Source organism: Arachis stenosperma, chromosome 5 (genome assembly GCF_014773155.1).
Source record: "Arachis stenosperma cultivar V10309 chromosome 5, arast.V10309.gnm1.PFL2, whole genome shotgun sequence".
Lineage (NCBI taxonomy): Eukaryota > Viridiplantae > Streptophyta > Magnoliopsida > Fabales > Fabaceae > Arachis > Arachis stenosperma.
In genome coordinates, this window is record NC_080381.1 from 5,075,814 (window position 1) to 5,137,118 (window position 61,305).

General features: G+C 32.7%; 5 protein-coding genes across 7 annotated transcripts; 2 read left to right on the forward strand and 3 right to left on the reverse strand.

Moving 5' to 3' along the window:
* Nucleotides 1–597: 597 nt before the first annotated feature.
* LOC130982917 (homeobox-leucine zipper protein HAT4-like) lies at nucleotides 598–2,346 on the forward strand. The gene is made up of 4 exons (XM_057907057.1): nucleotides 598–888; nucleotides 1,088–1,416; nucleotides 1,498–1,577; nucleotides 1,663–2,346. The coding sequence occupies exons 1-4, from the start codon at nucleotides 765–767 to the stop codon at nucleotides 1,976–1,978; spliced, it is 849 nt and encodes a 282-aa protein (XP_057763040.1). The 5' UTR covers nucleotides 598–764; the 3' UTR covers nucleotides 1,979–2,346.
* Nucleotides 2,347–5,071: 2,725 nt separating this feature from the next.
* On the reverse strand, nucleotides 5,072–11,175 carry LOC130982929 (uncharacterized). 3 transcript variants are annotated; one of them, XM_057907078.1, is made up of 13 exons: nucleotides 10,952–11,175; nucleotides 10,225–10,309; nucleotides 10,005–10,056; nucleotides 9,891–9,911; nucleotides 9,740–9,793; nucleotides 9,015–9,065; nucleotides 8,587–8,649; nucleotides 7,809–7,874; nucleotides 7,665–7,703; nucleotides 7,370–7,492; nucleotides 7,176–7,268; nucleotides 6,392–6,632; nucleotides 5,072–5,189 (listed from the first exon to the last, which is right to left on the reverse strand). In XM_057907078.1, the coding sequence occupies exons 1-12, from the start codon at nucleotides 11,028–11,030 to the stop codon at nucleotides 6,420–6,422; spliced, it is 939 nt and encodes a 312-aa protein (XP_057763061.1). In that variant the 5' UTR covers nucleotides 11,031–11,175; the 3' UTR covers nucleotides 5,072–5,189; nucleotides 6,392–6,419. The 3 variants fall into 3 exon arrangements, with proteins under 3 accessions (XP_057763061.1, XP_057763060.1, XP_057763059.1); XM_057907077.1 differs by lacking the exon at nucleotides 5,072–5,189 and adding an exon at nucleotides 5,237–5,630; XM_057907076.1 differs by lacking the exon at nucleotides 5,072–5,189 and having other exon boundaries at nucleotides 5,727–6,632.
* Nucleotides 11,176–13,644: 2,469 nt separating this feature from the next.
* Nucleotides 13,645–14,853, reverse strand: LOC130982930 (putative RING-H2 finger protein ATL21A). Its single transcript, XM_057907079.1, has 2 exons — nucleotides 14,140–14,853; nucleotides 13,645–13,951 (listed from the first exon to the last, which is right to left on the reverse strand). Exons 1-2 carry the CDS (start codon nucleotides 14,780–14,782, stop codon nucleotides 13,818–13,820), a joined length of 777 nt encoding a protein of 258 aa, XP_057763062.1. The 5' UTR covers nucleotides 14,783–14,853; the 3' UTR covers nucleotides 13,645–13,817.
* Nucleotides 14,854–16,205: 1,352 nt separating this feature from the next.
* Nucleotides 16,206–19,300, reverse strand: LOC130982931 (deSI-like protein At4g17486). The gene is made up of 4 exons (XM_057907080.1): nucleotides 18,808–19,300; nucleotides 17,784–18,071; nucleotides 17,088–17,168; nucleotides 16,206–16,613 (listed from the first exon to the last, which is right to left on the reverse strand). Exons 1-4 carry the CDS (start codon nucleotides 18,959–18,961, stop codon nucleotides 16,468–16,470), a joined length of 669 nt encoding a protein of 222 aa, XP_057763063.1. The 5' UTR covers nucleotides 18,962–19,300; the 3' UTR covers nucleotides 16,206–16,467.
* Nucleotides 19,301–21,648: 2,348 nt separating this feature from the next.
* LOC130980316 (uncharacterized) lies at nucleotides 21,649–23,410 on the forward strand. The gene is made up of 5 exons (XM_057904008.1): nucleotides 21,649–21,718; nucleotides 21,870–22,174; nucleotides 22,238–22,319; nucleotides 22,409–22,809; nucleotides 23,012–23,410. The coding sequence occupies exons 1-5, from the start codon at nucleotides 21,649–21,651 to the stop codon at nucleotides 23,408–23,410; spliced, it is 1,257 nt and encodes a 418-aa protein (XP_057759991.1).
* The last annotated feature ends 37,895 nt before the right edge of the window (nucleotides 23,411–61,305 follow it).

The window sequence follows — 61,305 nt, forward strand, 5'->3', positions numbered from 1 at the left end:
TAACTTTAATATTTAATTTGTGTAATTTCTTCTTAATAATTGAGATATGTTCATTTTTATCCTTATACATTAACTCCATTTAATTACTATGCATTTGAATTATAAATTTTTTAAAATTGTTCATAGAAATAAGTATAACAAATAGCAAAAAGATGAATAAAATACTTTAAACTTTATATACTTTGCACTGATAATTAGCATCATGGGGAATATAATAGGAAATAATTTTTCTCAAATTTCTTGAATTAATGTCATCAAATATGATTTTTATATATGAATTTAAAAAGTTTTTACATTAAAAATTAATATTTTATTATCATATTAACAAAAATATTTAATTTTAAATTTACCATTTTAAAAAATTAATCTAAATACATTTTTATATTGTGAATATATTAAAATTAATTAGAATAAAAATGAGCATTTGTAAATTCGTTTGGTTGTGAGGAAGAAAAGGTGTAAGGTGTGAAAAGAGCCTATGTATTTTACCAAATGGTCAAAGGGGGTGTGAGATGAAGAAAGTGGGTGGAGAGAGTTAATGAAAATGAGTAATAAAAGGAGAGAGAGAAGAATCAAAAGAAAAGGGTGAGTATTATTATTATTTGGGGGGCAACACCCATGATTCTGATTATTCATAATTGCCCCCTACCCTGTCCCTGACATCACTCAACACACCACCACTTCCCCACTACTTTCTATATAATCCCCCCTCTCCTCTCTAACCTCTCTCCAAACAAACCACCCCAAACCTCTCTCTCACTCTCATGACCATGGAAAACCAAGATTTGGGGCTCAGCCTAAGTTTGAGCTTCCCTCAACAACAACTCAATCTCATCCCTTCTCCCTACAAAACCCCTTCTTGGAACAACCAACCCTTCAATTCTTCAGGTGGGTATTTTTTTTCGATTATTCTTTCTTTTACCTTTTTCTCCCTTACATGCATGCTTCTAGTTTATTCGGATCTGGTCCCTTTTTTCTTTGCCTCAATTAAAAGTAGCATGCGTGGCCTGCTTACGTTCCTAAAAAACAACCTCTTTCTTCACCCTCCTGCTTTTTTCTTAATTAAGATTTGTTGTTTCACATGCAGATAATCGAGATTCGGAGACATGCAGGGGTAGTGCTGAAGGTGGATCGTTCCTCCTCCGGGGGATCGACGTGAACAGCTTGCCGTCCGGCGTGGACTGCGAAGACGACGCCGGAGTGTCGTCGCCGAACAGCACAGTTTCGAGCGTGAGCGGCAAGAGGAGCAGCGAGAGAGAACAAAATAATGGCGAAGATCACGACACGGAGAGAGCTTCTTCCAGAGGCATCTCCGACGAAGAAGACGGTGAAACCTCCCGCAAGAAGCTCAGGCTCTCTAAGGACCAATCCGCTGTCCTGGAAGAGAGTTTCAAAGAACACAACACTCTCAACCCCGTAAGCAACCACCACCATACTCAAATTAAAAACCTTCATCACTCCTATGTTTTTGTCTCTTACCTATGCCTTCTTCTGCAGAAGCAAAAGTTAGCACTGGCAAAGCAGCTTGGCCTTCGCGCAAGACAAGTTGAAGTCTGGTTCCAAAACAGAAGGGCAAGGTTGGTATTTCACACTTTCCTCCACCTCTTTTATTTATTTATTTATTTATCACTTTATTTATTTACGGTTTATTTCATTTTTCAGGACGAAGCTGAAGCAAACAGAGGTTGACTGTGAGTTTCTAAAGAGATGCTGTGAGAATCTAACGGAGGAGAATAGGAGACTACAGAAGGAGGTTCAAGAACTGAGAGCACTCAAGCTTTCCCCTCAGTTCTACATGCAGATGAGTCCGCCAACTACCCTCACCATGTGCCCTTCGTGTGAGCGCGTCGCTGTTCCTCCCTCAGCCGTCGATCCCGCCACGCGTCATCATCAGATGCCACAACCCCATCACCACACTCGGCCCATTCCAATTGGGCCCTGGGCCGCTGCTCCTCCTGTCTTCCGTCCCAGGTCGTGACGTGCACGCCTAAGACGAAACAAACGACATCGTTTGGGACAAAAGAAACGCACCCCCAAATTGAAAATACTAATAGGGTGTAATAGCGTACCCATGAATTCTGCGATCAAAGTATGGTCTAAGATATGGTGGTTAGGGAAATGATTTGGTGGGTCTACAATGTTTTGTATTAATTTGACCCATCATCTTTCTTTTCGTTTAGGGGGCATGACCTATTCTAGCTAGTAATAGTTAGGGTGTTTTTTGTTTCCACTCTTCAAAAAAAAATATACTTACTTTTCGCCCCCCTTCAAGCTCTCATCATTAATATGAGACTTTGTGTAAAGTGAAATCGTCTAATTAATTAATTAATTAGTTATATTTTGTAATTTTTTTCTTTTAATTTCTCCCCCTTAACCTAACAGCAAGTTGAATTTGGTTGATGAGATAAAAGAAATGTTTCAAAGTTTGATTTTCGTATACGTGGAGATCCGTAGGGACTAATTGCGGTTTAGCGTGTCAATTTGTCTGAGCTAAAGATAAAAAAAATAATAATAATAAAAAAAGGAATAGTAAATCATTTGAATAATTTGTTGTCAACTTGTCATAAAAAGCGGCAAACATTAGCTTAACATTTTTGGGATATTAATATTATTGAGTCCGGAAGATGACGCCTTCTAATTATAAAAGGTGAAGAACCTGAATTGGTGAATCACTATTAGAAGGGATTAAGGAGCATTTTACTATGGTCTGGTTAAATTGGCTAAATACACATTAAGCGTGTGGGGGCAATTAATTAATCTTCTTTGGAGCCTAGTGCGTTTATTCTCTCATCATACTCTACATTATTGACTTTGCCTTCTTTGTAATTTTCTTCTTATATTAGGTTCTCTCTCCCTATTCTTTTCGTTTCCTACCTCTCACAAACTCACCAGGAAACACGTGGATTTAACGCTAAGATATTTAGTTAATAATGAGATATGTTATATGTAACCCAAGAAAAAAGATTAAAATCTTTTTATGTACGTGCTTATGTATTATCATTTATCACAAAATACTGGTGCAGCTGCGCAGGGAATCAACTTAAAGGAAAAAAGGAACATACAAAATTCTAAGCAAATTATTATTCTACCGATCGTTTGACATAGTTGTTATGTTTACCCCTAACTTTTTCTTTCATTTAATTCTGAGTTATTAAAAAATTAATATAAGAGTCTTGCTAAAAGACATATTTTAAGAGTATCGCAAAAGAAATTATTTTGTTCAAGTTATTGATAAAATACTTTTTTATATTTTTAATACATTAAATACATAAAAATTTAAAAATATTATTATATCATTAAAATATATTTTTAAAATATAAAACAATTAAAAATTTAACTAATATGTGTCTAAAGATATATAATAAAATGATTATTTTTTAATAAATACAAAATAAATATATTAAAAACTTAAGTTTTTTTTTTGTATTTTTAATATATATATTTTTTTCAATTTATAATATTAATATTTATCTTTAGGGCACAAGGTTGTTAAATCCTATATATAACACAATTCTTAATATAAATAGAAAAATGTGTATTCAATACATTCCTTTTTTAATGAGCTTTAAAAACAAAACAGAAGATTAATTTAAGAAGGATGAAATAGTATACTTAGGCTGGGTTTGGTAAAGCTTTTTCAGGAGGTGCTTGTGCTTTTAAAAAGCACAAGCACGTCATTTTGCGTTTGGTAAATTAAAAAGCTCAAGTGCTTGTGCTTGCGGCTTTTAAAAGTTAGGGGTGCTTTTGAAAGCACCTAGGAGGGAGCTTTTCAAAGCTGGCTTGTGCTTTTCAAAATTTAAAAGTCTAATATAACCTCATATGTTAACTAATTTTCAAATTTAATGTTTGCATCTATGTCTATTATAGTATTTTTAAATTTTAAAAGCTATTTTACCAAACACAATTGATGTTACTTATGTTTATTAAAAGTTGTTTTTGATTTGATTTACCAAACATAAATGCTACAACTTTTAAAAAGCCATCTTTTAAAAGTTAACTTTTATAAGCTACTTTTAAAAAGTAAAAGCTTTACCAAACTAAGCCTTAGAAAGAAGAAAGAAGGATGGAAAAAAATATCTATACATACATTGGCTGTTTCATTTTCAAATATTGTTCAAAATCATATACTACGTTGAAATTGGCTGTTTTGATTTCATATTATACCACGGTTTTCTCACATCAGCATTCTCCAAGGATATTGTTCAAAATGTTGAAATTCAAATCTTATTCCACGTTCCATGGTAGACTTCATAAGATTCTTGAAGGAATGTATTTTGAAACACATTCAAACTTGAAAGTACATGCATGCTAGGAAATAGGAACTCTTGTTTTATAGATCGCCGGTCAATAACACTTTCAAATTAAACCTTCTACGTGACTACTTGAAACTATATATATATTACTACTTGCTATCATGATTTCACCATTGGGCGAATCTTGACTAGTCAAGAACTATGTGTTGTTGAACCAAAATTCTCAGATTGAGCAATCTCTTTTAAACAAGTGCTTGTGTTTGCATTTGAATGAAATTAGATAACCCATAATCTGACTATGCTAACTGACTTTAATTTTCTGGTTTTCAAAACTTATTTTGTCTGTATTTAGGGACACATGCAGTTTGCCTATGTTCTTCTTTTCAAAGGTTGACTGGGTCCATTAGTAAAGTTACTTATTTATTTCACTATAGCTAAGAAATATATAAATGATTGACTAATTCTTTTCTTCCCATAAGAGTTAGGATCATCTCCAATTCAATGGATTGCTGCTAGGTGGGACAATTGTATCAAAGCTAGCTTTAAATTGAGACTGTCCTTAAACCCATTATTTACTAAGGATCTGATTTTTGTTTTTTAAAGGCTACCTTATTCTATAGGGAGTTGCTTTTTAGTTTGCTCAAAGTTATTATCACTACGTACGTTTATCTTTTTCTTTATTCTTTTACATGAAAATGGAACTTTTTCCACTTTACCTATTATCCAATATTGGCAGAAATAATTTATATACAGTAAAGCATAAAATCTATATAAATAAATAAAATAAATGTATCATGATCAACAATCATTGTATTTGTATTTGAAGCCCAAGTGTTTCACCAATAATTCAATAAACACCGTTGAAACGGAAAAGGAAAAAGGAAAAAAGCTTCGCCTGTGAGTGGCATGATATTAGGGAAGGGGCCCATTGTTTATCTGCACATCCGAATGGCCCAGAAATTTCAGAGAAAAAGAAAAAAAGTATTCCCCATGAAATAGGAGCATAATGGCAAGAACAAACATATGTTGCAAGCAAGCTTTTCAGTTTTACTAACCTCCTGTATGACTTATTCCATGCATGATGATAAATAGAACAATGTTTCTTTTCTAATACAATAAATGCTAAATAAGGTAAAGTGTTTTTGGCTAATTATTTTTTATTACAAACATTTTCGTACTACTAAATAGTCCTAGGTTTAAACGTAACCTGATCATACGTGGTTCATTTATTATTGACGACAGTTAGAGTTTCTACTACTTGATGAGGGCTCACTTTTCAAGGCATAGATGCAATGCACTCAAATTTCATTAATTTTGTAGCGCCCTATTGGTCTTGGTGGTGTAGACTGGAGTCCAATGAAATTTAAGCCTTGAATGCTGTAGGCCATGAATACGACAAGGACCCATTTAGTAATAAATTAAGGATTTAGAGGGGCCGAGAAAATTAACTTGCACAGGACATTTTATGGGTAAAATAAAATTACTCATAATAAGTAAGAAAATATATCACCAATGTGAGTAAATTAGCTACATGGTAGGTGGTGCTGTCCTTCAACCAACCCTTGTGATTATGAATGTCAAAAAGCTAACTTTTAATAATAAGGTCTACTATTGCCTTATTGAAATCGTGAAAAAGTTTGCTTTCTAAACTACAGGAGATGATAATGGACTTTTTTGCTATGAATTAATCATGGAAATACTTGGCCACCAATGAGGAGTGCCAGGGCTAGCAACTTTTGTATTTTGTAACCATCAATTAATCATCAATAGTATTTTTAATGGTGTGAGATTACATACAATGGTGGAAAATTACTCACTTTTTTTTATGGTTAAGTGCTGGTCATAAAATACAAAAGTTGCTGGCCCCTAGACTTCTCTGGCAAGGAATCCCAATCAATAAGTAGTATACTCTTGTAGTGTAATTTGGTGCAAATATCAGTTCAAACACATTTTCCTACAATTTTTCAAATGTTGTACAACAATCATCAAGTATAATAGGATGATCTCCCTTTTGGTTAGACACTGATCTTCGTTGTTGCCAATCAATCAATTAACCAATGAAACCATGTATGATGTACAATGTAAGGCCACCAGTATGGCAATGATCTATTTACTTATGCTTAAGCTGATGGTTATACCTCCATTGTTCGAAACAAGGCGGCTTCATTAGTGCTCTGATATAATTTTTCGCATTCTCGAGAAACCAGCCTTGCTGGTGTAATCTTCCTTCGATGAGTGGTCCTTCAAGTACGGCACTACATGTTTCTTCATATCTTCCACGGAGATTCCAAGGTGTTTTCCCGGAACACTAATGAAGTGGACTCTGCCAGCTTTATCCAGTGTTCTTAAACCAATCCAGTCTTCAATGTAAAGTTTTGTCTGAAAAGCAGAAAAAGAAAAGAGGAAATATGTCAATGAAACAAGAAATTTTGTGACAGAGCTCACATTACATGGTTTGGAGAACCTTTCATCATAGTTTTTCAAATCTCAGGTTGCATTGCCATGCTTTGGTTTAGGACTTTCAAAACATATGATATTTGATATTAAAGCATTAATTTTTACGATATGCCATGAACTACAATTTCAACTATGAATTGATTCTATCTTAGAAGGCATTGATACTAAGATCCTTCAATAGAAACAATGTGTTGGTGCTGATAGACTGAAACTTTTAGCTACAAAAGTCCCCTGCCAAACCATATATAGTGCAACAGTATGCAGCAAACAATTAACATCAAATAATGCTGGGAAATGGGAAGCAAGTGTTTCAGTCTTTGGTGTTACGTTTGCTACTCAAAGGAAACTTATAGAATCTACTTTTAAGAAGTTGGGACAATAACAACACCTTACGAACTCAAATAGATGACAGAATCTGAAGGCATGACAGCTAAATATCTAGAGCAGTCAAATTACAAGACATACCTCTTGAGGTGGTAAAACTGGGTTGAATTCGCCATCTGGGTAATATCCAAACCAGGAAGTTTCCTTTGGTATCAAAACAGTGTCTTGCTCAAACTGTTAATGTAGAAAGAAAGATGACAAATAAATCAATGTGGTTTTCAGGAATTCAGCTAGAAAAATTCATAAATCATCAAAGATACCTGTAGAGGACTCACCATGATAAGTACCAAGTTCTTCAAGCTACTAAATCTTTCCTTGTAAGTGAAATTTCTCTTACTTGGTATCTCGTTGTTAAGCACTGGGAGAAACCTACATTTCTCCAAATAATCGGGTATTGCCTGAATTTAGAATTGATCTTAATGTCAAGGTTTGGATCAAATTTAAGCAAAGCAACCAGACAGTAAGAATGGACGACAGTTGACTCCATTACAAGAAGTGAATTTTCATTCCTCAAATTGTCATCAGTCACAACTTATTATCTTTTGAAGTATTAAACAGAGGAATACTCACATTTGGTAATTTAAGATATCCACTTGGAGCTAAGTGTTCCTGCAATTTTAAAAATTTGAGATAAGTTCAGTAACATGAGTAGCATGATGCTAAGTGCTAAGACAGTGAAAGAAAAAAAAAAAACGAAAAGATAGAGATGAATACTTGAATATAGTCACTGTAAACTTGTCCCTTGATGAGGCTGTCTGCAAGGATGCAGAAGATACCAGACTGTAGAAAGCCAAAATGAAATACAATTTAATATATCAGAACCAGGCAAAAGAAAATTGGTATTTTGTCAAAATGTAGAGATAAAATCAGACAGAAGAGTTTTTATAAGTTTATCTAATATAATACTCTATAGAAGATAATAAAACTCCTTAAATAGCTTTGCTGTATTTCATGGAATCAAACATTGAGAGGAAAGAATGTATACTTGATTTTTCAGTAATCTATCATATCTAAGTTATGAAATGAAAAACAGAGAAAAAATATAAGTCCTCACTAGGTTTTAAGAGGACCATATGTTCGTTCCCAATTGCTCCTAGTCCTAGTCTATCTCCAGAAGGGGGCAAAAGAGCTATGGTGAAGAAAGGCAGCTGAATCTCTTTTACATTATCCATCTTTGCTATTCTATCAAGGTTAAAGACATCGTTTAATTTTCGCTCCTAGTCTTCTCTTACACATTTTACATATTTAATTGCAATATGTCAAGGATGCCATCAATCCAAATTGTTGAAAATAATTTTCAAAATAAGATGCAAATGATGAGAGTTTCACATATTAATATTAGTTATATTGTTTGCACCTTCTTATAAAATAGCGGAGGTGGAGATTGATTAAGAAAGAATGTACGGGAAGGTGGTAATAGCATGCAGTATTTCCAAAATCAATAGCACAAGACACAGGGATTACAAATACATCATACTGGAAAGATACTCACACCACATAGAGGAACTGAAGCAGTACCAGCATGAGGGCCTGCTAAGGATATAAAGTTTTTAACCTGTTCCAACAATAATATGAAACAAACCTCATGAATAATTGACAATTGGTAGGGGTAAAAGTCATATTTATTATCTAACTTTTTCAGCTGTGGTACTGATAGCTACTTAATGTACTCAATTTTCATTGTATTTTCCAACAGGAAAATCAATAGTTCTTTATTGAAGAGCTAATGCAGTCAAATTTCCCAATAATTTCGAGACTGAGAAAACTTTCTTCATATTTCAGGGAAATTATTTTTAACTATATTTCCTGTTACTTAGATATTTGTTTATAATACCAACAAGGAAATAGGTAGAGACATACATAAATCATCAGGTAAAATTTGGAAAAAAGTACTACACTTGGAATATTATAGATTCTTACAGGAGGTCCTCCTTCACAAAATTCCACAATGCCCCGGCCAATTAAATTTCCCTACAGAGCAAGAGAAATTCAAGAATAAAACAGAAGGTTTTAAGTTATGGAAGAAGCCAACAGGAATGAGCTATGAAACTAAGCAGTTGTTTAATATTACATGATGAATAGCTGAAAAAGGAAAAGTAATATCAGAGTTAGGTCATCTGCCCTACCCATCTCTCTTCTCAAACAAAATAAGTAACTAAATAGAAAATGTAAAATAAATATCACAAATTGTTACAAAACATGCTCAAAAAATGCATAACAAGGAAAAGCAATGAAATATGTAACTAAGTGTTACGAAAAATATAATAAACTAAGATGAATTGCAAGAAAACACACATAAACGACAAGGGAAATCAACAGCATTGTCACCAAATATCTGTCAAGGGGGACTTGGCTGATGCAAACCTTTACTAATGTCATCTATTTATAAAGCTTGGGTCTGAAATAACAGATAAATCATAACTTCATTGGATTACTTTGAATTTAAAAAGATTAGTCAAAAGTATTCTGTCAGCATAACTTCCCTATTTTGTTGGAGGCACCTTAAATTCATTTAAAGCATTTGCAAAAACTTTCTAATATAGCACTCGTCAGCACTCATTAGCATTCCAAAGATTGAAAGAGAATTCACATGAACAGAGAAACAAAAGGAAAAAATGTAGAAAATTCCAATTCTGTTGTCATACTTGTGAGAGCCCAACAATGTTGTATCCTCCCTTCAATTCTTTCATTTGCTTCACCTGCACGTGGTGGCAGGGGTCACATTTTCAAAAGGCAAAATTAGGTTTAAAAGCATAGCAAGAAATGTTACCATAATACTGCAGGAATCCTAATCACCTTTTCACAAACAATATTAGTCTGCAATCAAGTAAAAGAACACAAATGTTAAATAATAAATACTAGCAATTCCTTCCACTCAACATACCAAATCCTCTTTTTTCTTAACTATACCTGCTCTGTCAAAGGCAGAAACCATGAATCCCATGATCCATTGCCTATCTCACTGGAAAAATTGGGATACTTTATCAGTGAAGAAAGTTAAATTACAGCTTCAGCATGCTGAGTTCAAAACAGAACTGGGGAAAATACTAGAAATGATGCACCATAAAATAACTGTACTCTACATATAGGGAAGAAATTAATATAAAGAACAAGAGTAATGCAAGCATACACGCAGTATCCTTTCACACCCGAGAAGCTGTTCAATTCCTCAGTGAAAGTTTTCACTCCACGATTGGAGCACTGGTCTCCAATTCCTGCCACAAGAATTCATTGTAATACTAGTATACTGCTACCTAAAGATGGTGAAACCGTAACAAAATAAAGAACAATAATATAGCATCTTTAAAAAAAAATCCTAAACATCCTCCTAAATACTGAAGTAAAAAGTTAGATAATTTCAAAGTCTTGAAATCTTATAAAAGAATCACTCATTCCTTGATTTAGCTACACTTAAATCAGCAAACTCAACTAGTAAACTTGTAAACTCAATCTAGGGCCTAAACTTGTCAATCATAAGAGTCATGAGTTTTGACCGGATAGTTTGATAACCTTGTCTAGGAGGATGTATTTAGAAAGATAATCAATAATTTAACTAGAAATAGAATAAATTCCCAAAAAAATGCAAGAAACAAGTAGCGCAGGCTGCAACCTATAGTAATAGTATATGATGTGATATGAAACATGAAGGCTTCTCAGAAACCGAATCCGTGTAAAATCGGAAACTTATGTGGCAGAAATTGAAAAGGAGTAACCGAAATTAAATACTAGAACTATTATAGTTATAGTGAAATGGAAAAAGAGAATGAATAATAATTAAAAAGACTGTAACTAAACTCATTTGTACCAAAGTTCACTACATTTATATGAAGGTAAGGAAGTAAGTAAAAGTGAGATACCATGGAGGACGATGAAGGGAATGGAGTAGGCGAGGGGGAAGATTATGAAGAGAATCGCCATTGCCATGGCCATGGCCATCGCGAATTCGGAAGGTGCGTTTGGTGTATTGTAGTGTAGTCAAGGCTTCAACTTGATTCTAACCAACTACTTCTCCCAACAAACTTTGGGTTATTATTGTGTTTGTGTTCCCATTCCTGTTAGGCTGTTAGTTACTAATAACGACAATCACGCCCTTCAATTAAAATTGCTACCCTCAACTCACATTAAGTATTTTTCATATTTAATAAACTTGACTAAATTATTATCTAGTAATTTTTAATTATTAATTTTATATAAAAATAACTACATATAAATTTTTATTATTTTCGTTCCCTCAATCATATATACTCACCATATCTTAAATAATAATATTATAATATTCAATATTTATGAAAAATTTAATTATTTATCTCTATATAAAGGTTTGATTGTTATTATGATGATGAATTATTCTGTAAAAAATATAAATAATATTTATAAATACATAAAAATGATTAAGTTTTAGGAGTTTTAGTATTTTTAGAATTTTTTTGTTTTTAATTTAAAAAATTAACTAATTAATCAATAAAATATAATAAAATTATGAATTTAATTTTAACAAACAGATAATTTTATTTCTTAAATAATGAGTGTTATATATGTATATTAAAAACCTGTCATTCATCAAATTAATTATCTGTAAAAAAAAATATATTAGAATATAAAATATATATTAAAAATAGATTAAATAACGTATATATTTAACACAAATATAATAACTGATTTAATAGTTGATATTATGACTAGTTTTTAGTATATATATAACGTTTTTGTTTTAAAAATAACAATCCATACAAATTAAATACATGAAATACTATTCTTTGAACTGAGAATTCGCTCTTATGAGAAGAAATTATTATGGTGCATGAGGTAGATAAGTTTGTTTTCTTTCCATTAAATTCAAAGACGATGCAAGGCTAAAATTTACAGGGAAGATTGATTTCCAGATGACTTAACCAGCATGTGCCTAATCCTTTTACTTGTAAGCTTCCATTACTTCATGGACAACCAAGCCGACAGTTAAAGCGTGCACGACTCATATATGTGGCCAATTGGCCCTTAAGCATTAAGGTTAATATTTTTTTTTTTTCTCAGTAAATTGGACAACTTCTAATTTTAAGTACCCTAATAAATTGAACAATCCTTAATCCTAAATACACATTTCATCCACACACTTTTCACACTTTTTTACCATATTTTTTTTGCAATTACAATCTCTAGGATTTGAACTCTAGACCTTTAAAGTAAGAGGGAAGAGATATCCTATGTGAAATAAGGTTCATTGGCATTAAAGTTAATTTTTAATTTGGTGTCAAAGCCCATGGTCTTTTAGCCCATCTTTAAAGTTGGATCCCTCATCACTGAACCTCATTCCCATTACATGGGCTGTGTCACTGGCCCGTTTTAATAACAAGAAAAAAAAAACTCCCAGCCTTATTTACAGTTTGATTTCTCAATAGGTTAAACCACAAAAAATGCATTTGAATTATTTTGTCATTGTAAAAATTTTTAAAAATTTTATCATCGACAAAAATATTTTTAATTATTTAAAAACGTGACAAAAATGCGCATCTATGAATTGAAATGTTCTAGATTAATACAAAAGAATCATGTGACAAACGGTAGTTTTTATTTGGAACGTGGGACTCTAACATTTGCAAATGAATCGGTCCAACCTATTCGAATAGAGTAAGCTACCCGACCCATTGCGGGTAGGGTAGAAATCGGTTCAGGTATGCCTGCGGGTAGGGTAGGATACGGGTTTAGAGTGTATCCTATTCTACCCTACCCGCACCTCATATATAACACATATTTTATAAAAATTAGATATATAGTGAAGGAAGTGAGAGTTGAACTAACTCACAACCCTCCTCATGTAATGACTTACAATAAGTGAACAACCATAAATTAGTTAGTTAATTTAGTAATTTAGAACATTAGTTTTTTATTTTTTATGTTATTAATATGTATGAAATTCAGAATGATTGAATTTTATATTTACTTTAAAAAATTTGATATTTCTGCGGGTAGAATAGGATAGAGTAGGGTTTAAAACTTTAGGATGTAGGTAGGATTAGGGTTGAAAGATTCTCAACCCACAGATAGACTAGAGTAGAATTTTAATGAAATCTTCAACTTGTGAGTAGGGTTAGGGTAGGATTTAGACCCTACCTTATCCTACCCATTGCTAGCCTTAGAAGCAAATCTTTAATCACACTAGATATTTTTGACATATTTTAAAATTATTTACAAATATTTTCGTTGATAATAAAATTCAAAAATATTTTTATCAGTGACAAGTTACATGCATTTTTTTTTATCGTTTATCCTTTCTCAATACTATCCGTTGACCAAAATGGCAAAAACTATGATATTGACTTGAAGGTAGACTGTCTTTGAGTTTGAGGTGCAGGCAAGAAAAATTTTATTTAAGAGAATACTAAAAGTCAGAAATTTAATTGTCAAAGTTTTAATTAGGCATGGCATCTACAAGTAATCAACACCCCATTGAATCTTAACATATTCCTACTAGAATTCTGGTTATATATACTCGTAACCAATCTTTTTTCCTATGAATATTTTCCAACCATTAAAGCAAGTTAGCAATCTAACAGTAACAGCTTAAAGGATATATGAATATATATGAGCCATTAGTAACACCTCTGTTTAAAGTCTTTTTTACATTGAGCAGTAATATTTTGCTCTTGGCAAAGCTTACAACAGCTTTTTCTTTTTCCAATTTAGTACAAAACATATAACTATCACAAAACTTTAGAATATAGTGGACTAGACATTTGGCAAGCTCTGCAATAATGGGTCCTCTTTCTCACTGCAATTCGATATGGACCCAGTAACCTTTATTATGCTTATCATCATAAGTGCAATTGCCACCGCCAAAGAACACATGCTCAATCCTAAAACTGGACACAAGGTTCAAACATAAAGTTAAAAATTATAGAATCTTCATGCAATACAATAATTACTGATGTACTATAAGAAATTTCTTAATGTCTCATAAAATATACATGCTGACATTAAAATTTCTACTCGCGTGATTATGAATTAACAAAGTACAAACTAAAATAAATGAAAAAAGATTAATTTTTACCTGTGTAACGTGTTGTGTGGGAATCTGTGGTCTTGCTTATTGCTTTGTCTTTTCTTTCTTCAGAATGCGGCAAGTTCCATGTCAATGCAAGACCAAGACTATTGTCTGAGATATAAGGGCTATACTCAAAGGGAATTGCCACGGTTTTGAAACCGTTGCAAGAACCAGGCACATGCAGTTCAGGGTCGACAGTGTAAACATGAGAACCTGAGGTACTCAAGCATGGAACCTCAGTGAAAGAAGGGGTAGATAGCTTTGTAGAGCAATTGAGGTATGTGTAGTTCTTCAGAACATGGTAGTATTGGAAAGGTGTAGATGAGAGATTGAGGTTGAGAAAGACACCATGAACACAGTTCTTGGGATCAAGAAGCTGAATCTTTTTGGTATCATAGCTAATGGATTTGACAACCAAATCACCATAAGATGGAAAATGGATAGTGGTGAGGTTTTCCTTGCAGAGGAGTTCAAAGCCAGGGAGGGATCCTTTTATGTGGAATGGATAGTGGATGGAAGGGCCATCATGGCTGCACTTGGTTGAATCATGGTAGCTTGAATATGTGGCTTTGGTGGTTGAGGTTTGGAAGGTTAAAACCAAGAGGAGAATGAAGAAGAAGAAGAAGGAGAAGTAGGTGAATGAAGCCATCGGTTATTGACTTGAAAATGCAGAACAAGTCTTGAAGGACAATTAGAATAATAGGATGTGTGAGGCACTCTTTGCCAGTTCTTAACTAGTTATATTGGTTAGTGGGGTCAGGGGTGGAATAAAATTCCAACACCAGCAATCCTAATCTACCATTTAAAGATCACCGTTCTAGTAGCACATTTTCTTTCTCTTTTTCCAAGTTTACTATTTGGAGTTTTTTTTTCCCATTCTTAAGCTCTTTTTATTCAATAAAAAATATTATACTATTTATTAATTAGACAAATTTTAACTTTCTATTTTGTTAAGTTTTATATGAATAGTTGAGATTTAAAAGAGTAATCTACTAATTAATTGAGTTAGCCATATATTTTTCTTTTTAACTTTCAGATGGACTACATATTTTTTTTTACAAATTGTAAAACACACAATTTATTTTATTTATTTATTTCCTCTAGGTATTTTTCAAAGAGCGTTGTACTCCCTATTTATTCAAAATGCATTATCATTGGCTGAGTTTTTTCAATAATAGTAAAAATAAAAGCAAAATTGAATGGACAAACGCCACAAAACTAAAAGTACATAATTTCTTACAAGTTTCTACAAGGTATGGTGTTGATGTGGGTCATAAAGGTTAAAGATGAGGACTTTGGGTGGGGACAAATAAATAAACCTGTAAACCCCTTGCTAAGGAACGAGCAGGAGCAGAATCTCTCAAAAAGTTACACATGGGCCTAAATTGAATGTTGACCTGAAACAGAAATGTGAAATGTCCCTTGTGACCTGGTCGCCTATCACCATCATAATTTTCTGTCTCATTTGCTTGACTTGGAGCTGTACTAGTCTATGTGGAAAATACAAGTCATTTTTATTAGAAAAAGATAAGAAAGTTCTCTTAATAAATAAGAATCCAACGAGGGTGTTATGTAGAGTAAACTTGTCAGCATGGTTAAAAGGCAATCAAGTGATTCTATATTTATATATAATGTGTATGCCAGTATCTGTATAACAATATTAATGACAGTAGCCTATTTAAGATACCATATGATTATATTCCGTTCCTTGTTACTATCAAAGACTGTTTCTTTACGAAATTTGCCGGTACAAAGCACAGCTAGAACCTAGAGCATCATCCCTTTGCGTGACACACTCAAAATCTCATCTGATATTCGACCATGTCACAGTTATACCTTTTTTTTCCCTCCTTCTGTAGTCTCTGAGCTGAGACTATAACTATCCACATACATTTATCATGTCAAAACCGTCTACACTGCACTTTTTATGCACTGAATCCCTCCCTTTAGTCTACGAGACTATGACATTGATTCTATTTAATGGGGGAAAGCACAAATATATTTAGAGTAACTGGTAATTTCGAATGTAACTTAACTATAAGAGAGGGGGAGGCTGGGGGATAAAGTTAAACTGGCATAGTACCCACATCTTGGTGTATATTGCACTTGGTAATTAGTAACATCTACAACAGTATCATCTGGTCCATATTGACACTTGCATGATAAAATATACAACACACTATTGTCTTCAGTCTACAAGCTTAACCCTTTGACTTTCAGTCTAAGATATTTCACTTATGAGAAAATTGTTGTACTATAAAGGCTCATTATACATACGGTACAAGACAGTAGAACAACCGGACAATAATAACCCAGATGATGAAGGAATAACAATCATATGACCTCTCTTGCTACCCTAACTGGTTTCTCCTTTAGAAAGGCGATATCACCGTTTGGTGCAGTTAGGAGATGGTGATTTGAATCCTCGTCTTCACTTTCGACTGACAAGGAAAGGCCATCGGATTTTGATCCATCGTCATCTGCAATGACAGTTATTTAGATCCATTTTCTCTCATGATTTCATATTATTACAGAGGGGCAAGAATCCTTTCTTCTACAGTCCACTAAGAGCTCCCGAATCATCACAAGGAGCATATATTTTAGAAAATATTATCACAAAAAAACAGGATATCCATCCTAGATTGTGTAATAATAAACAAGCAAAATATTCAATAGTTTACAAAAGTCTTTATAATTCAAATATATGCTATAATGCTTCATATTTCTCAAGGGAAGAAAGAAAGTTCAAAAGCACACTCTAACTCTGCCTCCTTCTGGACTCACCTGAAGTGCAACTTTCCCTCAATAAGTCTTTGACAGCACTTACACACAGAGACCAACATATTTTAACATATTCAACGTGCCCGTCTATAACAAGCATAGTCTTTCTTGCACAACCATTAACCAATAAAATCTAAACAAGAAATCATTAAGGACAACCAATTGTCTCTTACCAGAATATGTGAGGCATTCCGGGAGATGTCTAACTGCAGCGACCTGAAGGCTTTGTGGAAGCAGACAACTGCAGAAAGAACCTGAAAGGCAAACGCACATCAAATGCAAGCCTGTGTTTGGATATGTATTTGCACTCTTAAAATCCCAGATGCAAACTTGATTTTGTTCCAAGTATGTTAGGATCCTCCTCCTCAAAATCAATTATAGCTCTAAACCAATGTTTTGGAAAAAGCATCACTTTCTTCTTTCTCGTTGGAACTTTTTCACAGTGAGTTATTTTATTGCAAACTTCCCAAATTATCCTCTAAAGTGTAATCATATGTTATTTGGGTATAGGCAATAAATAAATAAATAAAGACACTATAAAATTCATAGCCATTGATAATTATGATTTTATCAATATCCAAACAACAATTTATTATATCAAATACCCAAACATAAATCACTATAAGTTAAAATCAATTCTAACCAAAATAACTATAACAGAATCAGTTCTACGAAATAAAATCAAATACACCCTAAACTCACACCATATTGTGGAACAAAGTCCAATTGTAAGCATGCTTGCAGCATCTTATTTTAAAAAAAAAAAAAAGAAAAAGAAAAAGGAAATAAAGCTATAGAACTTAAATTGCATATGCATGCTAAACATTCAAATTACAAAATATACAACATCAGCAAGCAGAAATACTTACCGACATTAGCCAGCCGATTTACCCATGCAGGGATTGGCTTCCCAGTTAGTTGTTGGGAAACTTCATCTGTAAAATGGTTGCAATTCTTGGCAATAAGATGGTAAGTGTCTCCATGATATTTTTCAGCGAGGCGCTCAATGAAAGACCGGAACTCTGACTTAGACATATCGGTGCTGCCCAACAACACTGATCGTCTAAAGATGAAACCGGGGCAACTTCTTGGTTCTACCTCAAACACACCGCTCGATGCGTACTCATGTGCTCCAAAGCCATATTCCATACCATGCACTGTTCATGAAAACAATAAGTTAGTACAAGATGGTCTTAATAAAGTACATATACGTTCCTTCACTGACATGAAATGGTCCTGCATATTTGACACCCATTGTTCAAGAGCTGGATGAATTTATTGTCTAATGTTATTATATACATTAAGTTGTCATATGCTGTAGTTCAGTTATTGTAGATTCCCTCATCCAGCTGTACTTCAACACAAAATCAATAGTCTCACCACCCAAAAAAATCAAATTTGAGGATAATCATACAAATTAGAAAGCGATAAATTCATCCAACACTTATCAACAGTATTTAACAACAAATGAAGCTATCACATCACATTTAAGATTGGGAAAATAAGAAGAGATCCAGCCTCTTATGCCAGTTTTATTGTCTAAAGTATAAACTAATGCATCAACAGCTCATTTCACATGTGACATACTTATGGAGACAATTCAAAGATCCCCAAATGTAAATGCACATACTGTTAGGAGAAAAGAGAGAGATTTGTTTTTATTAGTATCATAAATTCATCAATGAAGAACATAAATAACAGAATCTTAAGCCATTAAAATCAACAAAACACGACATTTTGAATCAGAATGTTTCAATAGTGTTTAAAATTGTATCCTCAATCTAGCACCTAATGCTAAAAAGTGCTCCATAACAAGCAGAGCAGACAACAAAACATGACATGAAGGAGTTGAAAAATAAAAAATTAGCATAAAAGGAAGAGAATTAGACAAACCTTCAATACCAGAATGAAAGACCCCAAGGCCAAAGAAATAAAGATAATTGTTTATGGGAGTAAGATCATAAACATTGAGGTACACTGTGACACGGCTCTTCTGGTCACTGTTCTGCTCCCTTTGCGACCTTATGCTCAGTGGAAACAACCGCATTGTGCTCAGCAGAAACAATTCCTTGAACTTTATTCGAAGAATCGAAACCACATCTTGCAATAGTTTGAGAGAAGAAGCCCTAGAAAATCTCCCCCAAAAAAAGTGAATCGAAGCCCTTGAAAGAATTGAGGAGAGATGAGAAGGACTTACGATTGGAGGAGTAGGGAATCTAATAAGAATAAGAATAGGAATTGAAATTGAACAAGAATTAGGAAGTGAATTGGTTGTGGCCCCTTCCCCCTTAAGCTGGAATTAGAGTAGTGAGAGTGATGGTTATGGTGGCTTGGGGGTTTTGGCCATTTTGCCGCCGTAATATTTGTTAATATGCCAACTGTTACGGGTGTAATAGTAACGGCCATTGTCAATACTGTTTCTATACCACATTCTCACATTCTCCTTTCTTTTCAACCTCAACTAACGGATTTTTGACCTCACTCACACTTTACTTTTAACGGAGTGTGTCTGTGTTGTATATAAATTAGAAAATGCAGCATTTTTTAAAAGAATAATGCTACATAAATAATAAATATTATTATTTTTTGTTAATACTTTATTAGTAATAATTTATATATATTATATATATTTTATATAAAAAAATATATAATTTGTATTATATTTATTAAAATTTTGTACATATAAATTAATACAATTTGTATTTATATTTTTTAAAATTTATATTTATAAATTAGTAAAATTTATTTGTTAAAAATAATTTAATATTTATACTAGTCAAATAACGATAAAAAATATTAAAAATTTTTCTATTTAAAATAAGTCAATATGACTTGCCATTAGAATTAGAAATAACAATTTATATGCAGATAGCCAGATACTCAATCTATTCCTAGAATAAATTTTGATTTAGGTATGTATTTCGACTTTGTTTAAATAAAGAATAGAAAGAAGGAGAAAAACAAAAAAAAATTATACAATAATTTTAAAGGAATAGAGTCTACTAAAAAAATTTTCTCTCTTTTTTTAACTAGAAAACTTGAAATTTAAAAGTGATAAGAAGAAAATAAAATTTCTCATGTTGCCTTTTTTTACTTTTTTTTTTAATATTTTGTTATGTAATTAAGAAAATATGATATTCTTAATGGTTGTATTTAGATGAAAACAAATGTTACCAGAGCGGGGGTGGTTTTTCATGGACTAGCTAGCAATCATTTGCAGCACTCAACAATGAATATGAAGCACGCAAGGCGTGGTACAAGGGTGAATAACATTAAACAAGTGTGATGCTCACGCATGTTCCGCTTCAATCCATTCAGTATCACTAGCATTATTAACGTTGTTCGCAAGTCTTTCCAATATTTCTGTTACATCTATTGTAGGCTTAGCTTATAGCCTAGCACAACTTACCCATCTCCATGTTTCAACTTGTAGGCGTAGTAGCTACTGTAAATATGTTATACCTAAGAAAAATTTTCTTACAAGAATGCTCTACAGCAATGGAATTATGTAACATGTTTCGTTAATCAACGATAATCTCATTGAATTGGTAATTAAGTAGTTGCTTATAATATATTTCTTTTTTATTTCAGTTTAGACAGACATGGCATCAGTAACTTATAATTATTATTTCATATATATAACCTTTCTTATCAATTGCTATAGTTGAATATAAATGTTGTTTTCAATAATAAATTCGGTAACAATGTGCAAGACAAGAGACTGGGCAACAAGGAAGGAGCGGCAAATTGCTCCAGCCCAATGAGACTTTACTTTTAAGCAATACTAATTGATAGATTTCCCATTTTTTATATATCTTTCTCTTATCCATTTAATTTTTTAAGACGTATAACTAATTTTATGAGAATAATAAATAAAATATAGAAATAAGTTCACCCAGTGGCGGAGCCACATTATAAGGAAGGGGGCAATGGCCCCAAATTAATAAGTTGTATGTACAAGTCTCTAATTTTTTAGTTTAATCCTTTTTTAATTTTTAATTTTTTTTTCTTTTTAATTTATATATTTTATGTTGGCCCTCCCAAAAAAATTTTTAGCTCCACCCGTGACTGTTCACCATCAATGCCACTATCAAATACGTATACCACAGAAAATTGCTACAATAATATATAAGAAGTCACACATACAACATTATGTGTTTTAAAAACGCAGCAAGTATTTGATGGTCTTTGTGAATATACTAAAATATCAACATGATTTTAAGGAGATATCAATTCTAATATGATTTTCTCATTTTTCTTTTTTTATGTAAATAGGATTAATTATGATATTATTTCTTTTTTAGTTTAAATTATTTTTTACAAGTTTTGCAATAAAAAATCTTTCTTTTGTTTTAGGTTTGTATTTTTTATCTTAGTTCTTAGGGCAAAATGCACTAATAATTCAAATAGAACAAAAAATTACCCAAATCAACCAAAAGCAAAAACGTTACATGGATCTTTCAAAAGGATAATTTTATGTAAATGAATGAGACCCATTCGATTTACACAATCCAACACTAATTCGAATCAGGCCAAATTGAATTAGTAGTGATGCATATAAATTGAATTTGACTAATTCGAATTATGCATGTAAGGACATCACTAGTAATTCGAAACAACATGTTTCGAATTATCAAGAACATGTAAATTGAACGAGATAAATTCGATTTACTTAAGCCCCCATGTATATAAATATGATGTGAACGTGAATTCCTCCCATTGGAGTGAAACACAATGACTAGTGAGGAGAGTTTTTTAGTGTTGGTGCACTATAGAAGGTTGATTAAGAAAAAAGCACGCTCTGGTATTAAGTTTATTTACTGATAAAGATCCTCTCAGTGTTTTTCTAAAACCTAAAAGGAGCTTCGCTGAGTTCCTGAATTATATAATCCAGAAACTGGGGTTGCAAGGCGTGAAACGGGTTGAGAAGTTATTCCATTGCATTTCGATTTCAGTTTTGCGAGAAGATGCGAAATACGATTCGTTTGTCATAGGGAATGACGAGGATTTGGAGGTTCTGTTCCATTGTCGTCGGCAGTTTTCCGATGTCAGGACACCTGAGTTGTTGGCCAAACTTGTAGATGTGGTCTCTAGCTCAAATGGTTCGAACCGAAATCCCCAAACTCTAGAAACAGCAGCCTGTTCTAGTTCGAGGTCTGTTGGTGCCTCTTCATCCGTGCCTGTGATTGCACCTCAGGCAATGGTGGTTGTCTTCCCGTCCTTCGCAGCTAATTCAACCGCAGTGGTGATGACGAAGTTGGTATTATTGATACAGCGCCGATTTTTTTACAGGGTGGGACACCGGATGGTATAAAGTATAAAGCATGTATTGCCGGATGATGATGACGCTGATGATGTGGATCTGAACATCATTGCCGATGATAGCGGTGATAACATAGCAGCAAGTAATCCAGTTGGGGCTGGCGGAGCGTCCACCACAGGGACTCAGTAGTATCCCCCACACTTTTCATTTTTTTTACTTGGATGCCATGAGACAAAGAGGAGATTCCTGGCGAACCTGTTGGATTTAGTGCTAGAGATACACAGGGTACCAGAGGTCTATCAGAGTTTCAGGTTGGTCAGCAGTTTCAGGACAAAGAGGAGGTCGTGTTAAGCATGAAGACTTATAGCATCCGATGCGGGGTACAGTACAAAGTGATAGAGTCCAATTATCGCAAGTACGTTGGAAAGTGTAAGGAATTTGGCAACGGGTGCACATGGTTGATTAGGATCAATCTTAGCCATCGTAAAGGTATTTGGGAGGTAAAACGGTACAATGGACCTTATACTTGTCTGGCCACGTCGATCTCGAGCGATCACAGGATTCTTGATTATCATGTGATCTCGGCCTTCATACTGCCAATGGTTAGAGTTGATGTAGCCGTATGTATCAAGGTACTACTCAATGCGACATAGGCACATTTCGGGTTTAGACCGACTTATAGGAGGGTTTGGTTGGCTAAGCAGAAGACCGTAGCACAGATTTACAGAGATTGGGATGAGTTATACAATGAATTGCCGCGATGAGTCCTAGGTGTGCAGATGAAGATAGAATATTGCAGTGTTGAGAATGAGTCCTGTGCGAGTGGGTGGGCAGGTGGACCAGTCGCAAGCCTATTTTCACTGGCTTTTTTGGACATTTCCACCGTGTATTGAGGCATTCCAGCATTGCAAGCCGTTGGTTAGTAACAACAGGACCCACCTATATGGCAAATACAGGGGTACGTTGCTAGTTGCAATTGCACAAGACAGGAACTCCAACATCCTGCCTATTGCATTTGCACTTGTGGAGTGTGAGAATGCTAAGTCGTGGTCTTTTTTCCTATCCCACCTCCACCAGTATGTGACTCCACAGTCGGGTATTCTGGTGATATCAGATCGGCACAATGGTATCAAGGCGGCACTTGAGGCTCCCGACGGAGGTTGGCTACCACCTGCTGCATACCGTACAATCTGTATTCGACATGCTGCATACCGTGCATTGTATATCTCTTAATAGTGGCCTCATCGGCACCATCAGGGAAAGTCTCCGAATGTGTCCTAGAACCAACTGCATCCTACTGCGAACTTGTCAATGCAGTTCGCAGGAGGCAAAAAACTCATCAGCTCCTCAAACCACGCCCAAGCTGGGCGACCACCTTTGATGTATTGCTCAAAATCTGTCAGAAAATCACTGACATAATGTTCATCAATCGGCAGCCCTAACTGGTACGCCACGTCCTGCAGTGAAATCGTGCACTCCCCGAACAGCATATGAAACGTGTGCGTCTCCAGACACCATCGCTCAACGAATGCACTAATCAACGGCTCATCCAACCTAAACCAAGTCTCATTCAGCCTCGCAAGATGGTATACACCGATCATCTGCAAGTACGGAACGATCCTCTCGTCCAGGCGCATACCCTGCTGCCATCGCATGCTCGTGATACATCAGTAGGGCTGCATAAAAAAACGTAGCAAGTTGTCTCTCAACTCAGAACATATTTATGTAACACATCAACTAATGCATATCTTAATCCAAAGAATACAACTTATACGCAACCAAATAATGTTACACGTTAAAATGCAAAATAATATCATATATACATCAAACTAGGACCTAAAAAAAATATTTTCTTAAAAATAGTATGACATTAACATAAAAATTTACTTCAATGACTACTATTCATATTAACCAAAAAAATCCTAATCTTAATAAGTTTCACCCCCATTATCCAAAACCACTAATATAACCACTCTATCTAACTTAACAACTGTAAATAATTACTAGCATTATAAGAAACAAAAAACAAAAATATAAAAGTAACACATTAAATCCTATTTTAAAAAGAAAAGTGTGCACTAACCTATTCATTGATAACACCAGCTATATGGACGACTCCATCCAAACGATAAAGCCGGTCCGAGTTATCTCCTATTAGCGGAATATGATATTGAACATTTTATTGGAGTTGTAGAGAAAGGATTTTCTCTAGGATTTGGTGGGGCAGAAATTTGAAATTGTAGTTCGAATGAGTTTAATTTGAACTCTATTTATAGGAAAAGCTTTAGTAATTCGAATTACCATGTTCAATAAACTGTGGGCACTTCGAATTTGGTTGGACACTTCGAATTTGGTTGATTCAAATTAGTGTAGCTCACGTGCAAATGTAATTCGAATCAATGTAATTGGATGTAGTAGTATATTCCATGCATGTATAATTCGAATTAGTCAAATTCGATTTGTGTGCATCACTACTAATTCGAATGGGCTTCCTTCGAATTAGTATTGGGTTGTGTAATTCGAATGGGACTCATTCGATTTACATGAAAATATTCTCTTGAACCATTCATGTAATATTTTTGCTTTTAGCTTATTTATATAATTTTTTCTTCCATTTAGTTAAAATGTACATTTTGTCCTAGTTCTTATTTCTACAATCCTTCCATAAAAAAAGATATTTTATGTATATTTAAACATACATTTAAACACTTCAAGTTATTACAAGAATAATATATCTATAATGTGGTTATGATTTATATTCATAACTGACAGTTTTCAGGAACTATTTTTTTTTTATAAATCAGGCACTAATTATGAATAGAAATACACCATTCTCACTTCATCAAATTCAAAATTTAAGTTATAAATAGTTGTTGGGAGTTTTTTAATTTTGATATGGGGAAGGTGCTGGTGTTTCGCAGCGTTATGGGGTTTTAAGGTGTTTGACGGAGATGTGACGGCGTTATTGAAGAAATCGGTGGCACCGATGGGGGAGAAAGACCGATTTCAGGGAGGGGTAGGTGCGCAAATCGGTGGCACCGATTGGTGACCCCCTTGCCACGCGTCGCGCATGCAGCTGGCTCCTGGGTGGCCCGTGACTCCTTATGCGTGTTTCACCCACTCAAAACCGGATACCTCTATCTCTTTCACCCTCCAACACTATCTCTTTCACTCTCACAATAACTTTCCCTTTCTGCTTACTCTCAACCCCACCAGTTCACCATTGTTGGACCACCCTTATCTCAGTGAAAAAATTGAATAAAAATGCCAAAAAAAAGGAAAACCAAGGAAGTAAATCAACCGGAGCTTCATATTGTTAATTATCTTGGAGATCCAAATTATGTAAGTTTTTATTTTTAATAATTTTATTTAATGATAATAATAGTGATAATTTTAGATTTTATTAACAATATATATTATAATGGCACTAAGTAGAAATTAGAAATTAAACATGTATGTATGTATAATTTTATTATTAGGTGGTTAGAAATAGAAATAAAAATAGGAATAAACCTTGTATGTATGTATGTATGGAGATGAATGTTTGTACCGGTGAGGATGAACTGGGTTTTTTTTATGTATATTATTTAAAAAAAAGAAAAAATAAATGTTTGTAAAAAATAATGAATGAAAGAGAAAATAATAATAATAATAATAATAATAATAATAATAATAATAATAATAATAATAATAATAATAATAATAATAGAGGCTGATTTACTGTGTAAGGTTAATTAATTTCTGTTATAAGGTAATGCATATGATTGAAGAATTTTTGTATAACAGATTTAATGTGTATGTTTGAATTGCAATTATGCTGGGAATTAGTTTTAATGGACATGTTAAGCATAATTGTGTTTTGAATAATATAGTTATATTATACTTGTTCTTATATTGGAAAATGTGGTATTGTAGGCTTCAAGGATGTTGATGTGCGATCATTTACACCCACCGGATCCATATAACCAAATTGTTGAGGCACAGTTACGCGAGACTGGATTTTATTATGTATCCCAAATTGGAGTTATTAAAGGCCAGTCAGCAATGATTAATGCTCTGATTGAGAGATGGCGGCCCGAGACTCATACTTTTCATTTTCCGGTTGGTGAGTGTGCCGTGACCTTGGAGGATGTGGCGGTAATTCTCGGTCTGCCAACAAATGGTCTTCCGATTACAGGTCCGACCATGAGTAGCTTTGAGGCATTGGAAGCCGAGTGCTTGCACCAATTTGAAATTGCACCCAGCAAAAATGACTGTAAAGGGAGATTTATAAAATTAACGTGGTTTAGGGGTGTGAGAGATCGTATAGTGTTGAATGATGATGTGCACATGCAGATGTATGTAAAGTGTCACATAATGTTGTTATTTGGGAAAATTCTGTTTGCAGATAAGTCGGGTGCAGGGGTGCACTGAAAATTTTTACCTTTGCTCCGCAACTTCGGTGGGATCATACAGTTTAGTTGGGGTTCGGCATGCCTGGCACACTTGTATAGATCATTGTGTAGGGCAACTCGTATCGACTGCAAGGAGATGGACGGTCCACTGACACTGTTGGTCAGTTGGGCTTGGATCCGGCTACCATTTCTAGCGCCGATTCCTGGCAATCCCCGAGTGTTTCCAATTGCAAACAGGTAATTTTGATTAAAGTATTCATTGAAAGAATTGATAGAAATTGTATACTGTTTATGGTAAGATAAGTTAAAAAATGGATTGTCCGTCTGCAGGTGGCATAACTGGGACCGTCAAAACTATGCCTACCGATATAAAACGCTTGCGCACTACAGGAGGTTGTTGGATGATCTACAAGAAGGACATGTATTGTGTAAAATACAAGTACCTTATGTAACTTCTTAAGTGAAGTAATTGTTGTGTAATCATCTGACTGGTTCGATGTGTCCAGTTTATTTGGCAGGCTTATGGCATTGGATACATCGACCCAGACGTAATTCCTTTAGCCATCCGTCATAATTCGGTTATGTGGAGTGCCACAGTGCCACTTATATCTTTTGAATGCATCGAGTGGCATGCAACTGATAGAGTCAGAAGGCAATTTGGATTGACACAGGGTGTTCCTAGTGAAGAGCGGGATCTAGGTGCATCACACGGCGAAGTTCTAACTGGGCCTAAGAATCAAGATTGGGCCAATACCCACTCGCGTTGGGTGATGCAGTGGACCAATCGATATAGTCACACTCTATCTGAAAACTTGGAGCATTTACATTATCCGTTGAAAATTTACATGCATTGGTACCGAGAAGCATATGGTGACCACTTGCAATTGTCGAACCTTGTTTTTGAAGAGCATCCAGAAGGTCCTCCACCACCACCACCGGCACCAGAACCGAAACCGAAACCGGTGGCCGTACCTCCACCACCACCGCCACCGGAACCGCCACATCAGGAGGTTGAGTATTTTGCACCATATGTTCCTGACACGCATCCGTCTGATTATTACTCAGCGTTAGTCCCGTCACACCAACAGTTTTGGGGTGGTCCACATTTTGAGTATGGAGAGCAACCTTCATTCAGTCAGCTGCATGGTTTCATGGCATCGGGGTCGCACCAGTCACATTCAGGTAATTATATTGACATTCCCACCGACCATCAAGCACATTTGGGTGGTATTACTCCAACTAGGAGGTCATTGGATTTGAGATCTCGGGTTCGCACTTCATCTGATAATTCTGGTGCCAGAATGTCTATTGACTCGAGCAGAAGTAATGAAGCGGCGGGAGGGATCATACAAAGTGGAAACCCTAGACGTATTCCGATGACTCTGATTCATGAGAGTAATTGAGCAGTTCATGATGAGACTGATAACTACCTAGTAGACCATCCAGAGGATGCGGATGAGGATGAGGATGAGGATGAGGATGAGGATGACGATCCTGGTGACGAGGATACAGCGCCTAGTGCAGGTAAAACATAATGTTAGTAATGATTTAGGGCTTGAATTTCTATTAATAGCTTCATGGTGAACTTGTATTTATATTTGTATTTGTATTCCACAATGAACTTGTATTTGTATTTGTTGTGCTTTCATAGGTACGGCCACAAGTGAAAAAGGTAAAGGTTACAACCTTAGAGCTGATCCTCCACGACAGAGTGCAAATCGGTATACACCATCCGCCTTTAACAGGATTGCAAAGAAGTACAGAAAGTTATACAAAGATATGAAGTGGACACCGAGGAAGTGAAGTTGTAACTAGTTAATTATTGAGAATGTTAATTACGTTCTTACTACTATTTAAGAAATAATGTGTACTATTTACTTATTGAGTATGTTAACTAGGTTGTTATTGTTGACTACGTTAATTTGGTTATTAGTATTTACTTATTGAGTATGTTAACTAGGTTGTTATTGTTGACTATGTTAATTTGGTTATTAGTATTTACTTATTTACTTTTTGCCTATCGAATATGTTATTTACGTTATTATGCCCACTCTCTATCGTGTATGTTAATCAGGTTTGAAATGAATATAAGCACTGGTTGGTCAATTCAAATGTCAATGTCGTACATAAATGTAAATCCAAACGAAATATAAAAAAAAGGTAACTACTACTCTTCGGCTGGACCTGCACTCGGTCCACCACTTTGACGACATCTACTGCGACTATGGCCCTCGGCACCGCATTGCTTGCATCGCCTCGGGCAACGCAACATACGAGTGTCCATCTCATTCAAGAAGCGGGTCATCTTCGGCCGGCCCTTGGCTACCCGTCCGAGGAACGGGTTTTCAACGAATCTAGGTCCATGGTAAGCAGGCCACGTTGCCGGATTTCTCAGTGGTCGGAACCTAGCCCTGTATACTCTTCGAATTTGGTCCATCTTGTAAACGTCATTAACGTACACTTTCCAATCCAACCTCTGATTTGCACAACACGCAAACACGTGCCGACACGGAATTCGGTCAACCTGGAATTCACCACAGTCACACCGATGGTGGCGTAGGTCAACTGCATACTCAACCCCACTAGGCATCTCGCGTACTTTGAAGACTTCATTTTCTCTATCAAAACAGCTAACCTGTATGTTACCTGATGCTCGTTGATTTGCATGCAGCTTGGTTGTCACCATCTCAGAGAATACAAGTCCAGCACTGATTCGGGCTTCAGCCTCAGCTCTTTTCCTAGTGAACAACACATTCAGTCTGTAAAATGTAGCCTTAACAAGTGCAGTGACTGGGAGATTGCGTGCACCCTTTAAGATAGAGTTGATACATTCCACAAGATTGGTGGTCATATGACCCCATCGGTAACCACCATCAAATGCCAAAGTATACTGCTCACGAGAGATCCGATCAAGCCAGTTGGTGTAAGCCTCACCCCGTTCCTTTAATCGTTCATAACGCATCTGGTACTCCCTGGTCGTCCTCGAGTATCCTATGAAAAATATTCAGTCAAGTATGAACACCATTCTATTTGATCGTACTTACAATAAATTCAAAGTTCATTCTATACAAACTTACCAATGTTGACGATAAGCTTCTGCAGGTAAGGTGCTTTGAACTTCCTCAAGAAGTTGGACTCAATATGCCGGATACAAAACATATGGAAAGCTCTTGGAGGAGACCACGCCCCATTACTTCGTTCAATAACTGACCTAATCGAATCGTGTCGATCAGAGATTAGTCCGACACCATCACGGGTCACCACATGTTGACGCAGGTTGCTCAGAAAAAAGTGCCATGCATCAGAAGTCTCTCCCTCCACTATGGCAAATGCAATAGGCACGATGTTGTTATTACCATCTTGTGAGACTGCAACCAATAAACAACCCTTGTATTTTCCATACAAATGAGTCCCGTCCACCTGCACCACTGGCTTGCAGTGTCTGAAGGCCCTTATACAGGGGTAATAACTTCAGAAGACTCTATGTAGAACACGTATATCAGGAACCAAATCATCCCCCTGGTAAGCTGGCATTGTTTCAAAGTGAACCACTGCTGATGGCTCTTTGTGGCACATGGCCTCAAACCATATCGGCAAAGCTTCATACGATGCTTCCCAACTTCCAAAAATTGATTCGACCGCCTGCTGCTTTGCTAACCAAGCCTTGCGATAACTGATAGTGTAGTTAAACTTTGACTGGATATCAGCAATGACTGATTTCACCTTTATAGACGGGTCAACCTCTACCAACGACTTTATTGCTTCTGCAACTGTCTTGGAATCCAGCTTCGAATGGTCTTGAGAAATAGTAGACCTGGTACAAGTATGACTTCCATTGTACCTCCTTAACTCCCAACAGTACTTCTTCTGCATTTTGGTTACCCTGATCAACCAGTCACAACCATTCCCATATTCTGTACATTTGGCATAGAATGTCGTCGGTTCTGACTCATATACCCGATAGTCCACACCTCTTCGGATGGTATAATCTTTCATTGCCTTGATTACTGCCTCCCTTGAACTGAATTCCATCCCCACTATGAACTCACCATCCGCCACAATAGGAGGGGCTGCATACAACAAAAGTAATAAATGCTTCATTATGTACTCAGTAAGAAGTCTTTCATTACAACTCAATTAATAAACACACTTTACTATGTAAGATCGTTATAGTCTTATTTTTCGCTATTCCATCTACGTAAACAACAACTAAATATCATTCACAATAAAGAACTATTAATTAATAAAAAAATCAATTGGTCACAAATGCCTGGTCACATATCACATACGTTACTCATCTGACTTATCGATCTGCTACTTCAGAGATTCACGTAGCTACCTAGGTTTACGCACCTGGATTCATATACTGCGGAAATTTCGGTGCGTGCATAGCCTCCAAATCCAACGACCGCATGAAAGAAGACTCCTGAAATGGATGCGGGTTTGCTAGTGCATTTGCAACTTCCGCCACATCTGCGTACATGGCGCCGCCAGCTGCTTCTTCGTCCTGACCTGGACCGATGATCTCATAGTTACTTTCAAATTCATCTTCGCTTTCACTATTATAATCTTCCAATTCAATGTTACGGTCCGCTTCAGATTGCTCAAACTCAATATATAACTCGATGCACGACATTCGGTGGCGATTTTCCATGTACATTGAAAATATTTCCTGCATACTCGCTTCGTCCATCACATACTTGGTCTGAAATTGAACAAACCCACCAAACACAAGTAAAGGATACCTGTACAAAATACACGATATCCTCCTACATCTTTGAGAATCTATCTTCTCACAAATCACACCTTTCAACTCTTCAAATGACAATGTGAACGGAATAACAACATCTAATGGATTTTCACACACAAATTGAACTCCCTCATATGTTTGTAATAAGATCTGTCCGTAATAATAAATCTTCAATACAACTCTATCATCCATAACACTAACTATTCTCAACCTCACAGGAATTTCTTTTAAAAAAATGAAGGAGAAGAATCAGAGAAGAGAAGAGAGGAGAAGAGGATGAACATTAGCTGACGAGGAAGAAATGGGGCTTCTGTGATACCACCATCCACTTTTTGTGTTGACTAAGGACAAATTGGAGGGACCGACCGCTGCACACCCAAATCGGTGGGTCCGATTGGTGCACCCCGGATTAAAATAAAATTCTTTGCCTCCAGTAATCGGTGGGACCGAATACTGCACTCTTAGCAAACGTCTTTCAGCACCCACAAATCGGTGGCACCGATTTAATACCCATTAGCCTCTCCCTAGCTCAAATCGGTGGCACCGATCACTCACACAAATCGGTGGGCCCGATTCCTCCCTGCTTCAAATCGGTGCCTCCGATTTCTTCCCCCAAAATTCCAAAAAAGTAACGTCGTCATAATAGTGTAAATCACCCGTAATCATCATATCCCAGCATAATTCACACCCCCAAATTATATCTAAAAAAATCAGCCTAGTTGTTGGTGGTGACTTTCATTTAATTCAAATTATTTCATTTTGATTTAATAGGTGGAACTATCTTGAGTAGTTGCTATGGATTCAGATATACATCTGCAAAAAAAAAAAGATTGAATATCCAATAATAACTTAATAAGCAAACCAATCTGACACATAATATAATATGTGAGATACTAAAAATTTAAATATGATAACATAGTAAATTCAATAAAAATAGATATCAGCAGTAATTATATATACACTATACTACCACCAAAAAAAATTGTAGGACAATGTTAAAGAGATGAGTTTTTTATTTTCGAAATTAATCCTACTAAATGAACAATGAGAAATATCAATAACGTGAATAACGGACTGTATTTTAATTTCACTAATTATTCAAAATAAAAATTATATTTAATTAATTTAAATTTTGATTTTTAAAATTAAAATTAACTTTTTTTAACTTATTATTTAAATTGTTCAAAAAAATTATTTTTCTATATTTTTTCTTTCAAAATACATTCTAAAATGTATGAACTCACTCCCTTTAAGTTAAAAAATTTGGACAAAGAATAACAATTTGAGCAAATATTTCGCCACAATGAAGAGGTCCGGGAGGACCTTGATTACTTCAATGTCTACAAATGAAATTAAGCTACTAGCATTGACATGTAATAGTGGATGGGAGGATATTTCAATTTCATGCAGACGTTAATGAAGAACTAGATAAAGTTCGTGACAAATTTATTGAAAGAGCAATTCTACTTCTAATTGGTGAAGTATTTGTAAAGGTTAGAAGAGATAACACTCACATAATTCCGATATGAAAAAAAAAGATTGAATAAATTTTTTAAAACTCATCAATATACTCTTTGATTCGTCCGTACTGGGTGGCCGAGCTATAGCAATTTCGATCAGGGTGTCGTCAAAAAGGGGGGAGAGCTACACATTGGCCAAGATTGAACACCGCGGCAGAAATACCTGTAAAAGATACTCCGACGTTCAAGTCAATAAGGAGTTTTAGTGAATATATCAAGCGAATATAAAATTGAGAATAGAACCTGATCCTTAGTTGAGGTTGTGTACTCGATTTTATAGATGATGTTTTATTCGTCAGTTACAGATAGGTCCGAGATTCTGGGTTAGTTATCATATTCTGCTTTGGATGATCAGATTTTGTTGACTACGTCTCTCCATTCGAATACTCGGATCCAGATTTATTGTTTCGTTCCGAATTTTTCGAGTGATTGAGGTATAGATTATGTATCACTCTTAATAGAATTTGTTACATCTGCTAGTATAATAAACCTTGTCTCAACCGAAAAATCTATTAGATGATTCATAAAAAACCGTCACACCATAAAAATAGTAAAAATGACTTCAAAATACATTCCACTTCAACTGTTCATAAAGTCACAAAAATCAACTTCAAGTAAGGAATAAATTGAATAACTCATAAAATTGTTAAAATACAATTTTATATCTAATACTTATAGTGGTTTTTTAATTAGCTCAAATAAATAATTTTAGTATTTTTATTTTTCTTAATTGCACTTTAAAGTTAAATACAGTATGATGGATTGTTAATTTAGGTGCATCTACCTATATGACCAACCCTCTCTTTATTTAAAACTTATTTTATTTGTTCTAGAAATGAGAAGATTAGATTTGTCGATGCTCAAACTATTGAATAAATAGATTTTTTTCCTGTATGCATGTTTTTTTTTTCAACTCAAATACTATCACCCATAATTTTAAGAATTGAATCAAATTGGCTGCTTCATCGGATTAACCGAACTGGCTAAAGAATTCATTAATCAGTTTAAAATAATAAAACATAAAAAATTATTTTTTTCTAAAAAAATATATTTTATACGTAAATATAGTAGTTTATTATATTCATCAATTCAACCGGATGATTAAATTTTAAAATCTTTAAACTTCTAATTTTATTATTTCAATAAACAATTCAGTTTTTAGAACTTTACTATCATCACCTAAAAAATATATTTTTTTGTAAAGATTATAAAATTCTTACTCTAGTTTCTTCATTTAACTTGTTCACTTCTCTTACGTAAAATTGTGGTTGCTTAAAGTCTTAAACACCATCCCATTTTTATTCTACACAGCATTTAGCAGCAAAGTCAAATACCTGAAGAACAATTCCTGATATAGTGCCTTCCATGCATCCAACAAATTAAAGACGATGGATTTCAGGACAAGAATGTTTCTCTTGAACTACAAGCTAAGTACATATATCTTTACAAAATTTATAACATGCAATAGTATTTAAATTAGCATTTGTCTAAAGACTAAAATTTTTTATTATGTATGAAGTCTTTGTACAATTCAACAATGTTAGCTTTGCATGTATGTGTTTTTTCTTTTGGGTATGAGAATAAGTAATCGGACGTCGATGACCCTCCGATTACTTTGCATGAGATTTTCAAATTTTTTTAATATAAAATCGATTGGTCCGATTTTTTTTATTATTTTTAAAGATTTCAGTTCACATATCAGAATTTTTGATTTATGTATTTTAAAATTATTTTAATTTTTAAACACAAATCGAAGAATCCGAATATAAAAATTAAAGAATTTGGATGGTCCAATTTATATACCTCATAAAATTGAATAGTTTAATTTTTACTATTTAAATTAAATTGTCCCATAATTCAAAAAAATATTACAGTAATTTATAATTTAAAAAAAAACTATTATTAATCTAATATAAAAAAAAGTGTGCTTCTCTAAATATATAATTAGACGTATTTTAATATGTGAAATGTTGTTAAATAAAATCTATTTTTTTTTTTAATTAGCATCAGTTTGCCTTTCTCTCGCGCATGTATATATATATATATATATATATATATATATATATATATATATATATATATAAAATAATCATGAAAGATTTAAATGTTGATAAAATTAATCATAAAAAATAAAGATAGTTTGGTCATTTTAATTAATTTTTTAACATAATTAATAAAAATTTACACGATTTATCATTTTTGTCTAATTTTTTATGGGTATAATTTAATTTTATTTTTTTATAGTCGGTTTTGTGAGCATTCAAATTTTTCATAGTTAAAAATGGATATTTACGTGGTGAAAACTCATTTACAGTCGACTTTACATGAAGTTATTTTTGGATGGCTGATACGTGTTACCATTTAGTCTAAAAAAAATCAATTTATTTTATACAAATAATTTTTTTAAAAAAACTTGTTTGGAGAGATCAAATAACCACTTTAAAAAAAAATTCAATTCTTTATGCGTATTATCCCTAAATCTTTAAATAATGACGAATTTGGTACATTCTTTTTCTTCATCTTTTTTTACCAATTTTTCTTTAAATTTATCTTTTACTTTTATTTATTTATTTTTCTTCAAATATATGTATACAAATTGTTTAAAAATGTAAAATTTACTATTATGAAAAAACAAAATTCACATTTTTTTGTCTATAAAAAAATGGTGAAAAAGAAAAAATTAGGAATCGAAAAAAGAAAGAGAAAAAAATCATAATTCACATACAAGGAAGAAACCGAATTTGCGATATGAACAAAAAGTTATAAATGGTATCATATGTATCTATTTTTTTCTATTTCTGTTCCTATATTCCTTAGGAGCTTTGTTTTGTTTTCAATAACTCAAATTTTCGGTCGCTAAATTTATTCTCTAACATAGATTTTAAATTAAGCTGTAAAAATATGTTCAATTACAACTTTACAGTTAAATTAAATTTTATGGTAATTAACCAATTAGCTTTCATATTAGTTATGAAAAATCGGAAGAGAATGAATTTCAAAAACACAATAAAGAAGAAGAGAGTAAAAGTAACTGTTTGGTCTAACTTAAATTAGTTTTTTTAATTAAACTATTTGTATAAAATAAATTAATTTTTTTTAAACCAAATGAGGTTGCCCTTCTGAATTCAGCCTCCAAGAGACGTTTGGGAAGTATATGTCTGCAAGAATCTAATCATGTCTTCAATCGCCACTCATCTTCTCACTATAGGAGTATAATAAAATAATTTATTATTATCATATTTAACATTATCTTTTTTTAGAGTTATTTTTTTTTAGTTTTTATCTTTATTTTTGTGGCTCATTGTTTTTGTTATGGAAGCTGTGAATATGTCGTGCGTGGTTATGGATTTTAGAGGTGATAAACTAGTTTGTGGGACAGCTTTTGCTCAGCTTTGGCGTAAAGAAATCAGGCCATCCGATTTCTTTGGAGGAAAAATTTTGTAAGCAAATCGGAGGGTTCGTTTTCCACAGAAGAAAGATTTGAATTTTCAGATAGCTAATCGTACCGTCCATTTTGTATATACATACACACACATAAATCGATTAGTGTAAGCTAATTCAAAAATAACATATAATAATAAAATCGGACCATCCGATTTGATTTTCTGAAAATTATATATATATGAAGGTGTGTAACACGTAAACAGCTGATGAGATCCACTCTTTTTCATCTTCTTCGACTTGCTCTTCTTCTTTCTTATGCTCTTGTGTCTCTCTAGTTGGCTTTGAAAAAAAAAATTGATAGTGAAGTTTCTGTTTCTGTTTAAGTGAGTGAGAGAAATAGATGATAGAGTCCTTTTAAAAGTATAGTATTTTGGTCAGATTTTGTTACGAACATCTGAAAGAGTAAAATTTATTTGTGAAGATCCATTAGATGTTGTTATTCCCTTCACAATTTCATTTGAAGAGTTTAAAGGTGTGATTTGTGAGAAGATAGGTTCGGAGATGTCAAGAAAAATATCATGTATTTTATATAGATATCTCGTACCAGTATTTGGTGGATTTGTTCAATTTCAAATCAAATATATAACAGATGAAGCGAGTATGCAAGAGATGTTTTCAATGTATATTGAAAGTCATGCTCAAATCTCGTTCATCGAGTTGTACATTGAATTCGAACAATCTAAGGCCGACCGAAATATTTTACGGGAAGATTACAATAGTGACAATGAGGAAGATTTTGAAATAATTACGAAGTTATTGGTCCAAACGGAGATGAAGATCAAGGTGAAGGCACTGTGGCTCCAAATGTGATAGATGTGGCAAATGCACTCGCAAACGAAGTGCCGTTTGAGGAGCCATCTTTCATGCGAGTTTTGGATTTGGAAGTCATGCATGCTCCGGAGTTTTCAGAATATATGAGTGCAAGTACGTAATTACGTATATTTATAAGAAGAATTAGAATTTTGTAATAGTTGATATTGATCGATGGACCAAATAGTTAAGTGACTTGTGAAAATATACTCAATTAGCATTTGTAAAAGTGTTTATTTAGTCAAGTTTAAGATAATAATATTTTTAGTTAATTAGTATTTAGGAATCAGTATTTATTTAGTTATTTAGTTAATTAGTATTTATTTTAGTATTTATGAAGTTATTTAGTTGATTAGTATTTATTTTTAGTTATTTAGTTAATGTATATTTATTAATCAGTATTTATTAATGTGTTTATGTTTTTATTTTATTAAGATTGAGATAATAACCTAATGTAAAATTTATTTATATCATTATTGATGTTATGAGTATTGATTTACTTTTAATTTCGGTTTTTAAATAATCGTGTATTAAATACTTATGGTATGGCTGCCGTCGTGGCAGAAGTTTTTATTGTCGCAGATGGTGAATTCGCCATGAGGATAGAATTTAGTTGTAGGAAAGCTGTTATTAAGGCAATGAAAGAGTATATCCTCCGAAGAAGTGTAGACTACCGGGTGTATGAGTCGGAGCCGTTGACATTTTATGCCAAGTGTACACAGTACGGGTCAGGGTGTGATTGGCTTATCAGAGTTAGCATGATCAGCAGAAAGTACGATTAGGTTATAAGGAGGTATAACGGCAGTCACACTTGTACCAGAGCCACCATTTCTCGCGAGTATAAAGTGTGTTACCAGCGTTTAGGAGAGCGAGGCGAGGCCTACACTAACTGGTTAAATCGTGTTCCCCGCGAACAGTATGCGTTGGCATTCGACGGTGGTTACCGATGGGGTTACATGATGACAAATCTAGTGGAATGCATCAACTCAGTCTTGAATGGTGCACACAATCTCTCCATCAATGTACTTGTGAAAGCAACATTCTACAAACTTAATGAGTTGTTCACTTGGAAAAGAGTTGAGGTGGAGGCTCGGATTAATGCTGGCCATTTGTTTTCTGAGCTTGTGACCTCAAAATTGCATGCAAATCAACTTGCAATAGGAAACATCCAAGTTAATTGCTTCGATAGGCAGAATGAGGTCTTTGAAGCGCGTGAGATGCCAAATGAACTGGAGTATGCCGTCGACCTCCGTTGTCAATGATGTGACTGGAGTGAGTTCCAGGTGGACCGGATTCCTTATCGACATGTGTTTGCATATTGTGCAAATCAACGACTAAATTGGCAAGTATATGTGCATGACGTTTATAAGATGGACCAAGTTAGACAGGTTTATTGAGCTAGGTTTAGGCCACTCGAAAATTCTACTATGTGGCCTTCTTATAACGGTCCTCGATTCGTACCGAATCTGTACCTGAGATGCGTTACCAAAGATCGCCCTAGGATGACGCACTTCTTGAATGAGATGGACACGTGAATGTTACATCGTCCTAGGCGATGTAGGCAATGTGGGGTTGAGGGACACAGTCGTAGAAGATGCCGTCAAACAGGTGGTCCAAGTGCCGACAATAATGCGCAGTAGAATTATATTTTATGGTATTTGAAACATTGTAACTTATGTCAATGATGCCAAGGCATCTTAGGCTAGTTTCACTAGTATTTTTCTGTTAGTTTTAGTTGTTTTATGCATTTTCTTGAGCTTAAAGTAACCAAGAATGGTTAAATGAATAACAAAGCAATGAACCATCCAAACAGTATGATTTTGATGCAAATTCCATGAGTTTTTAGTTATATTACTTGAATGCTATGAATGGAAGATTTCTCATGAAATTTTGCAAGACTTTGATGCAGTTGTTTGGATGATTTCAGGGAAGAAGAGGTTAGGCAAGGAAGCAACAAAATCAATAAAGGAAGCTTGAATATCACATGTGGAGTTTAAGCTCCAGTTTAAGCTCCAGTTTAAGCTTAAACTGGAGCTTAAACGCCAAAATCATGAAAGCTGAGGAAAAGCTGAAAGTGGCGTTTAACCTCCAGTTTAACCTTAAACTGGAAGTTAAACGCCAGAAATGAGAAATGCACCAGGGAGCCATTTCCACGTTTAAGCTCCAGTTTAACCTTAAACTGGAGCTTAAACGTGTTCGACCCAAATTCTCCTCCAGGGTTGCTTTCTTCATTTCCACGTTTAAGCTTCAGTTTAACCTTAAACTGAAGCTTAAACGTGTTCGACCAAATTCTCCTTCAGGGTTGCTTTCTTCATTTCCACGTTTAAGCTTCAGTTTAACCTTAAACTGAAACTTAAACGTGTTCGACAATTCCACACTCCAGGGTTGCCTTCTTCCATTTCCACGTTTAAGCTTCAGTTTAACCTTAAACTGAAGCTTAAACGTGTTCGTCTACTTTACCCTCCATGGTTGCTTTCTTCCATTTCCACGTTTAAGCTTCAGTTTAACCTTAAACTGAAGCTTAAACGTGCTTGAATTATACCACCTCCAGGAGTGTCCAACGTTTAAGTTGCAGTTTAAGCTTAAACTGCAACTTAAACGCCACTATTTGAAAAGGTTTCTGGGCCAAAGATATTGCAGTTTAAGTTAGCATTTGAGCACAAACATTACTTAAACGTACTCTGGTATGAAACCCAATTGAATACCATGGTTTATGGGATTCGACCTCACTCTATTGTGAGTTTTTACTTGACGATAACCGGTGCACTTGCCGGAAGGAATTTTTGCCGCTCGTGCAATTTCCTAAAATCGTAGCTATCAGTCAACGTACTCTATGAAATATCTGACTTTAGATTCTATCCATACAGTTTACAATATTCGAAACATTATAACTTGTCCAAGTATTCCATCATATGCATAGTAATGATACATATAATCGTTAAATGAAAACTTAGAAAAGTTAATTCAAACATAGAATAGTTAATTGGTACTTAGGAAAGTTAACTCATACATAGAATAGTGAACTGATACTTGGGAAAGATAACTGATACATAGAGAAAACTAACTACGCCACAACTACTTTCTCGTTGCCCACTTTACACCTTTCACAAGATTCTTGCATTTTTTGGCAGCCTTTTTGAACACAGATGGAGTGTATCGACTAGTGCTACAATGCGGCGGATCAACCATGAGATTGTAGCATTTGCCTGTCTCATCTGGAGTACATGCGTCACCTGTATATAATATAATCAGACCATGCAAGTATATAATATAATCAATCCTAACCAAGATACCATAAATGAAACAACATCAATTGACCAAACAAGTATATAATATAATCAATCCTACCCAAGATACCATACATGAATATAATAACATCAATTGACCAAACAAGTAAAGCAATAATAGGACCTGCATCATTACGGGATTCTTCATCCTCGTTCATGTCCTCATCTTCATCCTCATCCATGTCCTCATCTTCATCCTCCTCTTCGTCCTCGTCATCTGGTTCATCCACTAGATACTCATCAGTCTCATGCTCAAGTGTCTTAGCATTTTCTTCAATCAGAGTCATCGAAACACGGTGAGAGTTTTGACTATTAAGAATTTCTCGACCACCGTCACTCCTACTAGAATCACCAGATACTAACCCTTCAGAAACACCCGAGGAAGTGCGACATGGATGCCTTGCGTCGAAGGAATAGTTACCCGCCATGAAATCAGGCTGATAGCCATATTGTACTTGGTCGGCATCTAAAGCCATGAACCTAAGCAACTGGCTAAAAGAACCTCTGTCTCCTGAGTCAAACTATGGCGTACTCCAATACTGCCGATATATTAGGAACGATGGGGTAAACTGTGTTTGAGGTATATATTGGCTTGAGGACTAAGGTTGTTCTTGTGGAGGTAGAGGTGGAGGTGGAGGTGGAAGTAGCGGTGACTGTGCCTCATGTCCTTGATTGTCGTCATCCATAACCTGATTACCCTCAACATCCTCTTGAACCACAAGATCCGACAAGTTCAAGTGATTGCCATAGTACATGTAAATATCTAAGGGATGCTGTGAAGCCATGAGAAGCTCAGTAAGAACGTGATTATACCTGTTTATCCACTGCATCTCCCAAAATGAATGAGTCGTGGCTGTGACCCAGTTAAGATTCTTAGGACCAGTCAAGACTTTTCCGTGTACCTTGTCTAGATTCCGTTCATGATGAGGAACTTCCTGAACGAAACCAAACTATCGTCTAAACCTGTCGGTTGCATGCCATTCAATACATTCGAAAGACACCAACGACATCGTAGCACTCCACACAACCGAGTGCATGTAGATATCTGCAGGAATTATGTCCGGATCAACACGATCAACAGCATATGCAACCCACACAAACTGGGAATAATAAAGCAAACAAATGATTACAATCCAAATAACAATATCACTAAACCTAAAACAAATACTACTTTAATGAAAACACACCTGACCTTCCTGAAGATCATCCAAGGCCTTCCTAAAATGAGCAAGTTTAAGATATCTATAGACTCGGTCTCCACGCTCCTAGTTACGCCTAATATGACTTATTTCATTAAAACAATTGGATTCTAATATGAAGATACCGGGTAAATGTAAGATAATGTTACCTGTTTGCAAGCAGAAAACTGCGGGATTCTCTAGGAATCGGCGCTAGATATGGTATGTAGGGGTGGAAAAAGGTCAAGCGGCCTATTATAAAATAGGCACAGGCTCAAGCTCTTATAAAAGCCTTATTATGTTAATAGGCCAGGTTCAGACTCACTAATTAGCCTTATTAGCCTGTCAGCCCTGCTTGGGTCTGTTAATACATAATTACATATATAAATAATTTTTTTATTATTAATAAAAGTATGAGATATTTTAAATTTGTTATATTTAATTATAAATAGTTGTGTATATTTTAAATACTTTAAAATTTAAAATTTTTTATAATTATTAAATATGACATATTACATTTAAATATGTTTTTTAAAAAATATTTTTTAAATAATATTTTTATTTTTGTAAAAAAAATGATCAGGCCTTTTAACAAGCTGCAGACCAGGTTAGGCTGAATAACATGTCAGACTTAGTACATTAAAAAAGTCTATAACAGGCTGCAGGCCAGGCTCAGGCTAATTGACTACATGACAGGCCAGACCTGTTAAGAACAAACCTGGCCTGGCCTGTTTCCACCCCTAATGGTAGGTGAATCTAAGCCCAACTAAGCAGAAGTGTTAGCGGACCATCGATTTCCTTACAGTCAAAACGTGATGCCCGGCATGACGCTATGTACAGGAGTGCTAGGCATGCTGATCCCCAGCTATACTGTCCTATACTAGCAAAATCATGAAGCAGAGGCAGAAATTTCAGTGCACAGATGCCCCAGACTTGTCTCCAAACAAGATCGTATCGACTAACAACATAATTGGCACTTTACGTATACCTGTATACTGTTTTCATCAGTCAACTATAATCGTTCTTTTAAACCCTGTAGTCATGTCAGTTTATGCAGCTTCCTCTACAGTCCGACTTTCTCGGTGCAACCCCAAATTGGTGCAGACACTCCGCCTCTAAGACTTCAAAACCATTCAAAATCATTCCTGTGACTGGAAGACCGTCCGTCGGAAGATCGAGGATCATACCCGCGTCTTCCAGTATCACGGCACATTCACTAACCGAAAGGTAAAGGTATGTGTGTTCGGATGCCACCTTTCGACTAAAGCATTTACCAGTGCTTTTTGACATTGGACTACTCCAATCTAGACCACATGGTAAAAACCAGTAGATCGTAAATGCTCCTCCACCCTCTCATTGTACCGATCCGAGGGACAGATCATATGTTAACATTCGTGAACTCTATAAAAGAATAGCAAAATCACGATTCAAATTCCACAACTATCATAAATAATTTTAAAAAATCTAATTAAAACATATAATTTTACTGAATCCAATTTACTAAGTAATAACATTTTAACTTCTAACTTTAATTAATGTTTCTAGAGCTTATTTCTAACTTCCTACAGATAATAATCCCTAATACATACTTCCAAATACATTATATTTTACCGATCCTAATTTCTAATCGAAATTATCAACATTATTTTAAAAAATTATACACCGATTTAATTTATCTATTGTTACAAAAGATTACTATAGTTTATAAAATTATAATTTTTAGAATTAATTATAACAATTAACTAATTAATTATAATTTCTAAAATTATTACAAAAAATTATAAACAAGTCATTTTTAATACTAATCTATTATATTAAAAAAAATTCTAAACAAAAATTAATTACATTTAAAAACATATTTCTAACTATTATTTAAACATATATTCCTAAATTTTTAAAATTAATTATAACAGTTAACTACTTAACTATAATTTCTAATATTATTGCAAAAACTTCTAAACAAGTATTTTTTTATTACTATTCTATTATAATACAAAAAAATCTAAATAAAAATTAACTACATTTAAACATATATATTTCTAACTATTATTTACACATATATTCCTAAATTTCTAAACTTAATTATAACAGCTAACTACTTGATTATAACTTCTAATATTATTGCAAAAAATTCTAAAAAAGTATTTTTTTTATTAATCTATTATATTACAAAAAGTTCTAAACAAGAATCAACTACATTTACACTTTATTTAAACATTTATTTCTAAATTTCTATCAATAAAAATAATTAAGTCACATATATCTTCTTCAGTTCAACTTCTAACAACAAAAATATAATTAAATTTCTAAAAATAATAATTATAATCCTGAAATAAAAAATAACAAATAAACTTACATATCATAATGGCTAAGATATTTTATAATGTGAAGTTCAGGACGATCAACATTTCTAAATTTTTGTTTTTTTGATTTTTTTTTTTTAGTGAAGTAGATGAACCAAACAGCGTTTAAGGAGGAAAAAAGAAGGAATGGATGCTGGGTGGGGATGAAGGAAAAAGTGACTCGAAGGGTGGGTACGGCAGGGGCGCAGGTAGGTATAAACAAAGGGGGCAATGGCCCCCACCAAAATTTTAGCTTTTATTCAAAAAAAAAAAAAAAAGTCTGATCCCCTTTTTTTATTTCTCAGCCCCCCCTCTCTTTTGTTTTATCTTTTCCATCCCCCTCCCCCTCTCACTTTTAATTTCTACAAAACCCAGCCCAATAGCCCATCTGCCCATTCCCTATCCCTTTTCTATTTTCCAATCCTTATCTCTTTTTTATTTCCCAACGTATAATCACTAATCAGTTCCCCAATCCCCTTTTTCTATTTTTCAACATACAACCGGTCTCTTCCTCTCCCTCTCTTCCCACCTTGGCTTTCAAAAATTTAGGTAACAATTTTTTCTATTCTTCTTCTTCTTTATCTCTTTAATCTTTTTATCTTTTACAATTTTACCTTTTTAACTCTTTTTTTGTTTTTTGCAGATTAAAAAAAAAGAGTAGTTTAACAAGTGATTTTTCACTCCTCTTTCTCAAAAAAGGTTCTATTTTTATTCTTTTTATATATTTAGTTATTTACTTAATTAGTTAATTTATTATTATTTGTTAATTAAGTTTATGTTATTATATGTTAGTTTGTATATTAGTTTTTTTATTAGTTAACTATTTAATTACAATTTTATATTATTTATACTAAGATGTTAGTATTATTGTTCTGAATTTTAATATTTATTTTAAATTGAAATATAATTTTTATATTTTATAAAGATTTAGACTGTAATTTATACTTTTGCTAAATATATTTTAAATTATAGGAACTTATTTGGCCATTTGAACTTATTTGACTCTCAAATACAAGAGTTGAATAGTAGATTTAATGAGCAAACAATAGAGCTTTTGACTTTGAGTTGTGCTTTGGATCCTAAGGACAATTTCAAATCATTCAATATTGAAGAAATCAGCAAGTTAGCAGAGAAGTTTTATCCCCTTGACTTTCCTTCTAATGAGCTAAATATTTTGAAATCTCAGTTGCAACATTATCAGCATGATATACCAAATCATTTGAAAGGCATTGGTACACTTTTGAATTGTGCAACAAGTTGCAAGAAACGGGAAAATCAAGAACTTATCACATGGTTGATAGATTAATACGTCTTGTTTTGACTCTACCAGTGTCTACAGCAACAACAGAAAGAGCTTTTTCAGCAATGAAAATTGTTAAGACAAGACTCCGAAGTAAGATGGCTGATGAATTTCTTGCAGACAATTTGGTCATCTATATAGAAAAAGAATTAGCAGCTATTTTTGACACAAATTCAATTATAGATGATTTTGAAAATAGAAAAAAACGTCGAATAGCCTTTTCATGATACAAACTGTAAGTAGTAATTTTATATATTATTGTCTTATTTTGATTGAGATTATATATATATATATATTTTTTTTTTTATTTTATCAATAGAAATAGTAAATAAATTATAACACCGCCCCCCTAAATAGTTAGCCTAGCCGTCCCTGGGGTACGGTGTGCGTGCAAGGGGTATGTGGGGTTAAAGGGGCACCGTTTGTGGGGAGCAACACGTATGCGACACGTGGCTGGAGATGAAGAACTCAGACCGTCCGTTTTATCACGAGGAACTCGGACCATCCAATTTGTCAGCTCCAACTCGCACGGTCCGATTACTCCATCGCTGACACCATAGGCAGGTAAAGTACGACTGCTCTCCATATCGGAATCCTATTTCATTATAATCTCCATAACAAAATTGAAAAGTGTATTTTTGTGTTATGTATCCGTAATTTAGAAAAACTTCATGTGAAATTGACTGCAGGTGAATTTTTTATTTATGCATATATAATTAAATTAGATTAGTTTAATAGTTAATTTACCAATCTACTTAAATAAATGAGGATTCAAATTCTGTCTTAACTTGTGCATATAATAATTTATTGATTAATAATAAATATTTAAATAAAATTTTGATCCACGATAAATTGATCATCTTATTAAACTGGGGGATACCGTGGAAACCGAATATTATTTATACCCACGAGTGTGTTCAACAATGAGCTATTCTTAATTTGCAACTAGAAAATTAAATGTAGTAATGATGAATCTCTTATTAATTATATTGCGTGATGTGTTTGCATTGCTCAAGAATTAGTTTGTAATTGTATCATTATATTACATGTGTCCAAAAAAAAGCGCCCTATATGTCACGCCTACGCCAGCATTCACCTGGAACCTGGAGAGCAAGTAAAACAATCAAAGCGACTTAATTAAATAATGACCTGAAGATATAAATAAGAATTATTTTTATTTATATAAATAGAAAGGCAGCAATAACAATTAAAATAATGATAGCACAGAGTTGAAGTCAATGGAGAACCTAAAACTACAAGACGACATTAAATTATATATTTTGAAAAAGTCGCTATTCACTCCAAGTAGATTGTAGAGAGTATTGAAAACTAATTAACATTGATGCAGGGAAGGGTGAGGACTGGGACCCATCGGTGATTTTTCAATTTGGCACGACTTTAATTAGCACTGGAAGGAAGTAATGACTTTGTATATAAAGAAAAATAAAAGGGAGTTATGACTTTTTATTCTACACCTTAGTTTACATACCCTACGAGACAATATTTCATATGAATAATTGAGTGTCGTGTCCATCAACAACTGAACATTTTGAAAAGTATGCAAAATTATTTTGCACTTTAAATATTTTCTATAATTAGAATGTTTCTTGTTTCTTGAAAAGTTGTAAGATTTTTTACTTACATTTCGAGACAAACAAAATTCGAACTCGGATACGTATTTTTCTTGTTTCTTAAATTGATCTTTCTTTTTTAGAACTTTTCAACTAAAATTAGAGAGGTCTAAAACGTCTTTTTTAAAAATATTTTTTATTAATTAAAATTTAATACATATAATCGATTAAGTTATGTTATTTTTGTTAAAATATTAGACAAATTAATTTAATAAAAAAAATAATGAATCAAATATTGAATCGGTTTAAATTAATATTATTTTTTATAGAAAATAATTACAATATCCTTATTATAAAAAATGACTAAAATACTTTTATTATATATATATATATATATTTAAAAATTCTAAATCTTAATCCTATAATGGCAGAAAAGTAAAAGATTAGAATTTAAAATTCACAAAATTAATATATAATAAAAGTATTTTAGTTATTTTTTTATAATAAAATATTATAATAATTTTTATAAAAAATAATATTAATTTAGATAAATTAAAATAATTCACTATTTTTTCGGTTAAATTAATTTGTATGGCCTAATTTTAACAAAAATAACCTAATTTAATCGATTATATAAGTTAAATTTTAGTTACTAAAAATATATTTTAAAAAAGACGTTTTAAACGTCTTTATTTGACGGATTCCTTTTTTGTATCTGATAAGTTAATCATTTGTTAATGAACTAACTACTAAACTGACATAACAAATTAGTTTAGACATATTCAAAGCAGTTGTTAAATAATAATTTGATTATGTTGACAAAAAGAAATCCTATATATTCGAAAATACTTTTGTTATTTTTTTTTTTAAAAATAATATTTGTTATTTGTTAACACTGAAATCTTTAATAACCTATTACTGGTTAACCATTTGCTAATTCAAAGAGTATATATCTATCTTATATACGACCTTCTTATATCATATGTTGTTAATTTTGACCGGTCTTTATGAGTTCACAATCATTCATAGACGGATGATTGAAAGTTTGAAACATGAAATGCTGACCAAGTTCCAGAAAACTATTACATATTTAGTTATTTACACGTGATGGAATGAAATTCAAACCACGCTCGTGGGTTTAAAATTTAAATTAATTTGACAATATCGGCATATCACTAACAATATTATTGGAATTGACAATATATAGCGTATACCGTACGTAGTAAATAACCATTATTACTACGCATTATTTAATTTATTACACCAAAAATAAAACAAATGATAAACTGCAATCTGCTAATAAAGCTATCAAACTAAGGCATCATAAAAATTATTACCTTCGTTTAGGTTATATGAAATTGATTCACAAGATAACGAGTTAATACAATTTCTTGGAGGGTTATGCTAGTGTAATTAACCACTAAAGTGTTAATCACCAGTAAAATATATGTTGAAATATAAATATATTATAAAAATAAATTAAAATATATATGTATTTATACAAATATTAGTGACTGATTTTAGTGACTAATTTGGTGTACAAATAGCATTTCTCTTTCTTTTCTTGGACTTACGAGATAATGGAATGATGTTAGTTATTATATATTCAATAAGAGACTTTTGACAAAAGGCATCACTACCACAAAAACGGAGTCTAGCCACTAAATTTTAACCACGAATACTGAAACGTGATAAAAATAAATGAACGTGTCTTATATTTAGTACGAAACATTGTCACAGTGGCTAAAATTTAACATTTTGCCACAAACAATATCGTAGCCTTTCAATTTAAAGTTTATATTGCTCATTATTTTAGTAAAAGTGTTTTTTCTCTTCTCCTAAAAATAAAAATCAAATTATAACCTCTTCCCTTACTTGTTTCTGCTTGTTTTCCATGATCAATTTATAATATTTTTTTTAAATATCCTAACATCAACACATATTTATGAAATTAAATTTAAAAAATAAAAAAAATTTAGATAAAACAAATAATTATAAAAATAAAAGTTATATTCTAATAATTAAGTTAATTATAAAGATAAAATTTATCTAACTAAGATAAAAAATTTGGATAGGTAATAAAAAATTAGTAATTTGTAAGTAAAAAAAAATTTCAGTAAATTTTTTACAAAAAAAATTATTTTATTATTTGTTAAATTTAAATAATTGAAGATAAGTAAAAAAATTAGTTTTTATTTATATAATTTAGTACTCACTACATATATTTGTGAGTACTGTACTCTTATATATGTATAATTATTTTTTAAAAAATTATTTTATGAAATTATAAATTAAGTTTTTTATTTATACTATTATTTAATTAGAATATACTATTAATTATTTCTTTTATAATTATTATTGTAGATAAATATTAATTTTACTGTATATTTACTATGTTAGTATGTAAAGATAAATTAAATTTGTCAAATACAATAGCAAGTAATTAATATTAGTACTAATTTTTTATTATATTATTTTTATTTTAATGAATCACTTTTTATTCATAATATCCTTCGTTTTATTAGGTCACATTTTGTTTCACATAATTTTTTTCATTAGTTAATAATAAATAATTTAATTATTTATTTTATTTTAAATTTTTATTTATAATATTAATTACATTTTACTTTATATTATTGTAACAAAAAAAATAAAAAAAATACAAGCTCAAACTAACAAATCAAATTCTTAATTGGATTTAATCATTAAATGAAAATAAATGAATATCATTTTAAAATAAATATTTTAAAATATATTATAGATAAAAGGTAAAACGTAAAAGGAGAAAAAAACTCTAATAAATCCCTAAATCGAAGGTATTGGGAATCCTTCTCCTTCTGCTTAGTTTCAATCCCCTTTTTTTGAATCCATCTTCTCAGATTTCGATGATTCTTTGAGTTTAGTTATCTTCCTTCAACGACACTCAGGACATGCATTGCTTCAGGAAAATGTGTGTGACTTTCTTAGTAGCTGGGCTTCTAAAAGGTACGGTCTTTAGCCACGCAATAATATTACTGATACAAAATTATTGCACAAATTGGACGGAGATTTATGACAAACTCATATTTTCGTGGCAAGAATTGTATAAGGCTTTCACATCTTCGGAATTTTGATTTTCCACCAACAACACCCACCGTAGCAAAGTTGGGCGCGAATATTTTTGGTATCGTTCCCACCATTTTCTCCCATTTTTTACTTAAATATCTTCCCTCTATTTTGGTTAAAAATTTTTAACTGTTCCCTCTAATTAATTTGGTGCAGCACAAAATCACACTGCCAGAGAATTGGGAAAATCTTTTATCAGGTAACACTTAACTATTATCCTTTCTTATCCTCTTTTAATTTCTGTGAGTATCATGTTTATTTATATTTGTGAATATCATGTTTATTTATATTGTGTAAATACAATTTCTGCAATAATTATACTAAATTTTTTTCTTATACTTCTCGTTATTTTGTAATTGTTGTTTCTGAGTTATTTGTTGTTATTAGGTTATTGGTGTTGCTCTTGTTAGGTTTTTGTTATTTAGTTCTTTTACATTAATGAAAGAAAGATATGATATGTTACTACGATATCTTTTCCTTCATGTTTTTTGTGAAAATATATAGTATTAATTTATCTATTACTTATTTTTTTTCCTACCGTTATGATGGTCATTTTATATTTGTTGAAGATTATAGTGCATGCTTGCTGGTTGAGGCTAGTTTTATTTGAAAATAACGTCAAATTTTAATTAAAGTGATAAAAACTACATATAGTATTTAAAACTTGCATAATTACATATAAAAAAAATAAACGACAACCTTTATTTGCATATTCAATTTTTAATGTTCAAACACATTGAAAATGCTATATCTACTTTTGTTTTTTTATTCATAGTGTATTCGTAATATTCAGGTGATCAAAGATGGCAATTCTATCTGAGCATGTTCATACATCATTACCCCAAATCCCACAATCTTGCAGCAAATCTTCAAATTGGATTGCTATGGAAGAAAGTGAATTTCTTGAATGCTGTGGAAGCATCAAATTCGCTAAGGAAATGGCTTCTGCCTCTCCTTTCTCCTCGTTGCAACACGCACTCGATGTTGCCTCTAAGGTTTGGTTTAATAAGATCAATATCCATTCCTGTTGGTGGCTCAATGCTCACACGAATATCTCTCTGAAAAAGCACCCTTCTATCGAGAATCCTACGATAGTGCTTCATCCACTAGTATGGATTCTACTCTTAAGGTTTGCCACGTTTGCCATTCTTTTTGCGTTTTGTTATTTAATTAAAAATAATCCTTTAAATGTTTCCTGGATTATGATTCATTTGAAACTTGTAGGAGATATATGCATTGAGCATGCAGTATCTGGTAAGGTTCGGTTTTCCATACTTTAAGAAAGATTCTGATTGGGATACTGATGTTATACTAATGGATTTGAAGGTAATTTTAAAAAATAATTTATTTGGCAAACAATATAATAGCTGAATTTGAATCATTACATTTTCTTTGCAGATGAGTGTTAAAAACAAGCCGGCATGTGAGTTCCATTGGGCATGTCGAAAGCAATTCAATATCATAGAACGACATATTGCAAAGTTTTTTCAAAAGAGAGGATATGTTCGCTCTACAACTGAATCGCCAATCATCCAAACTGCTGTAAAAGACTTTGATCTGAACAAAAAGCCGTATCCTATAGATGATTTGGATCCTATTGCGCGTGACAAAGCTAGGCAATTTTGTGAAATATGGTATCCAGGAGAATACTATGTTTGATGTATTTTGTTTGTTTTACTTTTGTTGAACATAACTATTCTGTTAAATTCCAGTTCTATCTAGGCTTAGTATCTTTGTTTAATGTTATTTTTCGGTTTCAATTGAACATATCTGTCTACGTAATTGATTATTATGACTATCTGAAAAGTAAATTTTCCATTGTAAGAGTTAATATTCTTTCAAAAATAGCATTTCGTCCTCTAAAATTTTTATATACTAATGTCCGTTAGCATGATTATTGCTATTAAACAAGCTAATTGAAATAAAATTACTACAATAATATTAGAAAACAGACACAATACAGAAGGAATGAACATTAAATCAAATTAACATTTATTCAAAAAAAAGTGAAATTCAGAGGCTTAAAAATAAAATAAGTTTTATTTCAATTAATAATATGTATTTAATTAAATCAAGTATCAATATTTAAGAATATTTAAATTGAATGTTTTAAGATTTTGAATTTAAAATTTGTTATAAAAAAGGATAAAAGTAACAGAAAAGGATAAAAACAACGACCAATTGATAAGATAGTTCAAATATGCTTAACTAATTCCTAACCCTTTGTTTAACTAATTCCTATAAATATGCTTCATATCAAACATTATATAAGAACTAATACTCATTCTCATTCATTTGTATGTTCTTATCGAGACTAGAGTAAATTATTTCACAACATTATACCTTACTTCATATGATTTAAGTATACTTTATATATTTTTGGATTCATAAATAGCCTGTTCTCTCTTGTAGGACACTGAAGGTCAAATTAAAGAAGACAAATAAAGTGTGGAGCCAATCTTAATCAACTTTTTGAGATTCCAATTACCTTGAAGGTTATATTTTCTATATTTGATTTTTTATTCCTTGTGCACCACTACTCTTTATTATATTTGATTTTCAGAAATATATGACCGTACTCACAGTAACCCGAGATTGACTGAAAAAGTTTGAGGAGACCAACAATTTTAAGATAAAAATCATGATAAAAGTTTTATATAAAATAAAATTTATAAATAAAAATTATTTTTTATTACTAATATCATAAAAAATAAATATTTACAAATAAAAATTATAAAATATTATGTAATGGTACTCAGTGTTGAGAATTTTAATAAAATTTTAGTTTCCATAACTACTAATAAATAATTTTATAAAAATTTTGGGGCCATACCCCTCCATGGTCAAACTAAAGTGTATCTTTGCATACTCATTATAAATATTTGTTAGACTTTTTTACAACCTCAAATACCTTTTTTTTTTTTTTACCAAAGATAGGAGACTTGAACCCGCAACCTCAAATGCCCTTACACAATACTATTGTGCATTAAACATAATTTGATATACTTTTAATAAATCATGCTATCACTTCAGATAAATTTTATGGTGTTTATATTGCCTAACTTTTTCTTTCATATATAACATGCATAACATATTTAAAAAAAAAAAACTATAACATATTATACATAACAACTTTTTTAAAATGTTTAAAATATATTAAAAAATATCTATTTACAATTTTTTAGAGTAAGTTATGCACCGTGTTAACAAGACCATATCCTTATCCATTACTTATTCCTTTTTATATAGAAATTTTTTTGTATATTTACTCAAATATTATAAACTTATTTGTTTTATGATTTTCTACCGTAATAATTTTTAAAACTTATTATGCATAATTGATTATTGAGGACAAGGTTCATTTTTTTGTTGCGATGCAAATTGTGAGTTCTATAATATAATTTTACTTACTCTATAGCTAATAGTGAGTAATATTAATATTAGTTTGACGATCTGTTTAGGTTAGTTCAGTAACACCTCCTTTTACACTTTATGTCAATACATTTCTGTAATTTGTTGTATATTAATTAGGAACTAATACATGATATGCTGATTTTTTGTATAATTCATTGTTATGCCTTTCATATACTTATATTTTGGTACATTATTATTTAAACAGAGTCATTCAATTATGATTGATAAGAGTTGGATTCATAAATCAATTACATCAACAGAGTATAATGCGGGGTTGAAGAATTTTTAGAGTTTGCCTTTGCTAGAGCTGCTATAAATGAAAAAATTATATGTCCATGCATCAAATGTGGGTTCAACAATATGGGGACGAGAATTGAAGTATTAACTCATTTACTACAAAAATGATTTCCAGAAAAGTATACTCTTGGTATATGCATGGAGAAACTATAGTCCAGCCGGAAGAAGAACTATTGGGTCATAATCAGACAGAGCCTGTTGAAAAACCACCACTGCATGATATGTTGACTGATGTTTTCGGTATAGATGATATCAACTATGAAGGTGATGATGATGAGCCCTTTGCTTCGAGAACTGATTCCGTTCCAATGCCGTCGGAAAATGACACTAACGAGGATTCAAGAAGAATTACAGAGTTGCTAAAAGATGGAAATCGTAAATTATATCCTGGGTGCGCAAAATACCAAGTTATCATTATTGTTGAGTTGTATCATATCAAGGTGTTGTGCGGTGCTACTGACAAGACATTCTCCATGATAGTCGATCTTCTCAACAATGTTTTCCCATGCTAACTTGCCCACTTCATTTTATGAAGCCAAAAAAATGTTAAATTGTTAGGTTTGGGATACGAGAAAATTCATGCATGTCCAAATAAACTGTATGCTCTTTTGGGGAAAAGACAATGAGAAAAAAAATAAATGTGGTTTGTAACGCATCTCGATATAAAGTTGAAGAGAACACCAGCAACAATACGGAAGTTGTGGAAACAAGTCAAGATCAAAAGAAAAGATACCAGCAAAGGTGTTGAGGTACTTTCCTCTTACTCCTAGATTAAGAAGGTTATCATGTCCTCTAAGACAGCAAGACTAATGCGCTGACATTCGGAGTTTCCTAATTCAGATGGAAAGTTAAAGCATCCTAGAGATAGCAAGGCATGGAAAGATTTTGATTTATTACATCCAGAATTTGCTAAAGATCCTCGTAAACATAAGGCTCGCTTTAGCAACCGATGGCTTCAATCCATTCGGGACTCTCAGTTCAAAACATTAGCATTTGGCCAGTGATGCTATATATACAACTATCCTCCATGGTATTGTATGAAGCAAACTTCCCTTATAATGTCTATGATAATTCCTGGTCCAAAGATGCCTGGAAATAATATTGATATTTTTTTGCAACCACTTATTTGTGAGTTGAACGAATTATGGAAAGGTGTTGATGTCTACGATTCTGTTGATGGTAACAATTTTCGTATGTATGCTGCACTATTTGGACTATTAGTGATTTCCAGGTCTTGATAATCTGTCTGGGGTGGAATACACATACGAGCCTCGCTTGTCCATCATGTAACTTCGATACAGTCTCTAGAAGGTTGAAGTTTGGCATGAAGTATTGCTTTATGGGACATCGTCGATGGTTACCCGATGATCACGAGTATAGGCACAATAAACACTCTTTTGATGGCCATACAGAACTAAGAGGCCCACCTCCGACGTTATCAGGCAGAAGGATTTTGTCCCAAATTGAGAGTAGTCGAAAAAGACCTCAAGATGCACTCAACGATGGCAACATCCCACTACAATGGAAAAAGAGGAGTATTTTCTGGGATTTACCATATTGGAAGGATAATCTTGTTCGTCATTGTCTTGATGATGCACATAGAGAAAAATGTGTGATAATGTGCTTTTTACTATACTTGATGACAAACAAAGGACTAAAGACAACTTGCAAGCTCGTAAGGACTTGCAGTTGATGGGAATCAGAGAACAACTCCATCCATATCCTAATTCTTCCAAGTACCCTGCCTCGTGCTTTAGAATGAAAAATGTTGACAAGGATATTTTTGTAGGTGTTCTAAAGAGTGTCTCTTTTCCAGGGTTACTCTTCAAATATTTTTAGATGTGTCGATATTAAAAAACGAAAGGTAAGCGGTCTAAAGAGCCATGATTCACACATTCTTCTAGAACATATCTTGCCAATTGCACTTAGAAGATCCTTGCCGAAGGAGGTTATATCTGTGCTTATCGAGCTGTGCAACTATTTTAGAGAAGTCTCAGGCAAATCATTATCACTAGAGAATTTAGAAAGACACAACGAATTGTTTTGACGCTTTGTCACATGGAAATGATATTTCCTCCAGCATTTTTCACTATTATGGTTCATCTAGTTATTCATCTGGTAGAGGAAGCAATGATTGCAGGTCCAGTGCAGTATAGATGGATGTATCCTGTTGAAAGGTAAATTTTGGCACTCTAACAAATTTTAATTGAATCTATTTGTTACGATATATTTTATGGATAACTAATTTTCTCTTTTTGTTATTAGGGCCCTGGGACATTTAAAATCTTATGTCCGTAACAAGGCTGCACCAGAAGGGTGCATAGCTGAAGGTTACATAATAGAGGAATGTCTAAACTTTCTGCTCTAGATATTTGGAGGATGGTAATATTGAGACAAGGTTCAACCGACCAAGGCGCAACGATGACCAAAATGAAAAACACTTCTAGTAGTTGCTCTACTGTTATCTAAGATTTTTCCAGCCTTAGGAATATCTCGTGGAGCTCATAAGATTTGTTCGTTAACACCAACAGAGAAATTGCAGGCCATCGTTATGTGTTGACAAATTGTTCACTGGTGGACAAGTTTCGCGAGTGAGTTATGTTGTTATTTCTAACTTAGATTTCAATTATTTCTAAACTATTACATAACTGTAATCTACTTTACCAGAAAATGTAGATGTGAGATTGCCAGAATATACCGTGGTAGAAAAAATGCAACCAAGCTTGTTGAAGAATACATCCATGCCAAATTCCATGAGTGGTTTAGGGATTATGTGAGTTAGTTACATTTTGTAAAACTTGTTTGTTCCAAAATAGAATTTAGGATCACATATTCCTAATCTATTAACACATGTAGGTTGCAAAAAACAATGATCCAGATACACTCCGAAATCAAGTGGCTTGCAGAAGGGCCTAATGATATTGTGAAGAGGTTTGAGTTAATGTTCATGGGTTCAAGTTTCGTACAATGAAGAAAGATCAAGGCCTTAAAACACAAAATTGTGGCGTGGTTATGTCTGCTATTACTAATAGTGTTTCAAATGGCAGGAACCCTATTATAGTAGCAAGCGACAACACATACTATGGTAAAGTGGTAGATATGATAGAGTTAGACTACTTTGGCAAGCTGAGGGTTGTGTTATTCAAATGTATTTGGGTTGATACCACACTTAACAAGGGAATCAAGATAGATCAATTTGGGATCACAAGTGTAAATTTTTCTAAACTTGATACACCGGTGAATGAAACAGATGAGCCATTTATTCTTGCAATAGATGCAAGAATGGTTTACTATGTTGATGATCCAGTTGATGAAGGTTGGTGTTCTGTTTGTCATATGAAACCCAGAGATTTATATGATATGGGAGATTTGAATGAGGAGGAATTAGATGAATCTTTGGTGGAAGACATACCATTTTGTGAGCAAACAAGTAGAGAATCTTAAAGAGTTTCAATTGACGAGGGACGAGATTGATGAAGCAGATCAGGATGAAATGCATGTTGACGAAAATGATAATGACTGCGATGATGATGATGAAATAGATAATTTAGACAATATTTGATGCATTCTAGATAATTTGTTACTCTAGAGTTTCTCGAGGTCTCGAGAATTGGCTTTGATCTGGATGTTTATAACAAAATATGAGATAATTTAATTTTATTATTTAACAACTATTAGCTTTGATGGTTTTATACGTTTAAGGTTGATTTATAGTGATAGTGAGTAATATAGTATGCACTAATATTAAAATGTCTAATGCTAGAAGATAATATTAAATATTGAATAATTACTTTTGACTAAAGTTATGAGAAATATAATAAAAGACAATACAAAAACTAAAGATAAGAGGATAATTAGCTATTTTTTTATTAAACTTATGAAAAATCTATTAGTAACAACTTAAATTATAGAAGACATCTTTTTTATTAATTCTTTGAAAAATTTATCATTGACGACTTAGATTAAAAATAAATTAAAAAAAACACTAAAAACTTAATATGGAATTTTTAAAGGTTTAATAAACTTTCCATTCCAAGTATTGTCTAATTTTTTTTAACTAAAATATTAATTTTTCTTAGTTTTTTTTTAATCACTTTTCACTCTGAACTCAAAACAAAAACAAGAAAAGAAGCACAAAATATATCAAGGGATCAAGCAAAAATTGATTCATCACCTTTCTAATAAATTGATTCACAAAATACAAAATAAAAACTAGTTAATTTAAAATTCAAGATCGACATGAATTCATATCTGAATTAAGTTGTCAATCTTACTTGTAAGAAAATTAATACTAATAAATTAATGATTATGTACTCACTTCTATAAAAGTTCTTAATTTTATTAAGTAGTAACATAAACGAATGTGTAAATTTATTAAATAAATTTTATAATTTTTCTTATAAAATTAAATTTTAAATATGGACTTAGTAATTAAAATTTAACAAACATTAAATTTTAGGTAAAATATTTACAAAACCGAGTTAATGTATAACTCTTACTATTGTTTCGTGCAAAATAGGAAAAATAATTAAATTATAGTGCATCGTTTGAATCATCATTCACATGTAGTGAGAAATTGTGAGGGTCATATATTTATTAAAATGATTTTTACATTATTTAATATTATTACAAAAATTAAAGATAAAAATATATAGATTAAAAATTAAAAATTAAATTTCTAATCGTATTTGACCGTTAAAAAAAAATAAATAAATAACTATTGTATTAGAAAAAATTAATATAAGATTATTTAATAGATAATAAAAAATAGAATTAAAAAAAGATTTTCAAATTAAAAAAAAAAGGTAAAAAGACGGCAACAACAACCATGACTATTTTGATATTCAAGATTTAAAATTTCAAAGTGCGCTTAATTTTTAATATACCCTTTGGCGGAAACTTAAGATAACCACCCATCACTCTGTTCACGTCTTATTTTGAATCTGTTACTCTATAGCACGTGAAGGTACTTCCTTTAACACGTTATGAGTCGTCTCATATGACAACATTCTCCAAATAAAAAATACCGAACAATTTTTTTTCATTTTAGTGTTATTTGTTAGTTTGTTTTGGCAGATTTTCTCATGAAACAAAAACGTAATAGTTCAGGAGAGACCCTTCTAGCAGAACTTCGACAACCACAAAATATCAACAGCAACGAAGAATTTGCAGAGGGTTTGGATGAAATAAATCTCGACCAAGGGGATGCTGGATCTTTGGGTATAGACATGACGAATGAGCGTGATACAGTGACTGCACTCACTAAAAAAGATCATAACGACCCTTTAGTTGTGAATGTCAAAGGTAGATATAATTTCAAATTTTTACGTGATTTTTTTATGTTCTAATCTTTGATTTTTTTTTATTCAATGTTGCATTCGTTTATAGACACTTCTACCGGAGAAATTACAGCTCGCAAAATGAGTGCCATTCAAGTTTGGTTTGAAAAAGAAAGAAAAAGTCATGATGGAACTTGATGGCCATGGACAAGGTCGAGATAATGGCGCAAATTTATTGGTACGGTTTCTGGGTTTAATGGCCCGTAGAGCAACGCTGTGTCCAATTTCAATTCAAAGATGGGATCAGATGCCTGAAGACAACACAAAAAAGCAGTGGAACTATATTGAAGTAAGTATGTATACTTTAGAAAAAACCAAAATTTTGTCTGCCTTTTAAAATTTACCTTTATCTTTCTAATTTATGCGCCTTTTCATTTTTAATGTTTAGTTTTGTTCGATTATTATATTTCCCCATTTAATTTCCTGTATATTATTTTGATTTCTTTCTGTGATTTTGGAATATGATAATATTATATTAGCTTGAAAATTTTGATATGTCTTGTACTCATAAACTATTTAGATATCATGTTCTCAAAAGATGTGAGTTATGCAAACATTAAAAAAATAGTTTAAGAATAGTTAATAAAGAGAGAATTTCCGAGAGAGTACTACTTGAAATAGACAAGATAAGAGGATTGGATTTGGTATTAAATAAGAGTGATGATACCTTATTTAAATTTGGTTGTATTGTTGGAAATACAAACAATGTTGATAAACTATGAGTGTTTTGAAAAATGCATGCTGGCTAGCTTGATTAATAGTATTTGTACGTTTTAAAAAGAGATAAAATGAGAGAAGGATATTAATGTTATTGGAAAAGTGCATGTATCTGGCTATATTTTTATTAGGTCTACTTTAAAAAATTCATTGTGTAGAATTAGTTTGTTTTTTCACTCATTAGGTCTGTTTTTTATTTTTATTTTTAACTTAAAATGTTAAAATAAGTAAAGGGATGAACAATATAAATTTTAACATTATGTATAAATATTTTGAAGGAAAACTTTGAGTTTGATTATGCTGCTGGCATTAAATGGGCACTAAGGACATTGGGTGATCGATGGAAAGCCTACAAATATTCGTTACGGAATATTTATTTTTATCCTAATAAAACAAAAGAAGAAATTCTAGCAACTAAGATTGATTCAGATATACCTCCTATTGAATGGGCGGCTTTTGTGCATACACAAATCCTAAGACAAAGGTAATAGAATAATGTTTCTTTTAGTAGTACTGTTATATTATTATTATTTTTTATTACAACTATCTTTTTTCTTGTTATTTATAACAATATTACCTTATTTTTTATGATTATAAATTTAGAAACAGTGCTTGCAAAATAGAAAAAATCGAGAGAAGCTTCAAGTATCACATGCTGGTGGTAGTAAAAGCAATGCTAGAAGAGCAAATGAAATGGTATTTTAACGTTTATTCCTATTGTAAGCGTTGATAATGTAACTGTCTTATGATAGGAAAAAAAGTTAGGAAGACCTGTATGTCGGAGTGAAGTTATTTTGTCGACTCTGGTGAAGAAGAATGGAAATTATGTAAATGGTGGGCACAATTTAGCGGTAAGTTATTATGTTATTTGTTTAGTTTAATGTATAATTTAATTTTATAAATTAAAACTTGGTATACACTAATCTAATTTTTTTTCTTGTGTAGGAGCAAATATTAGAGCATTTGCCTGAAGATCAAGAACGTGCTGCTGCTGAAGGAGTACCTTCGAAAGTGTTAGCTCATCCTAATGCAATGGAAAGGTCTTTGGTGCTGAAAATGTAGGGCGTGTGCGAGGTTTTAGTAGTGCTGTCCAGTAGGTTTTGGCAAGTCTAAGCGTATTTTTGGATTTACAACCGGAGGAGTCTCCCAACGTATCTCAGCAGCATGTGTTAAATTTAGAGAAGCAGGTTGAAACATTAGAAAAAAAGTTAGACGGATATGAAGAAACCAAAATTCAATTGGCAGCTCTGCACAAATTTTTATCATCAAAATATGGCGATGAAGTACCTAATATGTCTGGTGATATGTCAGACATTTAGTTAGTATAGTTAATAAATAATAGTTAAAATTTTAATATATTTACTCTAGAACATGTTAGAATTTTAATTATTTATGTTAGAATTTTTCTTATTTTTTATTGTATACAAATTTAGACTTGTCATAATATATTATTATTATATTATTATTATTATTATTATCTTATTATTATTATTATTATTATTAAAATATATTAAAAAATATTATATATTTATAAAGTTTGACTTACGTTATTAATGATATATACGAATATAATTTTAATTTAATAAAATTGTTCAATTAGCCACGGTCAAATTAAAACGAAAGCTACATATTATGACACAATAAAAAGAAGTTAATTACA

What these genes read in the sequence shown, in the direction of transcription:
- LOC130982917 (XM_057907057.1), top strand. Translation starts at nt 765, where the DNA reads ATGACCATGGAAAACCAAGATTTGGGGCTCAGCCTAAGTTTGAGCTTC. An exon ending in CCAACCCTTCAATTCTTCAG is followed by an intron (nt 889 to 1,087) that starts GTGGGTATTTTT and finishes TTTCACATGCAG; the next exon opens with ATAATCGAGATTCGGAGACA. An exon ending in AACACAACACTCTCAACCCC is followed by an intron (nt 1,417 to 1,497) that starts GTAAGCAACCAC and finishes CTTCTTCTGCAG; the next exon opens with AAGCAAAAGTTAGCACTGGC.
- LOC130982929 (XM_057907078.1), bottom strand. Translation starts at nt 11,030, where the DNA reads ATGGCCATGGCCATGGCAATGGCGATTCTCTTCATAATCTTCCCCCTC. An exon ending in TCCCTTCATCGTCCTCCATG is followed by an intron (nt 10,310 to 10,951) that starts GTATCTCACTTT and finishes TTCTTGTGGCAG; the next exon opens with GAATTGGAGACCAGTGCTCC. An exon ending in GATATCTTAAATTACCAAAT is followed by an intron (nt 7,493 to 7,664) that starts GTGAGTATTCCT and finishes TTCTAAATTCAG; the next exon opens with GCAATACCCGATTATTTGGA.
- LOC130982930 (XM_057907079.1), bottom strand. Translation starts at nt 14,782, where the DNA reads ATGGCTTCATTCACCTACTTCTCCTTCTTCTTCTTCTTCATTCTCCTC. An exon ending in CCACACAACACGTTACACAG is followed by an intron (nt 13,952 to 14,139) that starts GTAAAAATTAAT and finishes CCTTGTGTCCAG; the next exon opens with TTTTAGGATTGAGCATGTGT.
- LOC130982931 (XM_057907080.1), bottom strand. Translation starts at nt 18,961, where the DNA reads ATGCGGTTGTTTCCACTGAGCATAAGGTCGCAAAGGGAGCAGAACAGT. An exon ending in CTTTCATTCTGGTATTGAAG is followed by an intron (nt 18,072 to 18,807) that starts GTTTGTCTAATT and finishes TTTCATGAACAG; the next exon opens with TGCATGGTATGGAATATGGC. An exon ending in GGAATGCCTCACATATTCTG is followed by an intron (nt 16,614 to 17,087) that starts GTAAGAGACAAT and finishes CTGTCATTGCAG; the next exon opens with ATGACGATGGATCAAAATCC.
- LOC130980316 (XM_057904008.1), top strand. Translation starts at nt 21,649, where the DNA reads ATGACTAGTGAGGAGAGTTTTTTAGTGTTGGTGCACTATAGAAGGTTG. An exon ending in TAAGAAAAAAGCACGCTCTG is followed by an intron (nt 21,719 to 21,869) that starts GTATTAAGTTTA and finishes TTTCGATTTCAG; the next exon opens with TTTTGCGAGAAGATGCGAAA. An exon ending in CGGTGATAACATAGCAGCAA is followed by an intron (nt 22,320 to 22,408) that starts GTAATCCAGTTG and finishes GGATGCCATGAG; the next exon opens with ACAAAGAGGAGATTCCTGGC.